At 40.2% G+C, this 72,089-nt stretch overlaps 2 protein-coding genes across 2 annotated transcripts; both read right to left on the reverse strand.

Annotated features, from left to right (window-relative positions):
- Nucleotides 1-18,878: 18,878 nt before the first annotated feature.
- Nucleotides 18,879-21,295, reverse strand: SRXN1 (sulfiredoxin 1). The gene is made up of 2 exons (XM_074292837.1): nucleotides 20,413-21,295; nucleotides 18,879-20,101 (listed from the first exon to the last, which is right to left on the reverse strand). Exons 1-2 carry the CDS (start codon nucleotides 20,689-20,691, stop codon nucleotides 19,898-19,900), a joined length of 483 nt encoding a protein of 160 aa, XP_074148938.1. The 5' UTR covers nucleotides 20,692-21,295; the 3' UTR covers nucleotides 18,879-19,897.
- Nucleotides 21,296-23,257: 1,962 nt separating this feature from the next.
- Nucleotides 23,258-46,283, reverse strand: SCRT2 (scratch family transcriptional repressor 2). Its single transcript, XM_074292836.1, has 2 exons — nucleotides 42,999-46,283; nucleotides 23,258-31,487 (listed from the first exon to the last, which is right to left on the reverse strand). The coding sequence occupies exons 1-2, from the start codon at nucleotides 43,138-43,140 to the stop codon at nucleotides 30,721-30,723; spliced, it is 909 nt and encodes a 302-aa protein (XP_074148937.1). The 5' UTR covers nucleotides 43,141-46,283; the 3' UTR covers nucleotides 23,258-30,720.
- Between the last annotated feature and the right edge of the window lie 25,806 nt (nucleotides 46,284-72,089).

The raw sequence follows: 72,089 nt of genomic DNA on the forward strand, positions 1-72,089 counted from the left end.
GACATGAACCAAATCAGTTCCAATAGAGCAGTAATGAACTGAACCATCTACACCCAGTGAAAGAACTCTGGGAGATGATTATGAACCACTACATAGAATTCCCAATCCCTCTAATCTTGTCTGCCTGTATTTTGGAGTTCCTTCACAGGCTAATTTAATTGTACACTATTTCAAAGTCCGATTCTTTTTGTACAGCAAAACAACTGTTTGGTCATGTATACATAAATTGTATTTAATTTATACTCTAACATATTTAACATGTATTGCTCAACCTGCCATCTGGGGGGGAGAGGAGGGTAAAAATTAGAACAAAAGGTTTGGCAATTGTCAGTGTTGTAAAATTACCCATGCATATATCTGGTAAATAAAAACTATTAAAATAAAATAAAATAAAAATAAATAAACACATATGAATATATTGGATTTAACATATATATTTTACTATGTTTAACATATATTGGATTACTTGTCATCTAGGGGAGGGGGTAGGGGGAAAGGGAAGAAAATTGGAACATAAGCTTTTGCAAGGGTCAATGTTAAAAAATTATCCATGCATATGTTTTGAAAATAAAAAAGCTTTAATTTAAAAAAAAGAAATTGTCAGTAGGCTGATTTCAGAGAGGCCTACATGAACTAATGCTAAGTGAAATGAGCAGAACCAGGAGATCATTTGTACATGGTAACGGAAAGATTATACAATGATCAATTCTATGAATGTGGCTCTTTTCAACAATGAGATGATTCAGGCCAATTCCAATGGTCTTGTGATGAAGAGAGCCATTTGCACTCAGAGAGAAGACTGGGAATTGAGTATGGATCACAACATAGTATTCTCACTCTTTTTTGTTGTTGTTTGCTTGCATTTTGTTTTCTTTCTCATTTTTTTCCTTTTTGATCTATTTTTTATTGTATAATATGATATTTGTGGAAATATGCATAGAAGAATTGCACATGTTTAACATATATTGGATTACTTGCTGTCTAGGAGAGGGGATGGGGCAGGGGGGAAATTTAGAGCACAAGATTTTATAAGGGTGAATGTTGACAATTATCCATGCATATATTTTGAAAATAAAAAGCTTTAATAAAAAAACCCCAAAAAATCTGCTCTCTCTCCTTCAGTGGCCCTTCAGATATTTTATTATATCCCTTTCTGGATATGCTATTATGTATCTTCCCAAGATAGAGTTGACACATGACTGAAGATTGGAATGTACTCAAAGAGAATTCTCTGCCTATTCAAACAAATCCGTTCCCTCTCCCTCATAGTGGTCCTTTGGATATTTTATTATATCCCTTTCTGGATATATGAATCCTAAGATAGGATTCACACATGATTGGAGGATCGAGTGTATTCAAAGAAAATTTTCTGCCTATTCATTTACAGTGGTGAAGAGAGCCCAGAGAAGACTATGGTGGAAAAGACTTTAGCTTGAGAGTCAGAAGACGTGGATTCTATTTCCCACTCTGCCAATAGGCTACATCCTTACAACAAAACTCTAAGGCAAGTGCTATTATTCTTTTTTTTTGGGAGAAAGGGGGCTTAAAAAGATTACCTGATTTGTTGAGGATCACACCAAGCTGTTAAAGTGTCCAAGACAATACTGTCATCTGGACACCGCTCTATTTTATTAAGCCATTCTGTTTCTCATAATAAAAATGGACAATCATGTGGAACTTTAAGTTTATTTTGTGTCCTTACTTTCATTTTTAAAAAATAGTTTTTATTTACCAGATATTTGCATAGGTAATTTTACAACATTGACAGTTGCCAAACCATTTATTCCAATTTTCCCCCTCCCCCCCCATGGCAGGTCGACCTATATATGTTAAATATTTTAGAGTATAAATTAAATGCAATATATGTATATATGACCAAACAGTTGTTTTGCTGAACAAAAAGAATCGGACTTTGAAATAGTGTATAATTAGCCTGTGAAGGAAATCAAAAATGCAGGGGGACAAAATTAGAGGGATTGGGAATTCTATGTAGTGGTTCACAGTCATCTCCCAGAGTTCTTTCACTGGGTGTAGCTGGTTCAGTTCATTACTGCTCTATTGGAACTGATTTGGTTCATCTCATTGTTGAAGAGGGCCACGTCCATCAGAATTGATCATCATATAGTTGAAGTATATAATGATCTCCTGGTCCTGCTCATTTCACTCAGCATCAGTTCAGGTAAGTCTCTCCAGGCCTTTCTGAAATCATCTCCTTACTTTCATTTGATCTATATGGGACTTTGGTCAAGTTATTTCCTAATAAGAAAAAGGACTAGGAAGTTCTTCATCAGACATAATACAACCAAAAATATTTCTCTGTAACTTCTACTCAATGTCTTAGTTTCAGACTTGAGAATCCCTAAGATTCCCAGCTCTAGAAATTCAGTGACACCAAGGCTCATCTATATCCCCAGGATCCTTAGCAACAGATGGTCCTCAGTAGGGGGCTTGGTGTATATAGTGAAAATGTCTATTTGGTTTCCCATGTTTCAGGGATAGAGGGCTTGGGCACAGATGGAGCAAGAGCTAGAGAGAGGTGGCTAAGAGGTACCATTTGCTCCTCTCCATAGATGGAGGGTTAGGGATGCTTGATAAGTGTTCTCTGTGGATCCTCTTTCACTTGCCCTTTCTCTGGCCTTTCCCCTCTTCTTCCCCTTTCTCTCTAGGGGAACATGGGACATTGGAACTTATACAAGGCAGAAATGAAGCAATACAATACCTTGTCTCAGTGTAGAATTTTTAGCTTAGCTGTTAAGAGCAAAGTTAAAATGAGGTCAAGGTCACAGGTTATATCCTATCATTTATAATCCTAGGATCTTGGAAATGGAATATACCTTAATACATTAAATAACTTAGAATGCCAAAGACAGAAGAGACCTCAAAACACAGAACCTAGAATGTTGGAGTTGAGAAAGACTTGAGAAAAACGGTTAGCTTACAGAATGTTAGAGCTAAGAGACTTTACCCATCTTATATCCCATCCCTACTCTGCCTCTTTCAGTCTCTAGTCTACATGCAATTGATTCTCACAAATCCATTCTATGTAGGCACTGGGCTAGATTGAGAAAGAATGGAGTGTCCCTTTCATCTTTAAAGCTTTGGATCTTTCATACCATGGAGGGAAGGTAATTAACTGCTAGTAAGGCCCCAGCTTTGTGATTAGCCCACGAAATTGGAGTTTCCAAGAATCCAAAGAAATTGGAAGGAGGGAGAGGAAGAAAGGCTTCCAAATCTTAATTAGTATATGGAGGGGACCTATCTTTGCCTAAAACTGTGTACACCCAAACCTCTTTCCATCACCAAGAAAAAGCAGGCAGCTTCTTCCCTGCTTCCAGACACACATAGCTTTCAGGCTTCCTGTTGCAGGCACCTCTCTGGATTTCTTTCCTTCTATCCCCTCTCTCTTTACCTGAAGCCTGCACCCTAATTCATTTCAGGGCACTGGCCAGAAATCCACTTCCCCACAGCTCACTTTTATGTGGTCCTTGACAGTTTATAGAACTTTTCCTCATAGTTATTCTGTGAGGGATCAATTACTATTCCAACTTTACAGATGAAGAAATAGTCATGGAGAAGATCCATGATTTGCTCAGCATCAAAGGGCCAGAAATGATCTGAGTTCTAGGATTAGAAATCAGGTCTTTTGTACTCTACTTCAGGATTACTTCCTCTGTAGAATGTGTGATGTCTCTCTATGCTTTCTATCATGAAGCACAGTAATGAAAATGACTTGGTTTTTAAACCTAAGCTTTGATTTCACCTAAACTGCGGAAGGAAACTCTATAGCTTTTGGTCTGAGAGACTTGCCTGGTCACTGGGAAATAAAGACTTACTTAAAAATAATCGGGGAAGAGAGAAACCTGAACCCTGTTCGTCCTGATTCCCAAGCTGCCTCACTAACCACACTCAGTAGTAGAAGTCTTTTAACTCTCTTTTAACCAAAGAGAAAAATAAGACCCAGAGAGGAGAGAGTTGCCTAATTAGGAAGCAAACTCAAACCCGGGTCTCCTGACTTTCAGGACTGAGATATTTCTATTGGACAAGGAGCATAACACTTGCTCCTCTGATCACTTATTAGTTGTGTGACTTGGCCAGGTCATTAAATGCCTTAATTTCCTCATCTGTAAAATAGGGATAATAACTATCTATCTCTTATAGTTATGATAAGGATTAACTGATTTACTATTTATAAAGCACACCGTGAACCTAAAAGCACTGTATAAATGTTAGTTCTTATTGCTATTATTCTCTTTCTCTATGTCACTGTTTTTTTCCTTTCTCAACTTCTTCTCTCTCCACATTGGCAAAAGGATAAAAGTAAGCAAAGGATGTTGAATCGTGTCTAATTGTAGTAATAGGTATTCTCTACAGCATTTAATTGTTTCCCAAATTATTTTCTCAAGGTAGGTAATTAAAAAATTCTTATTTCCATTTTGCAGAGGAATGAAGTGACTTTGCCAAGATTATTCAATCAGAAAAGGGCAGGTCTTGAATCTAGTCACTCTCAGTCCAAGACTGCAATGTTCTGCCTATCTTATGCATTCTCTCCAGGTGGGAAACAGGGAGGGCATATTAAAGGGTTGGGGTTACCCATCTTCCCCCAACCCAAAGGGATCTGGCAGAATGCCCATGCCCCCTGGCCCTTCTCAGCTTCCTTTCAGGGCCTCTCCCCCCACATCCTCCTATTGTAGGTCCCCCCTCTTCCTAAGGGGGCTCTTCCCCCAGATCCCCTGCTGGCACAGGCCTCAGAGCACCATTGATCCTCCTGACAGCAGCAAGACAGATTGGCTGGGAGTGTGTATTCAGGTGCTGCGGCAGAGCACATGGACACCATATGAGGGGCGGGAGGGGAAGCAGGAGAGGCAGGGGGTTGGGAGGTAGGGGTTCCCGAGAGGTTCCAGTCCCACTCCTCTCGATTCTGGGACGACCTCAGACACCTGCCTTCCCTCCCCCAGGTTTCTTACCCTGCTCTGGTCCTCTGCCCTAAAAGTTCCTCTCCCCTCCTCTGTCCCTAGGGCATCAAGCAGGCACTGGGTGGGCCATAAGTTCTTAGGAAAGCTCAGGCTGAGATCCAGAGATATTAGGAAGCTCCATCTCATTCCAAATCTGCTTCTCCTTCTAGCCTGTTTATGTGTCCATCCATATACTTTGTATATCTGTGGGAATAAGGAGCTTCCAAGGCTCCCAAGTCTAGGAATCCCTAAATTCTTGTCTTAGACAAACTGGATCAGAGGAGTTAGAACCTTACAATAAAATATCAGAATCAGAGGGGACTTCAGAACATGAAACAATGTCAGAGCTGGAAACACTCTTAGAAATCATCTCTCCTGTTGAAACTGAAACGTAGAGAAAGGAAGTAATGATCTCCTTGGGTTCCTAGGTTTGCTATCTGGATGGGCATTGTCAGTACAGGTCTCCTGAGTGCAATCCGGAGCTCCTTTCACTATGTCCCAGTGCCCTTCAAGGAAGACTTTATGAGGGAAGTGGGACCTGAGCTTTTCCAACTGTGGTGCAGGTCAGACTCCTAGCCAACTCCCTCAGGAAGTCTTCTCAGAGAGGTTGTGATATAGTGGAAAGTGCTCTGGATTTGGAATCAGGCAAAACTATGTTTGAGATCCAGCTTTTCCATTTAATAGTTGTATGACTTTGGTCAAATAACTTCCTCCTTGTACCTTCTTTCCTAAAGTAGATGTTCTTTTTTTTTAATTATATTTTGTTTTCTCAAATATATGTAAAGTTTTCAACATTAATTTTTGCAAAATTTTGTTTCAAATTTTTTTGTCTCTTGTCTTGCCTCCCTCCTCCCCAAGACAACAAGCAATCTGATAGAGGTTAAATATATTTGTGTAATTCTTTTGAACATATTTCCATATTTATAATGCTGTGAAAAAACAAAAGAAAACAGAAGCAAACAAGAAAAACAACAAAAAACAAGAGTTCTCTCCCTCGATACGGATGGCATTTTCCATCCCAAGTCTATGGAATCATCTTGAATCACCTCATTATTGAAAAAAGCCAAGACCATCACAATTGATCATCACATAATCTTGTTCCTTAGTATAATGTTCTCTTAGTTCTGATCACTTCACTCAGCATCAGTACATGCAAGTCCAGGTTCTTTTGAAATCAGCCTGTTCTTTTCTTATAGAACAATAATATTCCAAGGTAATTTTCGGATACTTTTTGGTCTTTCAGATTATACTCCTTTGAGGCAAACAACTCTTTGGATCACCCCCCCCTCCATTCTGTTGTTTTGGTACTCCTCTACCGATACTACCTTTTCCTCCATCTTCAAGGGAATACATGATAGACCAGAGCCATACTCTGCCAGTGAGACTGCATCAAGTTAAAATGTTCCTAAACTCACATCCCTCTAGGATAAACTGAAATTGCGAGAATTCCTAATTTCTGTCCTTTTGGGGAGGGACAGTATAATAATCCTTACCCTTCCTCCCAACTAGGCCAGCTTTAAGGTAAAAAAATGTTTTGTAAGTGTAAGCACTAGTAAAAAGAGATGTGTGTTATTTCTCCTAACCAAAGAGGGAACCTAAATATAATTGAAGTGGATAAAGCACCAGGCCTGGAGTCAGGAAGACCTGAATTTAAATTTGGCCTCAGACACTTCCTAGTTGGGTGACCCTGGGTAAGTCCCTTAACTGTTTACCTCAGTTTCCTCAGCTGTAAAATGAGCTGGAGAAGTAAATGATGATCTCTCTAGAACCTTTGCCAAGAAAACCTCAAATGGTATCCTAAAGAGTTAAACACAACTAAACTATTGATGGAGCCCTTGCCAAAGTGGGAAAGACAGTGTGGTCTGGGTAAGGAGAGAGTCCCAGCTGTGTGTCAGAGAACCTGAATTGATATTCTCCCTCAGGCACCCATTAAAGTTATTGAAGTGATTTTCTTAAAAGCATCAGTCTGATCAAGTTACTCCCTCCTCAATGAGCTCTAATGGTGCCCTCACACCTTTTATGATGAAATATAAACTGCCCTATTTGACCTTTCACAACCTGATTCAAACCTGCCATTCACTCTTGAAATACATGACTCTCTTTCCAATAGCCTTTAGTCCAGTCATACCTTTGTATTGTTCATCCCATACATATCATTTCCCATCTCCTTCTTTCCACAATTTGCCTTCCCTGCTTGGAATTCATCTCCTCCTTTTTTTCTCTTAGAATTCTTATTTTTCCTCAAAACTCAGCACAAGCACAACTTTTTTTATATTAAATATTAAATCTTTCTTAATGCCTCTCTCTCTCTCTGTCTCTCTCTCTGTCTCTCTCTCTCTCTCTCTCTCTCTCTCTCTCTCTCTCTCTCTCTCTCTCTCTCTCTCTTTCTCTCTCTCTCTCTCTCTCTCTCTCTCTCTCTCTCTCTCTCTCTCTCTCTCTCTCTCTCTCATCTGCTAATACCTCCCTATTCCAAGTCCAATACACTATCTACTGCATCACCTGAAGGGATGTTGCTAATACCTCCTTCCCCAAATTGGTTTTTTTATTTGTTTTATGTATTCTTAGTAAGTAAGTGTTGTCCCCTGTGATAGAAAATAATCTCCTTGAGGACAAAGACCCTTTTCCTTTTGTTTCATTTATTTACATTTTAGCACTCAATAAATACTTGTTGATTGCTTATTTGATTAACCTGTATCTTCGTTACATTGTGATTTGAACCTCTTTGGGCTTCAGTTTCTTCTATAAAATTTGAATTGGATCTTCCAATTCTGATATTTCATGATTCTACTCTTGCTTCTGGACCTTTATCTTTATGGAACATTTTGACTTGATGATGCTGTGTCAAACTAGATTGTCTTGTTGATACGTTAAATTCAACAAATCCAAACCTGAACTTACTATTTTTCTCCTCAACCTTCTCCCCCTCTCTTCCAAACTTCTCTATTGCTGCCAAGGGTACCACCATCTTTCCAGTCCTCCAGTCTCACAACCTCGGAGTCATGTTCAACTCCTCATCTCTTACCTTCCCCTTCCCCCCCCCCCAATTCAATCTGTTGCCTAGGCCTGTTGACTTCACCTTTCAATGTCTTTCAAATGTGTCTTCTCTTTAATACTTCAATAAGCCTGGTACAGAATCTTATCTTCCCACTTTGAACTATTATAATAATTTGCTAGTTAATTTCCTTACCATAAATCTCTCCCAAGTCCATCTTCTATTTAACTTCAGTGACATGAGTTCAAATCACTTTTATTTTTTTAAGCTTTTTATTTCCAAAATATATGCATAGATAGTTTACAACATTCACCCTTGTAAAACCTTGTGTTCCAAATTTTTTCTCCGTCCTTTCCCTCATCTCCTCCCCTATATGGTAATTTAATATATGTTTAAAATGTTCAATAATTCTATACATATTTCCCCAATTATCATGTTGCACAAGAAAAATCAGATCAAAAAGGAAAAAAAGTGAGAGAGAAAACAAAATGCAAGCAAAACAACAACAATAAAAGTGAAAATACTATGCTGCGATTCACATTTAGTCCCCACAATCCTCTTTCTGAGTGAAGATGGCTCTTTCTATCACAAGACCATTGGAACTGGCCTGTTCGCTATTCAAAAAACAATTGGAATTGATCATCGTATAATTTTGTTGTTGCTGTATGCAATGTTCTCTTGGTTCTATTCACTTCACTAAAGTGAAGCCTCTCTAAAATTCTGCTGATCATTTCTTATAGAACAACAATATTCCATAACATTCATATACTATAACTTATTCAGCCATTCTCCAACTAATGAACCACTTTTTCCAGTTCTTTGCCACTTTAAAAAGGGCTGCTACTGGGCACAATGAATAGTGCATCAGTCCTGAAGTCAAGAAGACCCAAGTTCAAATCTGGATCAGACACTTAATACTTCCTAGCTGTGTGACCCTGGGCAAGTCACTTAATTCTGATTGCCTCAGGGAAAAAAAAAGTTTTGTTTTTTTTTTTAAAGGGCTGCTACAAAAAAACTTTAGTGATTTTTCAACAGATAAGTTCAGACCATTTCCCTCAAGAAATTCCAGCGGTTTCCTAGCACCTCCAAAATTAAATACAAACTCCTCTGTCATTCAGAGGCAGCTAGGTGGCGAAGTGGTTAGCGTCAGCTTTGAAATCAAGACTCAGACACTATCTGTGTGATCTAGGCAAATCATTTAACCCCAATTGCCTCCTCCCAAACCAAGTACCTTCATAACCTAATTCCTTTCCCCTTACCTTACCAGTCTTCTCCTATTTTCTACTCCTCTACCACATGAACTGTTTGATCCACTGACTGGCTTTCTTGCTGAAAAAAATAGAGAACAAGATTTGTCTGATTCTGCCCTTTAGCTCAGAGTCTATATTTTCTCCTTGTCTCTTTTCTCCCTCATTCTGTAGAATGGCATAACCCAGAGGCAAATATGCAAGAGCTCCAATTTTAGAAAAAAAATCAGACTTCTTAGCTCCCTTTAAATCATCCTCATAGCTAATTACCATTAAAAAACAGTTTGCATAATTTCCTCCATATTTTCATTTGCCAGAATAACCAGTATTATTAATAATAACTATAAGACATTGTAACAGGAAAGCAACTGATTATCACTTATCTATGAAAGAAAGAGCAAGATGATCTAGTATGGTATAGTTATATAATGACAGAAAATTGTTAGCAAAAAGAACTTTTTGGACTGTGGAACAGGACTAGCACATTGTAGAAGATGCTAACGTTTTTCCTACACAGATATTTTGGGGGAAACCCAGTAGGTGAAGAACTTTACAATCCTGATGTGGGGGATGAGTGGCTGGGGATTTGTCTGGGCTCTTATGGAGAAGCTTTCTATTTCTAGTAGGGCCTGTACTAGATATGTTCTGAAGTTCTTTCCAACTCTTGACTCTGTAATGACAATAATAACAGGATGTATCCTTTAGAACATAAGTACATGATATTTAAAAAAAATTAATCATATTTTATTTTTCCAAATACATGAAAAGATTCTTTTCATCATTCACCTTTGCAAAATCTTATGCTCCAATTTTTTCTCCCTCTCCCCTCCTCTGCCCACTCCCCAAGATAGCAAGCAATCCAATATAGGTTAAGCATGTGCAATTCTTCTAAACATATTTCCATATTCATCATGCGGAGAAAAAAAAAATCAGATCAAGAGGAAAAAAAAAAAAAAAACAAGACAAAGGAAAAAACCCTAATCAAGCAACAACAACCAAAAGTGAAAATACTATGCTTTGATCCATATTCAGTCTCCATAGTTTTTTTCCTCTGGATATGGATGGCACTTTCCATCCCAAATCTATTGGAATTGTTTTGAATCATTTCATTGTTGAAAAGAGCCAAGTCCATCACAATTGATCATCACATAATCTTGTTGTTACTGTAAAACATAAGTTCCGGAAGAGATCCTTAGAGTTTAAAGCCCAGAACATCAGGGCTTTGAGGGAGTCATGGAGCTTGAAGAGACTAGAAAATAGAAAAGAGAATATCAGAATGGGATAGGAAGCCTAGAACATAGGATGTCAGAACTGGAAAGGACTTGAAAAGAGAGAATGAGAACAGAACCTAAAGCAACCTTAGGTGATAGAATATAGAATTTTAGAATTGGGACTTTATAGGCAATCTAGACTAAGGCAGCTAGGCTTCATAGTGACTATAGAACACAGGACCTGGAGTCAGTGATTGAGTTCAGATGTGGCTTCAGATTTATTTGCTGTGTAATTCTGGACAAGTCACTTGACCTGTTTGTTTCTCAGTTTCCTTATCTTTCAAGTGGGAATAATAATAGCATCTACCTCATTGAGTAGGGCAGCTAAGTAGTACAGTGGATATAGTGCTGCCCCTGGAGTCACAAGGATCTGAGTTCAAATATGACTTCAGCTACTAACTAATCCTGGGCAAGACACTTGACCCTGTTTGCCTCAGTTTCCTCATCTATCTAGTGATCTGGAAAAGGAAAAGGCAAGCTACTCTCTTTGCCAAGAAAACCTCAACTAGGATCACAAAAAATTTGACATGATTGAAAAATGACTGAACAAGAATAGCTCACAAGGTTGTTGCGAGGATCAAATCTGTGAAGTTTTTTGGGATATATGTTAAAACAAAAATGAACTCCCTCACTTTACAAAGGAGAAAAATCATACTATCAGTTCAGTACTTTTTCACCAATGGTGAGAGGGTATATTTCAGACAGAGTCAAGGAGGCCCTCAGAAAACTCTAAGGGTAGAGGCAGCTCAGGCTGGGAGAACGGAGGAAAGGAAACAGTAGCAGTTTCTGGTGAGCAAATGCTAACAGTAACCCTGTTTCAGAAGTCCCGCAGGTAAACATGCCAGTTGCTAGTTGTTTGACCTTGGACAAATTACCCTTCTTTGAGTTTCAGTTTACTTATCTGTTATATGGTAATAATAATATGAGGTTGTGGGGAAGACCAAATGGAGGCCAGGTTTGCCAAGCACTTTGAGCTCTATAAAGCTCTTTGTTATTGTATCAGTGATGGACTTCGGACATCAAGTGTCAGAGAAGGGCAAAGAACCAACCAATAGAGGGAGATCTAATTTTGTGTTGAGATACCCGAGATCTTCAGCTAGAAATAGTTGGTGGAGGCTGGCTGCTCTCTAGGACCTCTCCCACCCCTCCCATCTTCTCCTTTCTCAGCTCCTTCCCACTGATTCCCTGCGGGGTGTAGAGATGTTTGGTGCCCCTGGCCAGGCCAGGAGGTGATACTTCAGGATAAATAAATAAACAGGGAGCAGATGGCCAGGGGAGTGGGGTAGGACCCGGGGCCTCATTCTGGCTCTCTGCAGCTCAGTTCTCCGCCCGCTAGGAAAACATTGCTCAGGCCAGAGCAAATGGATTCCAGATCCTGGGATGGGGAAATGGCCACAGCAGGGTTAGCCTCCCCCTCTGTGTGGCCCCTAGAGCTACCCACTGGGCCTCCCTCCTGACCAATGAAAGGTAGCCCAGGGGCTGTTAACCTTGGGCCCGAGAGCTTTTTCTTCTGGCAACCCAGGCTGACTTTTTCAATCAATTGGTGTCTGAGTTCATGGGTGGAGGAAGGGGGATGGGGATGAAGAAGGTTGGGCGCACCATCTATAAAGGGGGGGTCTTTTATGCTGGTGGAAACTTCTGGCTCATCGGGAAAAGAGAGAGACAGTTAAATCTTACTGAGTTAATGAAGGGCATTAGAAAAGAGCCCAGGACTGAAAATCCAGTGTAGGCTCCAGGCAAATAATTTTTTTTCTGTGCCTCAGTTTCTTCCTCTATCATATGTGAAGATGATAAAATAATACATTCTATACATGCTTCCAGACTCATCTCCTTTAAATTCTGCTTCATGCCTGTCATATTCCTGCTTCCAACCTGCTATGGTTTCCTTCTAGGATCAAGACTGAACTCTTTAATTTGACACTGGAAAACCTTTATAATCTGAGCCCAAACTCACTGTACAATCTTATGTTTCATCCATCCCAGGTATACCTCTATATTCAGTTATTCCACCTAGGCTGGACTCCTCATTGACAGACCTCCTTCTCAACCTATTCCCAATACCATGAATATCCCCTCCCATTTATTTAAATATCACCCATCTTTCTGAGCTTCCTCCTCCAGAAAATCTTCTTGACCCTCTTAGCTAAAGAGATAATAAAAAAAAAAAGATTTTATTGATACTCTTAAAAAAAGAAACATCATTATCTCTTCCCAACAACTTCTCTCTCTCGTTCAATGAACCTTCCCTTTTAATAAGTAGTCAAGTAAAGTAATACCTGACCATATCTGAAAAGATATGATTCCACTTGTGGTCCAAGGCTTCACGTAAATTTCTCTACTGTCACAATTAGTCACAGTGCCCATAAAAATTCTGAAGTTTTTCCAATGTTGGTTGTTCTCTTTTACATCATTGTGGTCAATCACATGTGTTGTTCTTTTAGTTCTGTTTACATTTCTGTGCTTTAGTTCATATAACCTATCATAGAATCAGAGGTTTAGATCAGAAAGGAAACTTTGAGACTCAAATCTTTCTCAGATTCTTATCAAGCAATAGTATACCATTGCATTCACATGTCATGATGTATTAACCATTCCCCATTGATTGACCTTTCAGACCTTTGCATCTTCAAAAAGTGTCCATATACATTTTTTATTGTTATGGAAAAGAGCTAGAAGTAAAGGAGATGTCCATAAAAGAAAGAATGGGTAAACAAGTTGTGATACAAAATGGAATGGGATGTTAATATTACTGTGCCCTTAGAAACAGTTAATATAAAAAATGTAGAGAAGCATTGGAAAACCTATGAACTGATATAGAACAAAGCAAGCAGAACCAGGAAAACAATATACACCTTGACTGAAATTATGTAAGTAGAAATTTAAAAAAAAATTAACTCACAAAATTAAATTACAATGACAAAACTTTGTCTGAAAAAAAAAGATGAGAAAAATGCATCTTTTCCACAGGAGGTGGTATTATGTAGTAGAAAGAGTACTGGACTTTGAAGGAAAAAATCTTTGTCCAAATGGAACCTCTGACATTTACCACTTAGGCAAGTCACTTTTCCATTAGCCTCAGGTTCTTCATCTATAGAATAAAGGGCTTAGTTTCAATCACTACTGAAACTCTTTCTAGTTCTGGGTCAGTTCCTTGGAAAAGTTGGGCATCAGTGCAGAATATAGCATGAATTATCTTGACTGATTTTACTCTCTCTCTCTCTCTTTTAAATTCCTTGCTACAGGGAGTGAATCTTTGAGTTGGAGAGGGATATATTTGGAAATAAAATTAATGTTAAAATCAATATAATTTTTTAAAGTAGCAGCTATCAATATTTTTGTATTTATAGACCCTTTCCCCCTTGTCTTTGACCTCTTTGGACTATATGGAGTAGTGCTATAAATGGCTCAAAGGGTCCATAGGGATGTCTCTATTTGAAATTCTCTATCCTTGCTTGTACCTTTCATTACCTGTTTCTTAGAACAGTTGTGTTCAAATCTTTATGACCCTGTTTGGGGCTTTCTTGGCAAAGGTACTGGAATAGTTTGCCATTCCCTGCTCCAGCTTATTTTATAGATGAGGACATTGAGGCAAACAAGTTAAATGACTTTCTCAGGGTCAAACATCTAGTAAGATTCTGAGCCAGATTTGAATTCAGAAAAATAAATCTTAATTCCAGGTTTAGCACTCTATTCACTGCATCACATAACTGCTTTTTAGCACAAACTACTCTATATTGTTTGAGATTTTGTGAATATGTGTATCATCTCATTCTACTGTGAACTCACTGAAATTAGGGGTTAAACTTCTCTATCTCCTTGATAGTGCTAAAGCACAAAACCTTCCTTATACTAGATTTTGGAATGATTATCAAGAGTGCCATTTACTTAGTTAAGACACTGGATAAGCCACATCCCACCTCTGGGCAGCAGCTGTAAAATGAAGAATTGTACCAGAAAGAAAGCATGATGTAATAGTTAAGACAGGATTTGGCATCAGAAAGACCCAGATTTGAATTTCCCTTACATATTTATTAGCTATTTGATCCTAGATAAGTCAATTAATTTCTCTGTGCCTATTTCCCCATATGCTAAAAAAGAAAGCGTTTAGACTACATGGCTTCTAGCTTTCCTTTCCGATCTTGGTCTATGACTCTATGGTCATTTCAGTCCAGTTCTAGCCTGGCTTATTTTTTGGGTCCCTTCTTGGTTTTGGTTTAATGGCTGTAACATCAACAGCTATGATTCTATGGTTCTAAAATTCAGTCTCTATAATAATAGCTGACATCTTATAACTATAGTACTTATAGTCATAAGATACCTAGGTCTTCTGACCCAAAATATTTTCTCTTTCCCTGCCTGAGATTGAGAGTAGTTGGGTGTAAGGAAATAGAGTGGAAAGCAGCTTAGGTACTGTTTTCCCAGGTTAGTGTTTCCTTCAGTCTAAGACCTAGGTTCCATCTCAGCCTAGCTTGTCCCTATATGACCTTGGCCAAGTTCTCTATGATTCAATTTCCTCATCTATAACAATATAGTATTTAGATGCAAAGTTTTCTCTCATTCCTTCTAGCTCAAAATTTATGCTATTCACTCTTTGGTTTCCTGTAAGGACAAGGGTAAATCAATGGAACATCAGATGTCAGAGCTGGAAAGGATGCTAGAATATAATAGATCAAAGCTGGAAGTGACCTTAGAGATGATCAGGTAAAATCTTATTTTACAGATGAGGAAAACTGAGGTGTGATGAGGTGAAAGAATTTCTGCTCAAAATTAGTTACTAGTGAGCAAATAGCAGACTTATGATGAGAGCCCAAGTCTTCTCTTGTCCAGCTTTGTGTTCTTTTGATTACATGTTGATGTCTCTCATGTTGGGGTAAACCTGGAGTTGGGGACTATCCTCAGGAAGGACTTGTAGAAGGTTGGAAGGTGATTATGGGTTTCTAAACATAATGATCTCCTTGCTAGTTAAAAACTTGAGTCATGGGCCTGGAAGACATTACACGCTTGTCCAGTGGGAGAGTCTCTTTGAGTTCCGGAGTTGGGACCCCAGCAGCCAGAGCTAGGTGAAGGGATGGGACCCCACCCTCCACAAAGCTCCCTTTGTTCCTTTCCTCCCCCAGGCACCAGAACGAATGGATTGGTGGCAGTTGAGGTCATCAGTCAGACTATATCAGGAGTCAGGCCTGGGAAAGGGAGACAGGTGGGGAGGGGAAGACAGACTGACAGTAGAGCTAGTTTGGGGAGAATTTAATGATGTAGGGGCCTGAGAATTATAGGAATATAGGATTTAAAGTTGAAAGGTACCTTGGAGGTCACCTAGTTATTCCCCCCATAGAGAAACTTAGTCCCAGAGAGATAGTATGTAGCAAAACCTGGATCTAAAGCTAGACTTTTTTCTCTAAAGTATTCCAATCCCATATTCTAAGGCATTTTATTAAGCATGAATTCTTATTCTAGCTACACTACTAATTTGCTTAATGATTTAAACAAATAATTTCTCTTTGGGCCTCAGTTTCTTTCTCTGTAAAATGAGAAAGAAAGGCATAAAGAGATTAAAAAAATGATGTTTGATGGCAAAGTGGATAGAACACTGGCCCTGGAGTCAAGAGAACCTGAGTTCAAATCCACCCTTAGATAGTTAACACTAGCTGTGTGACACTCTGAAAATCACTTAATCCCAACTGACTTTCCCCCCCAAAAAAGATTTGGTTAAAAGTATTCTTCCTTGTGCTTTTATGCATTTTATGCCCTACTTAGGGGCTTGCTACTTTGCTTACCTTGCTCAGGTTCTGCAATTAAACATTTGGGTGGTACTAGACTTAGGGTTGGAAAGATCTGAGTTCAAATCCTATCTCAGGCATTAGTTGTGTGATCTTGGTCAAGTTACTTCTTTCTCAGTTGTTCTATCCATAAAATAGAGGTAATAATAATATCTACACCACAGTGTGACTGAAAAAATTATATGTGATACCTATATAGTCTTTAAGTGCTACATAAATACTATCTATTTTTATTGTTCCTCACATTACAAATAAGGAAACAGACTAGGTGAGGTTAAATAGATTTAAAAATTTTTATTTAGAAAGGAAAGGGGTTCACTGGGTAATAAATGAGTAAAGGATATGTCTGGAAATGAATAAAATAAAAAAAATAGAAGGCATAAGTAAAAATAAGACAAAAAATGTTTAAGGGACCATTAGTACTCTGATTAATTAAGTGACTAATTCTGATTTTTGAAGATCGATAATAAAGCCTGCTTCAGACTTATTAGAGAAGCAGTGTATTTATATAATGGTGCAGAATGAGGCATACATTTTCAGATAAGGGCACTGCGCTCATTTATTTACCTTAACTATACTTATGTGTTACAGTGTCAGACAGTGGATGGTGAGGGTAAGCTGCCTCTACTTGTGTACTACCTCTTTGGGACTAAGTTTCCCCATAAGGGAAATGGACTAGGTGACTTCCAAGGCATCTTTCAGCTTTAAATCCTATATTCCTATAACTCCCAGGCCCCTATACTATATATATGTGTGTAATAAACACATATTATATATATATATATATATATATATATATATATGTATTACATATACATATATATGTAAAATAACCCACTACTAACACCAACAAAAGAGAAAAGGACATCAGTAAAAATTTGTTTTTAAAGAACACAGAAGGAGCATCTAGGTAGTGAAGTGGATAGAGCACTAGTCCTAAAGTCAGGAGGACCTGAGTTCAAATCTGGTCTCAGACACTTAATACTGCCTAATTGTGTGATCCTGACAAGTCACTTAATCCCAATTGGCTCAGCAAAATAAATTAAAAAATAAAAATAAAGAACACAGAAGCCTTAGAGATAAAATTAGTCCAAATCTCTGGCTTTAGACATGTGTAAACTGATGCTAAGATAGGTGACTTGCCCAAGATCACATAGCTCCCAAGCATCATAGTAAGGATTTAACCCTATGTCATCTGGCTTGAGTTCAGTGACCATTTCAGTGCTTCATCATTCTGTGAGCAGTGAGATTCATTTCTTTAAAAATAGCTTATGATCTCATTTTATTACTTTACTCATTGTCCTATTCATGTTATAAAATGTAAGCTCCTTGAGGGGCTGCTTCACTTTTGTTCCCAGAGGCTAGCAAAGTGAATGGAACACAGTAGGACCATATGCTTGTTATTTGATTATGTATATGGTTCAATTATGCATACAGATATTTTGTGGTGTACCTATGTAAACTGGATGGAGGATGGAGTGGTAAGGTCATTGAACTGGGTTTTGGAAGGTGGGGTTGCTAGACTGAATTCTGCCACTATCAAAGATCTCTCAAAGCTCTAATCTATGATTCACTCTATGACATTAGAAAAAAGTTACTTTTCCTCCCAGTGCCTCATTTTCCTCCTTTTAAATGTCATCTCTAAAATTCCTTTGTCTTGGGGAACGTAGGTGGCGCAGTGGATAGAGCACCAGCCCTGAAGTCAGGATGACCTGAGTTCAAATCTGACCTCAGACACTTAACACTTCCTGGCTGTGACCCTGAGCAAGTCACTTAACCCCAACTGCCTCAGCAAAAAAACAAAAACAAAACATTTCTTTGAGCTCTATCTAACATTCCATATTTTCATCCTCAAAATTGCATTTTTATCACAGTAGATGCTTCACAATTGTTTGCTGAATTGAATTATTGAAGCCGTGTCAGTTATAATATTTCATATTCTAAAATTCCTCCTAGTTCTGGGGTTCTAGGAGTTTGAAATTGACCAGTTCCACAAGAACAGAAAGAAGGAATATTAAAAAGCTGTCCACACTGGGTTATCTTTCCAAATGGTATTAAATTTGGACCAGTTCTTTCAGGCTGATAGGAAAACAGTGCCATCTCCTGGTGGCTCATTGTAAGGTTAACACAAGAAGCCTGGCAGATTGCCAGGGACATCTCCATTCTCCTCTCCCCATCACGTTCTGAGGAAAGAAGGTCAGGGGACTAGACCTCTAATCCAGTTTATTGTGCAGAGACTGGACACTTGAGTAAGGTCTCATAGCTCCCTAGAGGCTGATCTGACTAGGCAAAACCACCCAGAGAGAAGGGGAATGTTTTTCTTCTTTCCACTCTGTTTTTCAGCATCAAACAGTTCTCAGTGATTCTAAAGTATGGAGTTCACAGCAAGTCACCACATCTATTCGAATTACTTTTTTTTTTTTTAACCAAACCACCTTCATCATCTTGATCCCTCAATAACAACAATGACAACTTTAAATGTGTGATTTCATTAGTGTTGGGAAAATCCCAGTAAGGGAATGCAAATCATCGTTGTTCTGAAACTTAACAATAATAACAATGATGATATACATGCCATCTTTGTTGTGTTTCTGCTACAGAAGTTAACCCAAAAATATTTTCAGTGATTCTATAGGAAATTTGCTTATATATGAATACATTTATTACAATATTACAAAGATTAATAATTTTATCCACCTGCAAAATAGTCTGAGGAACAAGAAATACAGGACTAACAGCGGAGAGCAGCTGGTACTCAGACTTTCCATCTTAACCCCATAATTAGATAACAATTCCCAACTCTAGCAAATAATTTTCCTCACAACAATCCTGAGAGGTAGGTAGGTTAGTACAAATATTTTTATCACAATTTTAGACGAGAAAACAGACACAGGATAGAAGTGACTTGTCTATGATCCCATGGTCCCACATTACTCCAAGCCTAAGCCCTTTTCACTAAATCAGAATTTGTTGGGGTTTTTATTTGTTGTGTCTAAATCTTCTTTCTCAAAAAGAAAAGATTGCAAGGATTCCTGCTTCCCATGGGGAGAGAGTTAGACATGGATTCCTTAGCCTGATTTGAACAGAAGGTGCCTCCTCCACCTACGAAATTGGAAAAGGGTTCTCCTTCACTTCTCTTACTCCTCCCTTCCATAAATAGACTCTCATTCTGCTCCCTCCCGACATGATCTCACAGAATGATAAGACTCTGAGATGGATGATTTTAGAAGCTATGTTAGTCCAACATCTTCATGTTACAAAGGGGGAAAGTATAAGTGACAAAACTGGGATCTGAACAAGGGAAATTCTAATCCCAAATTCATTTCTTTTCCCATTATAACCACTTGACACCCCACTGTGGGGTAGGGTAGGATGCTCCTTTCTGTTCTTAAACTCAGGGCCAATAGTCTTCAATCCAAGACATGGGAGTCCAAGATATTAAATCTCAGGGAACGATTCCCTATCCTTCTCTCTAGCCTTAAAGGAATAAATACTAAGTAAGTCGGTCATACGTTGTCAGGGGACCAGTTTGGGGTCACAAGCCCACCGGTTTGTACTCTGCACGGCCCTGGTAAGGACCAGTGTTACTTGGCTGCTTCTGCTGTCTTTAATGGGCACATTTTCAGTGAGTTCCAAGGGCCAAGAGCCAAGGGTGTTGCTACTGCAGGTCTGGGGTGGAGGAACCCAGGTACACACGAAGGTCTGATATCGTGGACCGGACCAGCTTGGCAGGGATTGTTTCCTTGTGCAGTTCCTGGTAAGCTGCATATCTGTGGCATCCCCCGAAGGAGTAGAAGTAGTTTCCTCCTTGGGCTCCTTTGATCCATAGGACATCAATAGGCGGCACCCGGTCTGGGTCCTCCTATAGAGGGGAAAAGTCAGGGAGAAAGAGAAAAAGACAGAAATGGAGAAGATGACCATCACGAGACATTACACCTGGAGGGAACTCTGGGATACAAAACGGGGAAGACAGGACGTCGGAGTTAAGAAAACAGTCGGACACAGTATATTTAGTGCTAAAAAAGACCTCAAAGGTTATCTAGGGCAGTGCTCCCGTTTTATTGAGAGGGTACTGGGACCGGAAGAACAGGACTGACTTGGCCAAGATGACACCGAAAAATGGCAGCGCGGACTCTCTGGCCGCCGGTCTGGGCTCTCTCGGGAAAGCCTTACCTGGATGGTGTCCATGAGGCTCTTCACCTTGTCCGGGTCCAGCACTGCGGGCAGCGGCCGGATGAGGACGCTCAGGGGGACATTGTGCACGGTAGCGATGGCGCCAGAATGTATGCTCCGGCTCCCCGATTCAGAGGCCCGCTCGTGCCCTTCTGCCCCGACCTCGGGACCCGCTCGCCCGTGGCTGCCGCCGGCTCGCAGCCCCATTCTGCCAGCCCCCCTCCGAGATTTGCCCAGCACCCAGACTTTAACTCCGGATCGGAATGTACCATTCAGCATCCAGAGGGAAGTGCAGAAGCCAAGTTCCGGCACCCGAACCCTAGAAGCGCTCGCAGCTCCGGGTTCCTTTGGTGAAAAGCCTTAAAATGTAGTCTTTCTACCGGGCTTGCTCTTGCGACGCCGTTCCTAGGAAAAACTTCCCGAGCTTGCGTTTCTCCACACTTCCCGCTCCTCCCACTTTGATCCACCCTCCCGGTATCGAGAGAAATAGAAGAGGCCGGGCTCAGCCTAACTCGGCATAAGTACGCACGCCACTGGATGGGAGCTCCAGGCAGTGACTCAGTGCCCGGGCCGCACCTCCCCGCCCCCCTGTCAGCAACACCCTAGCTCCTGGGTCGGAAATATCTGCTGAATATTGCAGTCCAAGGATGAATCAGCAAAACAGGCCGTCGCTTCTTTCCACCTCCCCTGGCTTGGTGAATGTCCGGAAAGGTAGTGCGGCTCAGGAAAGAATTTTGGTTTGGAGTTCAAGTACCGACTTTGACATGAGATTGATTGTCCGAGGGACAAGTCACTTTACCTGTCTGGGCTCCGATTCCCTCGTGGGTAGAATGTGAGAGTTGGGCGGGACTGTTTTTAAAGTCGCTTCCAGTTCCACATCTATAATCTCACTGTAACATTCCACACCTTGTGGGTGTGCTGGGGCGGTGGGGAGAGTAATGAGCAGAGGTGGAGCTCTCCTAAAATCTGGTGCTTGCATAAAGGCCTTCTCGGTGACCTCGCTTGTCTCCGTACACACCCTCCCTTTGTTGCTTTTGGTTACATCACCACCGATCTTCTAGTTTTCCTTTCCTCACCTGGAAAAGCCTGTGGTCGGGCCCATTTTTAAAGGCCACATGAGGGGGAAAGAATTGACATTCAAAATGTCAAAGTTGGGAAATAATTTACAGACTACCTAGTTCCTTGTACAGATGAAGGAAATAAGGCCTACAGAGGGGAAAGGGTTTGTCCAGAGAATTAGAGCAGGAACAGGGCCTGAACTAGAACACACATCTACTCCTAGTCCTATGCCCTAGCACTAAAATTTTCTCTCATGTGCACATAATAGCATCAACAAAAATAGGTTAATGTTTATCAAGATTAGAATGTTTATATTTAACCTGTATAAGACTGGCTGCCATCTAGGAGAGGAGGTGGAGGGAGGGAAGGGAAAAGTCGGAACAGAAGTGAGTGCAAAGGATAATGTAAAAAATTACCCAAGCATATGTTCTGTCAATAAAAAGTTATAATAAAAAAAAGAACAAGGGAAAAAACAAAAAACAAACAAAAAAAGATTAGAATGTTTAAAGAACTTTACAGTTATTAATTAGAGTTATTAAATAAACCCCTTATCTGGGGTTATACAGTGTCAGGCCTTATGTATATATGTGTACGTGCATATATGTATGTTTGGGAGTCTGCAGATGGAGATGTAAGAAATGTAGATTTGTCCTTTAATTCCAGAATCCTTGGTCTGGATCATCAGACTGTGCTTGCTGTTATATATCGTACTGAATAGCAGTCAAATTCATAAGAATTGGAGAAATGTATTACTGAAAAAGAAGTTGGGTGGCTTTGTTAGGGAGAACTCATTCACTCCATTGGATGGGACCTCCAGTGGCAGATTATAGGAAGTCACCCACAACAGTAGCACAGGATAAGGAGATATGGTTGAGTTCTGATTTATGCCATTAGAGGAGGTATCCATATAGATGAAATGACAATGAGCTAAAAATGACAAATGATGGTTCTAAAGCCAAAATAGTTTGTAAGAGTTTGAGTGATGTAATCTGACCCACTGGAACAGCTAGGCAGTAATAAATAGAGTGCTCTGGAATTGGGAAGACTTCTCTTCCTGAGTTTAGATTCAGCCTCAGCTATTTGACCCTGAGCAAGGCACTTAACCCTGTTTGCCTGTTTCCTCATCTGTAAAATGAACTGGAGAAGGAGATGATAAACCACTCCAATATTTCATATGAAGTAATGAGTCAGAAATGACTGAAAAAAGGAAAAAAAAATTCTTGCCCAACCATATGGAAAACTGCAAGTAAGCAGTACTATTATTTAGGCATTTCTGTGTATAATTAACTTGTAGAATCTATTCTGGGACTTAAACTCAAGACTGTTTTGTAATCCTGAAACATATTATGACAAGATGCTTTTACTTCTATTTAGGAAGCAGAATGGAAACAAAGTCTATATGAAACTGGACTTACTCAATTATTAATAAGTTTCTCAGGACTGGGCTCTTTCTGTGAAACTTTGGATAATTTCTCTGAAAGGTGGTATAAAAGACAGAATTCATTAGAAAAGACCCTGACACTGAGAAAGACTAAAAGCAAAAGGAGAAAGGGACAACAGAAGATAAGATGAATAGATAGTGTCATGGAAGCGATGAACATGAGCTTGGACAGATTTCAGGAGATGGTGGAGAATAGAAGAGACTGTTGTGCTATAGTGCATAAAGTCACAAAGATTTGGACATGAATGAACAAAAAAACAAATGCAACAAGTACTCTGCTAAGTGCTGGAGTTACAAAGAAAGGCAAAAAAAAAAAAAAGACAATAACAAAAACCAGTTCCTGCTTTCAAGCTGCTCATAATCTAATTGGGGGAAAAATATATAAAGAGAGAGAGAAGACAGAGACAGAGAGAGAGAGGGAGAGACAGAGGGAGAGACAGAGAGAGAGACAGAGAGACAGAGAGTCCTGTCTTTTCATTATATGAGTAAAGTATTTAAACTTCAGCTTTAGTATTTGTCCTTCTAATAAGTTATCTGAATTAATTTCTTTAAATATTAACTTATTTGATTATCTTGTTGTTCAAAGGATTCTCAAAAGTCATCAAAATTTGAAAATTTAGGTTCTGTGATATCCTGCTTTCTTTATGGTAAAATTCTCAGTTTATACAAATAACTAACAAAATCATAGCTTTGACTTTACAGATCTTAGTCAGCAAGGTACCCTCTGTTTTTTAGTATGCTGTCCACATTTCCCATATTTTTCCTTTCAGGGAGCAAGCATCTTTTAATTTCATGGTTGCAATTACCTTCTGAAGTGATCTTTAAGTCCAATAGTATAAAATCTGATGTTTCCATTTCTTTTTCCTCTGTTTTCCAGAAAATAATAAGACCAGTTGCCATGATCTTAATTTTTTTAATGTTAAGCTTTAAGTCAGCTTTTATACTTTCCTCTTTCACCTTCATCAAGAGGTTTAATTCCTCTTCACTTTCTACAACAGAATTGTATTGTTTGCATATCTGAGATTGTTGATATTTTCCCCAGAAGAATTAATTTTAGCCTTTGATTTATCTCACTTAGCATTTCACATAATTTATTCTGCATACAAGTTAAATAAATAAGGTGGCAATTTATGGTTTTGTTCTACTTTTTCACCAATCTTAAACCAATCAATTGTTCCATATTGAGTTGTAATTGTTGCCTCTTTTCCTGAATATAGGTTCCTTAAGAGACAAGCAATATGATCTGGTACTTCCATTTCTTTGGGGATTTGCCACATTTAGTTGTGATCCACACAGTCAAAGGCTTTAGGGCACATAACAAATGTTAATAAATGGTAACTGAATGACTCAGTGAGGGGCTGCATAAATAAATAATAGCTAAACTTTATATAGTATTTTCTGTGTGCCAAGCACTTTATAATTATTATCTCATTTGATCTTCACAACAATCCTGAGAGGTAGGTGCTGTTATTACTCCTATTTTATAGATGAAAAAATGGAGGGACTTCACTTTTGTAAGTGACTTGCTTAGGGTCACATAGCTGAGGCAGGATTTGAACTTAGGTCTTCCTGACTTTAGGCCCACTGCTCTATCTACTGTATCACCTAGCTGAATGGGAAGTTCATGCCTAAGTTTCCTAGATCTCCTGATATCAAGTGTCAGGCTTATTTACTTCAATGTTCAAACTTCTAGCTGTGACCCAGAATCAGGTCTCTAAGGTGTCCTTTCTGTTTCTACAGAAAGAAAATGACCTGGTCCACAATAATCTGATAGCAACCACAGCTATATTTGTTTTCAAGCCCAAGCTGGCCACTGTTGGTTTAACATTTGCATGGAAGAATGATGTCTAAGTGGGCAAGTCCGATGGTGTTGGAGTTCTGTATCATATTTTTAGCCTATGATAAAGATAGAGAATTTTAGAATGTAAGATGCATGTCTACAAGGGCAAGAGTGGGAGAATTGTCAGTGACTGAATCTAGGAGATTTCTAGATTACCCGCTGGTGTTTGGGAAGGTGAAAATATCTGCTCTTTGTCTAGATGGGTCTCTTCATTTAAAGCAGAAGAAATCAGGTTTTTGGACTGGGAATGAGGATTGGGATATCAATGGGATGGGAATAAAGAGAATAAATAGAACTGCCCAGGGTAGACTCTTAAAGCTGTGTGACCCAAGTGAGGGGAGAAGGTTGGGAAATCACCTAAGATTGCAATACTCATTGCTTCTACCCTAGGCAGGCCTGCTGGCATCAATGAGCATCATTAATTTATGCTCTGTTATTGATATGAACCTGAGTTGGGAATGTTTTTAGAATGGTAGAAAAGTGGTTTGGCAGTCCAGGTTTGGGCATAGAAACCCTCTCAGCCTTTCACTCTCCTAGAGATGATAGGATATAGTGTTGGGAGAGATTTTAGAGATTGTCCAATTTAACTTCATTTTATAGAGGAGGAAAATGAGATTTGGGAGAGGGCAGTGATTTAAATCACATAGGTAACAAGTAGCAGAGCTAGGTGTCCATCAGTTTTGCTGCATATTTCCTGAATGCAAAGGACAAATGAGAGACCAGCATGGACGTTAGAGCCCTGGTGTGAGAATCGGGGCACTTGGGTTCCAGTTCCTTCTCTTTAAATGAAACCATTTAATTTTTTTTTTAGGTCTCATCAATTTCTTTATCTGCATAATAAATGTGATGGACTAGACTGAGGAATTTCCTTCCATTTTTAAGTTTGAGAGAATTAAGATAATAGTTGTTCTCTTCCTCCCTCAATATGCCAATCATAACCTCCTCCTTCATATACAAATAGGACAATATCTCAAGGTCTACTGCTCATAATACTTTCTTTCCAAATTCCAATGCCTCCAAATTCTATCCATCTCTCACAGCCCATTTTAGCCCACACTGTCGCCTCTTTTTCCTATTACACTTATATCCTGTATTGTACAAATTAGAGTATCAGCCTGGAAGGAACCTGGAAATCATCTAGTCACAGGATAACAGAATTTTAGACCCATAACTGATGATCCTTTTCTCATCTGAGTTACTATAGAATCAATTCATTCACACATAAAGGCACTGTATCTTATTTTGCATTCAACTAGCCACCAACATTTATTAAGCACCTGGAATTTGTGCTAGGCACCAAGATTATAAAGACAAAAGTGAAGTCCCTACTCTCAAGATCTACTGCATTCTTAATAGCCTCTTTACTTTGACTAGTCTTATCCCTTATTATCACAGTAAATTCTTTTGGTACCAATTAGATGAAAATGAGGATTATTTTTACTTCCCTGTAAAGTCACAATGCTTGGCAAGGTGCTTATACATACTAGATACTCAATAAATAAATGTTGATCCCTTTTTAATCAATTGGCCCCACAATACCCAGAAATTTAAGAGAAATAAATCCAACTGTATTCAGATTTTGCATCTTCAGCATGCAGCAGCTATTCTGAAAAGACCTGAAGATTATTGAACCAAAGCTTCTTGGTCTGACCATGCTACTTTTACTAGACCTTGCATAATTGTAATGAATCAATTGGAAAAATGAATCAATTGGAACACAGAAAAGTGATTAGAAATTTTCCATTCTTAAGCCAACACAAATTTTCAAGAACTTTGTCACCTCTTACCTGGATTTTTGCAATAACCTCATTAATTTTCTTGCTTTTGGTCTCTACCTTGCAAGCCACTTGTCGTATTGTGGCTAAATTAATTATCTTAAAACACCATTTTCCTTAAATCACTTCCTCTGCTAAAAAAAAAAAAAAAAAAAAATGTGGCTTCCAACATCATAAAAACCATTGAATCTTAGAGATAGAAGGGACTTACAAGTCATCTGGATCCAAGCCTTAGGACCCTAGCCCACATTTTCAACCTCATTTTCCACTTCCCTTCTTTCACAAATTCTCCACTTTAACCATATTAGTTTACTCCATCCTTCAGATTAGCTTTGCTCATTCTCACTTCCAAATCTTTGTTTCTCAGGTTTCCTTAGAATATGCTCTCCACATTTACAAACTCCTCATTTTACAGAGAGAGAAGGTAAGCACAGTTGGGGTGTTGTGGAAAGAGTGCTGGATAAGGAGCCCAGGCACCTCAGCTAGAATCATGGCTCTGGTATTTACTTACTATCTGTGTGACCTTGGGTAAGTCATTTTCTTCTCTAGTGCTCTGCTTCCTTGTCTGTAAATTTATGGAATTAGATTAGATGGCATTGAGGTTTCCTTTCAGTTCTAATCTATGATCCTATGTCCAAGATGACATAGGATTAGAAGTAGGACCCAGGTCTCCTGATACTTAATAATAGGGATTGAGAATCAGGAGAGACCTCGGTTGTCATCTCTGTCATCTTTGAAACTTCTTAGCTATATGACTTGTTCTTTTTGAGCTTTCTGAACCTCAGTTTCCTCATCTTTAAAAGGGGGATAATAAGACTCAAAGTATCTATTTAAAACAGGGCTGTTAGAAGAATTAAAATAAGTGTGTATATATCCTTTCTACAACTTTAAAATGCTATATAAGTGACAACTACTGCTATTACAATATATGATATTGGTCTCTAATGATAACCTTTCTTTGAACTGTGGACTTCCTAAGGGCAGAGACAGTGTTTCATATTATTTTCTGTATGTCCTATTAAACAAAGAACAAACTGCAGTCTACTAGAGAAGCTTAGTAAGACTGATTCACTTTCTCTGTTTTAACCTTTTCATTTCTTAGACAGCCAAGCAGATGGAAAGAAAGAATGAAACCATATGTGTCTATCACTCCGAGCTCCTTAGAGAAGGGATGAGGGCAATATGAGGGCAGGGGTTTCCTGCCCTCTTCCTCCCCCCCCCCCCATGAAGAGGTTTCTGCCTCAGGCTCAGGGGATCCCAAAAACAATATCAAACTTTTGAGAACGAGCTTTTATTCCCCCCAAACTTCCTATTAGATGTAATTAAATGCAATTAAATGCAGAGAAGTTAGATCCCCCCCACCTCAATTATTATTTCATTTGCACAGGGAAAAGAAAAAACCCCACATTATTTTATTTTAAAAATTCACATTTTGTTTCCCTTTTTTTGGTGTCCTATTTTCTTTTTCTTTCTTCCTTCCTTCCTTCTTTCCTTCCTTCCTTCTTAGAACTCAGAAAATCCAACAGTGATCCCTCTCTTTACGGATCTTTAAGGGCTCCTAGATGTGGGCTACTCTGGAAGTTGATCCTTCAGAAATACAACCTTTGACTAGTTCATATCGTGGAGATGGGAGAATCTTTTCTTACAACCACAAAATGTCAGAATAGGAAGGATCTTAGAGTTAGGCCTAGGCTAACTCTATTAAATGAAACCGAAGCTCAGAGAAGAGCAATTTGTCTAGTCTGAGGTGAAAGCATGGAGGAGCTGTCCAGCCGTCCCTAAGGATGCCTACCCCCAAGTTGCCAAAGGAAAGATCTAGAATTTTGTGTGTTCACCCGGTAACCTTATTTGACCCCTGAGGAGTAGAAGAGCTAGGAGGGGCGGTGCCCGATGCCCATTCTTTCCGGGTCCACTGAGACAGCCAGCACATTAGGCGCGGACTAAGTGGCTGAAGTTTCTTTATTATCCCTGAATTGCATTACAAGTAATACTGCCGGCGGGGGCGGGGCAAGAGGAGCCTTGAAGTAATGGCCCGCGCAGGAAAGGGTCGGGGGCGGGGAGTGGGGAGCGCTAGGCGCTTGTACAAAATCTGGCCAAAAAGCCGAACATGCATGGAAAATTATTGCTGTTGGAAGTTCCTATTTACAATATAAACACACATTGGGAATCGATTCTACAATACCCACCTCCCCCCCGCCCTGCACCCCAGTCTCTCTTCCCTGGGAAGGGCCTAGAACCATAGAATGTCAGAGCTGGAAGGGATAGTAAAGGCTGTCTAGTCCAACTCCCTCATTTTGCAGATGAGGAAACTGAGGCCTGGAGAGGTTCTGTGACTTGCCTAAAGTCACACAGCAGAGAGCAGTGACTAGAACCCAGGTCTGTTGATTCCCTGTCCGGGGCTCTTTCCAATGCAGTCTGCTTAACTTCGGAGAGAAAAAGATTACAATAACTCTGCTCCCCTTCCCTCCTAGTACTTGAGAGCTGAACCCTTCCATGTGGGGAAGCCCACCCCCTGTCCTGGTGGGGAAGAAATGAATGGGGACCCCTCTTCCTACTATCTGGGTGTGAAGCTATTGCGGGGGAAAATGCGGGACGGAAACGTGTGCTTAAAGCGGGGTTTGGGGCCCATGCGCTAGGGAGGCGTGTGCGGCCCTGCAGGGGAGGGGGAAGAGGGCCCTGGGCGGGGCCGTGTGCTTGTGATACCTCTGCAGGCATGCAAAGGGTGTGGGCACGGTGGCTCTAGGAAGAGGGCACCGGCCGTTTTGCGCCGCCATCAGGGGAGGTAGGAGGCAGGATGTGAGGTCCTGGCTGGGGGCTGGCCCCTGTAGGGGTTTGGGACCCCCTTCTGCTGGGAAAGTTGCATAGACTTGGAAGGCGGCCTCCTGCCTTTCATTTCAAAGGTGTGCGGGCAATAAGTGGGATGGGTGTGGGTTTGGGACAGCCGTGGCCTCTTCCCTTAGCCCCAGGGATTGCCCCATCTCACCCCGGCCCTCTGGAGGCTCTGCTTCCCTCCACAAACAGCATAAAGAACAAATATGAATTAGGACTTTTTCTAGGCAGGGCAATCCTGGTGGGCTTCTTGGAGGAGTTGCAGGGGGACCTGCCCCAGGAACCCCTCAGTCTTTCCCTTTCTCTGCCCGGAGGTTCTCGGGCAAGGCATGAATTGGGAGAATGAGGGGAAAACCTTGCACAGGGGCTGGCTCTGTGTGTGTGTGTGTGTGTGTGTGTGTGTGCCTGCGCCGCGCCCACAGACCGTTTTTAGGGCGGACGCTGAGGTTGTATTGCAGATCATCTTTCTTTAAGTGACCCCTTCCTCACTTCATCCCGTCTCGCCGGGTTAGACGCCCAGAGGAGAGCTTTCACTGCTAGCCAGATGCTCGAGTCCTTTCAGTCAGGGCCTCACCTTCTGAGAAGCCTCGCCAGAATCTCCAGTCCGGCTGGAGAGCCTCACCTTCCCATGGAGGGACACTCCCATTTCGGAGGGAACAATAAATAAATAAATAAATAGATAAATACAAATAAATAAATAACTCTGGTACTGCGCCAGAGAGGCCCAGGCCTCCCCCCTCTCCCCTGTTCTGGGGGTGGTGGGGAAGTGCTCAGAGGAAGGGAACGAAGTGTGGGGAACGCACAACCGGGGAAGGGAACCTGCCCTTTCCCTGAGCTGGTGGCGAGGGGAGCAGGAGGGAGCAGCAGGATCCTGAGCCCCCGGACCCCAGGAGCCCACTCTGCTCTGAGGTTCACCTCCCCAGACCACCTGGAGAAGTTGGGGATGGCAGTAAAAAAGGTGGGACTAACGAAGAAGAAAGGGAGGGGGACGTCAGGGAGGGTGAGGAAGGGCCTGGGAGGGGAAAGTGGGTCCTGGCCAGGGGCTCAGGGGCCTGAGTCAGAGGCTGGGCTTGGGGTCTGAAGGCCTGGGGAGAAGACACGCGGTCCTCAGACGATGCCGTCCGGGTGTTGTGAAGGGAGTAGGGGGGCAGGGAGAGTGGGCCGGGCCTTAGCGGGGGAGAGGATAAATGCTAGCGGGCGGGCTTAGGGAGAGCAGGAGGGCCGGGGAAGGAGACGGGGCCGGGTTAATGAGGGAGCGGGGCTGGAGACCGCGCCGGGTTGGAGCTGAGCGGCGGCGGGCCGGCCGGGCCCGGGCAGAGCCTCGGGAGAGCGGGCGGCCGGCCTGGCCGGGAGGTGGGCCTGGGTTAGTTGTCCAGAGCGGCGCTGGAAGCGGGGCACGCGTGCTCGGCGCCTTTGAAGCAGGCGGCTTCGCAGTGCTTGTTGAGGTAGGACTTCAGCGCGAAGGTCTTCTCGCACTGGCGGCACTTGTAGTGCTTGAAGGCCGAGTGCGTCTGCATGTGCGCCCGCAGGTTGGAGCGGTCGGCGAACGCTTTGCCGCAGTGCGAGCAGCCGAAGGGCTTCTCGCCGGTGTGCGAGCGCATGTGGCCCTGCAGCAGCCACGGGCGCGAGAAGGCCTTGCCGCACACCCCGCACTTGTGGCGCAAGTTGTGTGTGAGCACGTGCATGGCTAGGGCCGGCATGGATACGTAGGCCTTGCCGCACGTCGGACACTTGCGCGCCAGCTTGCTGTCCAGGCTGCGGTGCGTCTGCTTGTGCCGGCTCAGGTTGGACGACGTGGCGTACGTCTTGCCGCACTCGCCGCACGAGTGCCGGTGCCCCCCGCTTCCGCCCCCGGTCCCCCCCGGCCCGGCCCCGCCCCCAGCCCCCCGAGCATCCCCGGCCCCACGCCTCCGGGAGCGCCCATCCGAGATAAAGAAGGCATCCATGGAGTAGCTGTCCGTCACCGCCGCCTCCCCTCGGAAGTAGCGCGCCGACAGGCTCGATTGGGGGCTCTCGGGGTCGCTGTACTCCTCAGCGGCTGGTGGGTACGCGGCTTCCGACGGCGCCAGCTCCAGCCCCGCCTTCTTTTCGCTGTCGTAGCTGGGGGGAGGAAGGCAGTGGGGAGCATAGCCTGGGGGAGCAGGTACACACACGGAACAGTTAGTTACTAGGCTGTCACCTCCGCGGGACGGGGACCCTCACACTACCAGCCCAGAGCCCCCACCGGTCTCTGCCCACTGTGCGGGCTATTGAAGGCCCGGGAATCTTCCTAGAGTGACTCCTCCCGCAGTTTGGGGCCAATCACTTCCTTTTCTGGGTTTGTCCTACTCCTTCCTACGTCGCTCGGGCGCTAGGTTCTGCAATGACAGAGAGTCTGTCCCGAAGCCACACAGACTCATCTTCCTGAGCTCTAATCTGGCTCGGACACTTCCCTGCTGGGTGACCTTCGGGAGTCCCTGACCTCCGGCCGCCTCAGTTTCTTCGTCTGTAAATTCAGTGGGAGAAGAAAAGGCAATACTGCCCGTCTTTCTTTGCAGAAGTGGGGGATTATGTGCACGGACAATGATATGTATTGTTAGAACTAATTAATTCTTTGGTTGATTTACTGAACTCTTGTCCCCTTTTTAATTTTTGCTACAAAGGTATCTCTCTTTGGGTATTGAAGGGAAGTGGGATATAGTTGAAGATGAGTCATAAGTAAGAAACAAAATATGTCAGAATTAAAAAAACATTTAAAGAAGTAGAAAACTCTGTGATCACTCCATAAACTTTCACGTACCTCCATCTCTAACAATCCATGCTCTAAATTCAAAACATTTCAAAGTGGAAAAGACTTTGGAGATTCCAGGTCCCTCTTTTTTATGGATGAGGAAAATGACTAGGAGAAGTTAATAAATTTGTCCAGGTCACATATGGAAGAAAGGACACTAGTGTTCAGATTGCAGTGCCGGTGCGCTTTCTCCTGCACCATGCTGATAGTTCTCATGTGCTATGTTCTATGGCCTCTTCCATTTCTGATATTCTGAATCCTTGTTGGGTGAGTGTGGAGGGTTATAAAGAAGGAAAAGAAATTCATACTCTGCCCTCAGGAGTTTACATTCCAAGATAGGTGGTTAGAAACTAAAGTAGACCTTCCTAGATAATCAGTTACACCTTTTTTCCTGCTCCTGGGACCTGAGTTTTCCACTTAAAACAGCACCATTAGCTCAGAATGAGGTGCTCCTTGCGGAAGCAGTTTCCAAGAGTCCAGAATGTAAGGGCTCAATCCCCTTCTGTTCCCTCCCCCTGCAGAGGCCCCTTGAGCAGGCTCTTCCTCCTCCCTTTCTCTGAAGGAGTGAGGCCAGACCGTTAAGTGAAGGGTAAGGATGAAAAAGGAGGAAATCTATAAGCAAAGGCAGGCAGCTGTTGGCAGCTCAGAACAGAAATGCTGAGGGGATGTGGGAATGAATGGGGTGATTAGCACCAGAATGAATCAGCAGAGGGAGGGGGGCAGCTGGGGACAGAGCATCAGGGCTGGGAGCCAGGACACCTGGATCTTGTGTCTCTATCTACCACCTTGAGTGTAGCCTTACAGACCCCAGAGGACTGGACAATCCTCTCTTAGAGTTCATTTTATTCATCCTGTCTAAGAAGGCCTGAGTTCAAGCCCAAAAGAAAACATCTTTCCAGAGAAGTCTCCAAGATCCTTTTTGAGAGCTCTTTCTGATTAGATTTTGCCGTGTCACCTTGGAAAAGTCACTTACTCTCTTTGTGCCTCAGTTTCTCCTGAAGAAACATAATTTGACCTGGGGCTTTTGGGGGTTTACTATCATCTTGGAAATCCCTTTACTTTCCCCCTAATATCAATCTAATCCAACAAATATTAAGTACTTACTGTGCTAGGCAAACAAATATAAGGAAAAACAGACCTTTCTATTTAACTACTTACATTCTTTTTTAGAGGTGGGAGAATAAAAAATGCACATAATTTGGGGTTCCTTAAGCTCTTATAGACCCCACTGATTAAGAAGTGAAATTTTATTAATAGATAATACTTCTTGGCACTTGTATAACACTTTCTGTGTAAAGCATTTTCACCTTTTAATACCATCTGATTTTCATATCATCCCTTGGAAGGAAGCAGAAATTATTATCCTCATTTTATTGAGTCTTAGAGACACAAAGTTACTAACTTGAGGTCACACAATAGCTTTTAGACATATAGGATGAAACTGATTTTCAGATTTGGCTTAAGTCTTCTTTCCACAGAGGAGGAGTGACTTGTCCAGAGTCATATAGTGAGATAATGGCAATGTTGGGATTAGAATGCTTCTCCTTATGTCAGAGTTTTTGTTTTAGGTGTACTGTGCAGATCTATAAAGGAATCTTCCTAGATATATAGTCTCCCTAGAGTTGGGATGAGAGTAAGTAGAAAGTAGGAATATATCCTAGGAGGTAAACATATCTGACTTCTGATTCCACAGTGCTCAGTAAATGTTTATAAGGTTGTATTATATTGCTTTTGGGTTTGCAAAGTACTTTCTTTGCAGTAGCTCCGTGATGTAAGGAAAACAAGTCTTACTGTTTTTATATAGGAAAAAACTGAGGGGCAGAGAGAGGAAATTAATTGCCATCTCACACAAGAGTATCAGAAATGGATCTGAAAACCAGGCCTTCTCACTCTACATCCAGTGCTCTTAGAATCCATCAATGTCCCTAGGCTGTGGATCTCCAACCAGAGCAAAGAATTGGGAGACTGTTGGTTCCATCTCAATAATGCAATGACAAAATAGTGAATGACTAAATATATTTTCTATAGAATTCTATTTTCAATATATGCGTATTATTACTTTTCAAATGAATATAGATGCATTTGTGATTTCTAAAGTAGAAATTCATTTTTAAAAATTGCTGAATTTAGATTTTCATCATTTTCTTCAATGTCATCATTACAACTACAATTATGAGGTACAATAAATTTTTTTGATGTAAAAAAGCATATAAATACTTGAAAAGATTTGGAACTACTTTATGATACTGTATAACCTCTCAAACTGATTCCTTTAACTTCTCTCCATAAAGTAGCTCTCAAACCTTGCCCCTAAAGCTCTCACCTTCCTCTTATCTCCTCTGGTCCAGCTCTTTCAGATTTAGGGAGCTGTTACTCCATTGCCCTCTTATGGTGGCTTAAGGGTATTGTAGTCTTCTGTGCCTCATACAGAAATAAGGCAGAACAGGACAAACTACCGAGCAAGAGGAAAGATATTGACCAAAACTTGGGGTAGTGGGGAACATGGCCTTGAGGTGAGGGGTGACAGCTTCTGCTTCTGTTGGTTTTCTGTATAATCAGTCTTATTCCTCACCTCCTGGAGATGGCTGCAACTGGTTTGAGAGGTAGTTTTTGACTCTGAGTGGATCTCATAACCTTTCTACATCCTTCTTCCTCACCTCCACTTTATTTGACCTAATATCATAGATGTATGACTGACCCCTTCCATTTTCTTATCTCACATCTTCCTCCTACCCCACAACTCTGCTAGGGTCATAGGCAGGTCTGTCAGATGGAATTAGATCGCTTCCTTCTGCTTCCTTGAGTCTTCCTGAAGATTTCAGTAAACTCAAGCCACGGTATGGTAAGCAGGGCTGAGATTCATTAGACAAAACTTGTTATGTGTGTTGGACCAATAATGTGCTGTGCTCTCGCCCTGGCACCTATATTTACCTGAGGCTTCTATCAGAAGGACCATCCTCATAGTGCTTCATCCTTATCTGTCAGTCAATAGACTTTTATTGAGCCCCGGTGGCATGCCAGGCACTAACAAAATCTCTTGCTAGTGAACTGATAGGCGCTTCAAATGCCATTGCTCCCTGACATTGTAGCCTCTGGAAGACTAAAAGCACACTAATACAAGATCCATTTGAATTATACTTTACAGGTTGCAAAGTAGTTTTCTCAGAGTCTTAGGGAATGCATAAATTATTCTATTTTCCAGAGTTGGAAACAGGCTTAAAAAACAGAAGTGACTTGCTTACAATCACATAGCTTATTATTTGAAGACTAGGGACCCAGGCCATGGTCGTTTCCATTGCACCAAAGGAGTTGGATGGTTTCTGAGAAAGCAACCTTTTCATTTTGCAGAGATAAAAACTGGGTCCTAGAAAAAGGCAGTAACTAGATCAAAGTAATACAATAGACCAATATTTGGGTTGGAATTTGAACTCAAGACTTCTGGCTCACCGTTGTATACTTTCATTGATACCATATGGACTCTCTCTTAGCTTACTCTAAGTTTTGGGGGAATTTGGGGAATTTGGGAAACTCGAGGTTATGTCAAAATCACCATAAGCCTCTGTATTAAGAACCTTGGGAAAGTGCTACGTGGAAGGCTGACCTTTTTTGATGAGCCCCTTAGCCAGTCCAGTGGCAGGCAATGACTGCATGGGTATATTTAGAGCACTTTGGCTGGCTGTGCTGGGGCCTCAAGCCTCAAATTGTCTCTAGCCAACTGAGCAGAAGGCTGGGTCTGTCAGCAGCAACTGGAGATAAAAATAGCCCATTCCGCGCCTGCGTGCCCAGCCCTGGGCACAGGGCTTGGCGTTTTTCCCCTCTTATTATTATTTATTTGAGTAATTCCTAGGCATTTGCCCAAAAATATCACCCACATTTTGGGGCCATATTCTGATAGGGGCTGCCTATTATGACAGGAATAATCATGAGTTTGGACAGGAAATTGGAGACAACCTGGCCTGGATGACATGAGAGTAGAATGAGGAGAATAGTCTCCTAAAATAGTGAGATTTAAGTTAGTAGGGAAATTGCAGGTCAGAAAATTTATAATTTCATTACAAAAATGTAAAAATGTTTAGTGATAGTTAAATTGTTATATTAAATTGTATTTTAATTAGATATTTGTTTTTTACCTCTTCTTTATTTTTTAAGAGATCTCTCCTTGCCTTCCCTACTCATTTAGCCATTTCATAACAAAAAAAAATAATGAAAAGAAAGAAAAGAAAAAAATCACTTCAGCAATATGAACATTTCATCAATTGGATCTAACAGAACATGCAATGTTCCACATCTATCTTTCTTCATGTTCATTTTCTTATCTGCTTTTTCTTTAGGGACAAATGTGATCGTGATAATTATATAATATTCAGTTCGATTTTTTTAGAAGGTTACCTAGTTGAACTGTTTCATTTTATACATGAAAAAACTAAGGCCCAAAAGATATTAAATAGCTTTCTATAGGTGCAAGTGATTGATAGGTGAATTTGAACCCAAGACTTCTGACTCCAAATTCTCTGCTCTCTCTGATACAAAACCATGAAAAGTGCAAATATATCTGTGGTCCTTTCCAGATAGCAAAGTAGTATTGGAAAAGTACTGGATTTGTAATCAGAGGACCTGGCTTTAAAATCTTGACTTGCTGCTTAGTGACTGTAACTGGGCAAATCACTTAACCTCTGAGCCTCAGTTTTCTCTGTGAAAATGAGGAGATTAAACCAGATGATCTCTGAAGTCTCTTCCAACTCTTCATTCAGTGATCCTGGGACTGATTTGATCACATCAAGACCCTGGAGATTGTAATGTGGTGAGAAGGAGAGATGGGAAGAGAGATAAGTGTCTACTGTGGATCTTCAGTTAATTCCCTTTCTCCCTCACTTGCTTTTATCTTTATAATATTAGTAACTCACATTTTAATATCACTGTGGTTTATACAGTACTTTCCTCACAGTAGCCTTGTGAGGTAGGAAATGCAAGTGCTATTAATCTTATCAAGCAGAGAGGAAATAGGATCAGAGGAGAAATGGCACTGTCAGAACCAGGATTTAGTCTCAGGTCTCCTGAATCCAAAGTGTCTCTCTCTCAATCTCTCTCTCTCTCTCTCTCTCTCTCTCTCTCTCTCTCTCTCTCTCTCTCTCTCTCTCTCTCTCTCTCTCTCTCTCTTTCTCTTTGTGTGTGTGTCTCTCTGTTTCTCTCTCTCTCTCTCTGTCTCTCTGTTTCTCTCTCTCTCTCTCTCTGTGTCTCTCTGTTTCTCTCTCTCTCTCTCTCTCTCTCTCTCTCTCTCTCTCTCTCTCTCTCTCTCTCTCTCTCTCTCTCTCTCTCTCTGTCTCTGTCTCTCTCTCTCTCTCTCTCTTTCTTTGTAATTCTCTCCCTCTCCTCTTTCTGTTTCTTTTCCCTCTCCATTTTCTCCTCCCTCTCCCCTCCTCCTTTTTCTCTCTTCCTTCTTCCTTGACTTTACCTTGAGTCTTAGAGGAACTTGAGAGATTCTCAGTTATGCTGAATTAGCACGAAATAGTTGCAATAGTTCAACAATAAGGGCATATAAGAGGATCTTGAGGTTAGAAGGATCTAAGAAATTAGTTTAACTTTCTTATTTGGTAGAGGGCAAATTACAGACCTGGATAGAAGTACCTTGTCCAAGTCATGCATTGAGTTTTTACGTCTGGACTAGATTTAGGTCGCTTGATTTCTGGTTGAATACTAAGAATGACTAGAATGGGAAGTGTGTGTGTGTGTGTGTGTGTGTGTGTGTGTGTGTGTGTGTAGTAGGGAGGAGGAGTGACCAGAAACAGGACTGGAAAACATCAGAGAATCCCTGCAGTGCTCACTGTATAACCCAACCCTCTCTGGATTTCCTTTTTCTTTTCTGATCAAGTGCCTGGGAGGTCTCTGTCCGTAGACTGACTGACTGAGAGTGACTTGTGACTGATGCTTCATCCAGAGACACCTAGAAGCCTCTCAAGCTCTGGACTAAAATAATTTCCTATCAGTATCTGTGGCGCCATCCTGAGCAGGAGGCGAGGAGGGTTCAGCCTGTTGATGTAATGTGGTCAAATAGATAAGAGTATGGGCAAGAGTTGGAGAACTCCCTCCGACACTAGGGGATTGTTAATGTATCCCATAGAGGAGAGAGAAATGCGTTATTGCTTCAGCATTGATCCTTCATTATCCCCATTCAAGCTTAGTTTCTTGAGAAGCTGAGACTTATGAACTACAGTTTCGTTTTTAAAGGGGTAGGGAGCCCCCTCTCTGAGGGCAGGATAAGAATATAGAGTGTTTTGGCCTAGGACTCGCAGTGCTTTGGGGAGGCCTCTTGGGGAAACAAGAAGCAGATTAAACTCTCAGAGGTCTGAATTGCTTGAGGGGCAGATGGTTGTGGAGTGTCTTGGCTAAGCCTTATAGTTAAGCATCAACTTCCCTCTCTCTACACACATACCTCCTGGCACTGGGAGAAGAGATGGAAAGGTTAGTTGTGAGTCTCCAAAAAAGAGTAAACCGATGTCTCAGGGAGATAGAAAGAGAGTACATAAAGTGGCAATGAGAGAAAGAGAGAGAGAGAGAAAGAGAGAGGGCACACTACAGAAAAAGAAGTATTTCTGAATTGGAAAGCACCTCAGCAGGAGGCAACATGACATAGATGTAAAGAGCTTTGTAAACCTTAAGCCTTCATAAGTGCTAGCTATGTTACCGTTATTATTAAAATTAGTGGCAAGAGCACTGGCTCTGGAATCATAGTTCCTGGGTTCGATTGTAACCGTTTCAAATTCACTTTGTGACCTTGGGATTTACTTTACTGCTTTGGGCTCAAGTGTTTTCATCAGTAAAACGAGAAGGAGGTAGAACTCAAATGATCTCTAAAATTTCTTCTAATCCTGACATTCTAGAATTTATGAAAAATCATATATTAAGAAGAACAGATTGAAAAAGAATGAGAAAGATGAACTTGGAAGACAGAAAGAGACAAAGTGAGACAGGGAGAGTGGGACAGAAGAAGAGGCATATATAGTAGGTGAGACAAAGAACAAAAGTGTATGTCTACATGTGTGTGTGCCTCTCTGTCTCTGTCTTTGTGTGTATGAGGGGGGGAATAGGATCTTAAGGAGGAATGTGGTAGTGAAAGAGTGAGAACGAACATTCTGGAAGTGTGAGATAAGAAAGGGAGGAGAAACCCTCAGATGTAATTCTCCCCAAATCATATTGAAAGGGAGCCCCAGAAGTCATTTCCACATGGATCTGGATATTTGCTTCTTAGAGACTGGGGAGCATAAGAGCCTGAAACCTGGATTGCTAAACCTGAGTCTAAATTATTTTTTCCAACTTCAATACTTGCCTCATCTTCTCCAGACCTCCCTGAAAGAAAGTCTTGGGGTAAGTATACTTTATGCATTAGGCTGGAAGAAGTCTCAGAGACCATGGATCCAACTGCCTCACTTTATAGATGAGAGAAATAAAGGTCCAGAGAAGATAAGTATTGTAGGGCTGGTGTGGAGCTCAAATGAGATCATGGATGGTGAAAAGGCTTTGAAAACTAAACAGATGTGAGATTGTTATTATTGTATACAAATTGCTTTTTCACTTATTTTCAAATGCAACTCTAGCTATTATCAGGGGATTGGGATATGGCCCCATTAATGTGGGTAGCCTCTGAGGGTCTCTTATCTTCCTTTCCCTAGGAGGCTTCTAGCCTCCTTTCCTTTCCCTTTGGGGGTGCTTCAATTCAGTCTTTGTTCCTCTGCCCATGCCCCCTCCTCACTGTGGCATGGACTTCTCTCTCTCTCTTGTTCCCCCTCCCTTTCTCCCTTTGACCCTTCCTGCATCTCCCCCCCCCCCCCAGCCTAGCTGAGTAGCTGCAAAATGCAGGCAGTCCTTGTAAGAGGATCTTTCTAATAACTGGAACTGTCTGCAGCCCCAGGGCTCCTCCTCCCCCCCTTCCCTCTCCCATCTTCCCTCCTCCTTTCTTCCCTCCCCTCTCCTCCCCTCTCTTCTCCTCTCTTTCTCCTTGTTTACACAGCACAGTCACACACGCTGGGAGAGAAAGCGCTCAGCTCAGCAATTTTTCACACTTCCCTCAAACGTTCAGCAAGGTTATTTCCGGGAGATTGGAGAAAACAGGCGCCCACCCACCAGCCTTAGTCTTTTTGAATCCCACCTTCCTCCCTGAAGGTCCCAGGAGTAGAATCATTTCCCCTATCAATTACCCCCTCCCCCACAGGTGGCATCCTAAGATTCTTAGGTCTCCAGCTTTATCAGCCCCTTTATGACCAGGTATATCAATGCTTAGGGATGCTGGCCTGTAGGGTCACTGCTTGAAGCCTTTATGATTCTGGCTATACTGGCTATGCACATAGACAAAGTAGAATTGGGTTTTGTCAGCAAGATGGTCATCTTGCAAATGCCAAGTTCTCTTTGGCCTGAGTGAAATGTTCAACCTGAGCACAAGCTCCTGGATGCCAAGGCAGTAATAAATTTTGGTTCTCTGGAAATCCTGACTTGGGTCAAGTACTCTTTTCCTCCTAAGACCCTTCCCTTCCAGTTCTGACCCTAGCCTGCACAATCATAGTGCCCTCTTGTAGTTTCTGGAGGTGAAAGAGTTCATATTCTCTCCAGAGTTTTTTTTTCCTGCTTTGAGAAACAAAGTCAGAAAGGGGAAGGCTTAGGGTGACAGAGGTGGGTGGGGGTCTCCAGTTCCCTCTGATTTCACTTTTCCCTCTAACTCTTCCTTCCTCCCCCTGCCCCATCTCAGACTCCAATTTCCCAGTTGCCTGTGGGATCTTTTTGTGGTACCTTTCTACTATCATTCCAGGCTTAAAATCTCTCCCATTCAATCCCCTTAATTATAAACAAAAGGGAAAGGACACAGTGGTTTATGACCTCAGTTTCCCCCATCCATAAAATGATAGTATTGAATTAGATGTTCTGTAGAGTCCTGTCTAGCTCTAACACTGCTTGTTCTATGTTCTAAAAGCTCTTCCTGGTCTATTATTCTATGATTATGTGATTCTCCACTCTGTTCCCCAGGGGAGAGGAAAATGTAGAGGGAGGGGGAGTTATGGGGGAGGAGATCCAGGCCAAAGGGCTTTGTTCTGCTCTGGTGTTTGGTGAGGGGTAAAAAGGAGGCAATTCAGATATAGAAGATGCTTCAACTACTCCTCTTGGGAATTGGACTGGGGGATGGAAAATAAGATTACTTCAGAGAAAAGATGTTCTCTGGCAAAATCCTGCTTCTCTTCCTCCCCCTTCAATCTTTTCTCTTGGACCATTATAGACAGAAGCTGAAGAGAGCCAGCAAATGAACCTTCCTTGTCCCTTCTTATCAGTTATCTTTAGGTGTTTCTGTTCTTTTCCTGGATCCTCCCAGAAGAATTTGGGCCTTGGGCAGAAGAGAACTGGTCTTAGCAAGGAGAAGTGTGTTGTGGGAGAGTGGAGTTTCAGGTTTAGACAGGAGCCCTCTCTTTGCCACTAACTTCTTTGACCTTGGATAGGTCATAAATGTTCATCTCCTGTTCAATTTTCTGACCCTATCTGGAAGACTGAAGGAATGTAAGTGAGTGGCTTAGGATTCTTGGAGGAACCAGGTCATCCTGACTCAGTTGTGCCATTTTGTTTTCTTTTTCCACTTTCTTGCTTTTTCTCTCTTCATTCTTTCTCCAGTCCCTCAGCTCTTTCTTCTCTTCTTTGCTTTCTCCCTTTCCCCTTCTGTCACACACACACACACACACACACACACACACACACACACACACACAGCCCGGAAGCCGATGTCACCAGCTGATGCCAGACCTTTCCCTGCCAAAGTGATGTCTCCTCCCTGTGCACCTGCCCAGTAGGGGCTCACCAAAGGAAAACCTTTTGTCATTTCTGATTCTTGGAGAGAGCTCTAGGGAGACACTAGCTTTCTTTCACTCCTTCAGAAGTCTCAGTCTCTTAACCCCCTTCAACTGAGTATCTCCACTCACACCCTTTAACAGATCCCATTTCCTTGCACAAACTCACCCTAAGAAGACCCAGATGATGGGTCAGGAGGAGACAACAGCAGGAATAGGAAGGCGAAACAATTTGGGGTGTTATCTTCCTCCCTCCCAACACAAGCTTGCCTATTTCAGAGATCGTAGCTATTTCCTTAAGTAAACCCTTTGATTAAAACCTCTTTCTCTGGCTAAGTCCTGAAAAGATCTTGCCTTCTGGATATATATGGTTGAGGGTAACAAAAGCTCACTGGAGGTGGGGGGGGGAGGGAGTTAGTGTTGCATCTAACCCCATATAGGTTGAAAATTCTTAGAGACAGGAAAGAGAGAGTGGTGGTTTTCCTCCACCCCAGAATTCCCACTTTAAGAAGACCCAAATAGAGGTCAAAATCTTCAGTCAGTTGATCACTGCTGACCAGCAGGCTTTATGTCCACATGAACCGTGTGGGCAGGATCACTAACTACATCCACAGTTGATCCCCAAACCAAGATTTATTCCCTGACTCTGACCTGGGTCACTCCCAAGACCAGCACCCCAATATGTGAAAGGGACTCCATACTTCTCGCTATATCTGTGCCCACTTAGGGGTCCAGGGCTTCTCCCTTCTCTTATTCCTCAGCCCAGCCTAGTCCAGGGCTGCAACTTTCAAAGTCTGAGAGCATGGCCCAGGGCAGACGCCCAAACGACTTTTTCCTTTGTATCGACTCTGTTCTGCTTTACGCTCTTTTTCTCCCACTGTAGCTCTCCTGGGAGTTGGCGGTGGATGTGGGGTATCCTCACTTTGGGAGGTTCCCCAGATTTGGATGAAAAGGAGGACCAGGATCTCCCTTTCTGAATCTCCAGCCCACAGGACTTGCCCCTTTCTCGGAACCTCCCCCCAACCCCCTCCTCCTTTTCCGAGGCTCTACTCACCGCTGTCCCCGGCGGGGCCGGCTGCCCCCCTGGAGCCCGGCAGCACATATGCGGATCCCAGGGGGTGGTAGCTGGGAGCTGGGACGCTGCTACACTGGAAGGCATCTGCTTTGATCTTCTTCACCAAGAAGGAGCGGGGCATGGTGCTATGCTGAGCCGGAGCCGGAGTCGGCCCGGCGGGGAACTTCAGCGGGGCCTTGGAAGGGGAGGGGGAAGGCTTGGGGTTCCAGGGGCTGCAGGCTGGAGGAAAGTGGATGCTGTTGCCTTACAGAGCGGGCTCTTCAGCACTGGACAGCTCCCTGCACTACCCGCATGCGGTCCCCAGGCAGCGAGGCAGGGAGGGCCCGGGCGGAGAGGAGAGGAGGGGAGGGGAGGGGAGGGGAGGCGGCGCTGCCTGGCACACTCGCTGAGCTCAGCAGTCCGGCTGCCGGCTTTATATGGGACGCAGGCTGGAGATCAGGTGGTCCTCTCGCAATGGAACTGTTTAGCTCTCTAATCCATCAAATGTCCCTCAGGACAATCATTCACATTCCCCATGAACCGGCTGCTCCGGCAGGCAGGGAGGAGAGCAGAGCGGAGCAGAGCAGAGAGAGCAGGCGAGCTGGGGAGGGAGGCACAGAGCAAGCAGAGGCAGGCGCAGAGAAAGTGAGGGAGGGAGAGACCGAGAGAGAAAGAGAACGACATCCACACAGAGAGAAATAAAAAGACTAGGAGAGACAGACTGGGAGCTCAAGAACAAGAGTGGGGGGAGTGGGATGGAGGAGACAGAAAGAGATAAGGAGAAGGACTAGGAGAGACAGAGACAGCCAGAGACAAAGAGGAAAGCAAAGAGAGACCGAAATACAGAGCTGAAGAATAAGGAAAGGGGAAGAGATGGAGAGAAAGGCAGAGAGAGACAGAGACACCTAGAGACCAAGAAAAAGAGAGAGAGGAGAGAAAGACAAGGAGACACACATAGATTCAGGGCTGGAGGGGGAATGAAGACAAGGAATCAGGAAGGAAAAAGAAAATAGAGAAAGAGGCAGAAGCATGGGAAAAGAGAAAAACAGGAAACCAGCTGGCTAGAGTAGAGAAAATAGAGAAAGGGAATTGGAGAGAGGAGGAGGGACAAATTCATAGGGGAAGGGGCAGAAAGAAGGATGAGGGATATAAAAGAGAAGGAGGAAGAAGGAGGCCTGAGGAGAAGGGAGGGGGAGGGAAAGGGAGAGGAATGGAAGGAAGAAGCAGTGAGATCACCCACTGCCCATCTGCTTTAAATTGCTTCTTCCTTTCTGGCTTTCTTGTTTCCCAAATCATGGAACAGGCAGGGTAGTGGCCAGGACAGTGCCTTAAAGAAAAAGAAAGCAGTCCCTCCCCCTCTTCTTTAATGGGTTTGTGCTTAACTGCCAAACAGGTCAGGTTTAAGACAGAACTTTCTTTGGCCAGGAATTGGGGGTTGGGAAATGAAGAAGTAAGGGTAAGCGGACTAAAATACACCCTCCCACCTCTGTCCCCTCACCTCCCCCCATCTCCAGCAGCTAGGAAAGTGGTTGATCAGGACAGCTCAGCCATTCATATTCACAAATAATAAAATAATTCATTTTCCTGCAGTGGGGGGCACTGGCTTTGACACTTCCTCAGCTCTGTCTTTCCCTGAAGCAGAGGGTAGACAATAGAGACACGTGCATCAGGGAGAGAGTGGAATCTTAGTAGAAAAAGCTTGATCATGAGTGAATGAGCAAATTCTCCCTGGTCAGGATGGTTTCCTTTGTTTGTTGGTGATTAAGTAGGGGTTAGAAGAATCCATGAATGATTGGGGCAGGGTGAATAAGGGGAATAATTCCTGGATTTTGGCCCAGTGGAATAACTGGACTATATATCAAGGGAGTTATGGGCAGACATTGTTTCTCTGTGGAGAAGCCATCCCTGGAGGCCAGGACCCAAGAGGATTTTAAATCTAGGAAGCTTTGTCCAATATTTGTTCAGTGGGACAGTGCATATGTTATCAGGTTCAGAATTCTTATTGGCTGAGCAGTGTTTTCCCATGCCTGATGGGCTTGAAGTAACCTATCAAAACCTTCATTCCAAATGTGGCTCAGGAGAACTGACTTACCACTACTTTAGTCCCCATGTCAATGCTCTCCACCTTGATTTTGGCCAATTCACCTTTCCATGTAACCTCATATTCTATGTGTAGTGTATACTTCCTAGGTTACCTGCATTCTGCCTCAGAGACATCATCATTTCCTCTAATGGAACTATACAGCATGGGATAGGGTATGGACATACTTACAACTGGGACCAGTTGTCTGATATAATCCTGAGCTTCCACCTAAATCCCCTTAAGCATTATTTACTTCCATTTGTAAAAGGAAGGAAAGGAATTATAACCAACATTTCTGACATTGTGTTTTAAAATTTTCAAAGCCTTTTGTATTCATGATTTCATTTTATCTTTATATCTCTGTGAGGGAAGTGGTGTCAGTTTTATTTATTTCCATTTTCCAGATGAAGAAATTGATGAAGGTTAAATCATCAATAGGTGGCAGAGCTAGGCTCTAAACCAGGTCTTGTGAGTAAGAAACACATTGGTAGACCAGTGGCTGAATCCTTCCTATCATAGAGAAGGTTTGGGTCCAATTTCCAGAAAATAGAATAATGCTTTTAAAGAAGCCAATACAAAGAACTCTGGGCTGGGAGTCAAAAGGACTAGGTTCAAATTCCCATTCTATAGTTACTTTCTAGCTATATTACCTTGGGAAAATTGATTCCTCATTTTGGGCCTCTCATATTAGCTATCTGTAAGCAAAGGGGTCATGCTAGGATCATGTCTCTGAAACTATTCTATTGAGTTCTATTCTGATGGTAACAATGGTTCTTATGGAAATTCAATGTCAATGATTTTTCTCTTCTGAAACATTAGATATGAAACCATAGATGTACCAAAAATGTTTATTACATTAAGTAATCATCCTGTATGAAAATAGATTTTATTTTCTCTATTTTGCAAAAAGAAAAAAAAAATCCTCCAACCCTCCTTTGCATCCATGCCTTTATACCTCCCAACACAGCAATTATGAATGTCAGTATGTATCAAACCTCAATGTATGCAAGAAAATTGAGATACTTCTGGACTAGATTACTTCTAAGATCTTTTCCAGTTTTTAAAATCTATAGAAAGGAACTCTGCAGACTATTCCTTCATATGTACATAGGATCACATGATTTAAAAATAAAAGGTCATTTAAAAATCATATAGTCTATTCCACTTATTAAAAGAAGAAACTGAATTGTAGAGAGAAGTAACTTGAGATAGGTCACACACAACTATTAAGATTTCACCTTCCTCTTCTTCCCTTCCCCCCACTAGAAAATACAAGCCAGAATGATCAAGCCTTGGGAGAGGCAGATGTCCACAGTACTGATTGATATTGGCAGTTAATTTTGACTGTTTCCACACCAGGACTTTGGATGCTGTACAAAGAAAGAATGGTGAACAGAACTGGAGAACTGCAACTTCCCTCCTGCCTTGGGGTTTCAATGAAAGTGAATCCTAGTTCTCCTTTTCTCCCTTTCTAGCTCGGCCCAGGACCAGATGTTGCTGCTGCTTCTACGGCTGCTGAGCTGGCATTCCTGGGGCTCCCAGGGATGTGCTTCAGACTGTGCATGGTAGATAGTCCCTTCCACTTCTTCCCTTACCCCCCAGTCTTCTTTTCTTCATTCTTCCACCAGCCCAGACACAAAAGAAAATAGGTTTGTCTGTCTCCTTCAAATGGTGAGAAGGCAGAACTTAATCTCAGCTCTCTGTATAACCACTATTGAGTGATTCACTAAATCATATGATATCAGAGGTATAACAGAACCTTAAAATGTGGAATAGTAGCTGGAAGGGATCTCGGCAAATAAAATGGAATTTTAGGAAATGGAATGTTACAACAGAGAATGTTAGAGAGGCAGCATGGCATAGTGGATAGAACACCATCTTCAAATCCTGTCTCCAGTACTTCCTAGCTGATAGACTATGGCCATGACATTTAAACTTTTCTTGATTTGAATTTCTTTATCTTTAACACAGGAATGATAATGCCTGTTGTGCTTGCCTCATCTGACAGTATGAAGCTCAAATGAGATACTGTGTGCAAAGCTCCTTGCCAACTTAAAAAAAAAAAAAAAACAAACCACTAAGACTTTTGGGACATCCTAAGCATCTATTTTCGAACATAAAAGAGAAAAGCTGGAAAAGACTTCAGGATTTGGAATATCAGAGCTGGAAGTGCCCTTGGAACATATGTGATAGAATGTCAGAGTTGGAAGAAACTTTAGAACAAAGAATGTTAAAGTTGGAAGAGATTAAAGCCAGGAGGTCCCTTACCAATGATTTAGTCAAATAACTCTTTATAGATAAGGAAACTGAGACCCAGAGAGGGGATATGGTTTATCACATAGAAAGTTAGGTCACATATAACCCTCCTGACTGTCAGTGTAGTGTTCTTTTTTGGCACTGTTACTGAGATTCCAGGTCTTAGAGAAGGGAAGTAGTGGCAATCTTTTGAAAATGGGGAATCTTTAGTGCTATCCGTAATGGTTGATGTTCACATGCTTTTCATCTTTCAAGGCTCAGTTTTAGCTGTAATCCCACTTCTGCCACAAAGCTTTCCCTGACTGTAGCAATTCATCTGTTCCTTCTTTAAAGTCCTGTTATAGTTAAGGTCAGTATACAATTTTGCATTTAGTTATTTTGTTTTTTTCTCTTCTATGTGCTATGTCTATTTAGCTAAACTGTTGGTTTTGCTAGGGCAGGGACTAGGTCTTTGGCTTTCTTCTCTCCTATTACTCTCAGATCTGGAGCTTAGCATATGGGAACCATGATATTTCATTGACGGATATGGAAAATCTTAATTCATTGTGAATTGTATTAAATGTTATTCTGTAGGCATTGGTCTGGATTCTAATAGCTACTACTACAAATACTTATGCCATATGCAATGATATACAATAATGATAATAATAACATCTTTAATTTTCTCACTTGACTCCTCTACTTTAAAACTTCTTCTGACTGATTTCTCTATCATGGCCCAAGCAGCTCATTATTGGGGTAATCTCATGGTTCTGCAAAATCCTTTTCATTTTGGTGCCCTACTTCTTCACTATCCTCTGCCCTTTGGATTAGGAGGTTCGTGAAATAGTCTAAACCTCCATTTAAGGAGAGAGCTCAGCTTAGACATCTTATCTCTCACTGGCTTGTATTGCTCTCTGGGACTCATCTACTTATTTCACCATATCTTTGGGCCTTTCTCTCTTCCCCAACTTTACATATCCCTTTTGTGTACTGTCTTCTCCCATTAAAATACAAGTTCCTTAAGAGAAGGGATTGTCTTTCTTTTTTTCATATTTATATCTCTCAAATTTAATACAATACTTTGCACATAGATAGCAAATGCTTAATAAATGTTTATTGACTTGACTAGAGCACTATAGCATTTACAAAACACTCTCACAACTATGAATGCATTTGATCACTACAACAAGCTTGAGAGATATATGTCATGATAAAAGTATGTTACATTACTTTTATTTTACAGAATGAAGAAATTGAAGCACACACAGGACAGTGATTCTCTTAAGGTCTTAAGGTCCCCACATTGGTTTTAGGCTCTTTGCAATCATGTTGTGTTGGGATTATTTGAAGCCTTACCATAATCAAGATGATTCTTTGACTTGGAATCCGGAGATCTGGATTTACTTCTGGCTTTGTCAATAATAAGGTGCATGGTCATGAGTCAGACACTTCCCTCTTCTTAGAACTCAATTTCTTCCTCTAAAAAATGACTGAGGGTGGGTTAGATGAAATCATCCAAGCTCTCTCCCAGCTGACATTCTGTGTTTTCTATTTTAAAGTCCTCTTTTGATCTGGAGTTCTATAATCTAAGATCCATTTTAGATCTAACTTTCTTTGTTATCCATGCTCGCGTGTAATATTCTAAGGTCCTCCTAAGTTCTAACATTATGTGCCTTATGTTCTAAGGTTCTTTGTAGCCCTGCTGTTCTATGTCTGTGTTCTTGTCCAACCCTGATATTCTCTATTCTGATTTCTAATATTACATATGAGTGTTTTTCCAGCTCTGACATTCTAAGAGTTTATCTCACCCCCCCCCCATACACATATGCACATGCCTGTGTACTCCATCCCAAAGGCCTCCTTTCAGTTCCTGTCTCTCCTTTCAGTTCTAACTCTGAATCCTGCGTCAAGGAGGGGGAGGTGAGGGGAGATCACTCCCTTCTGCTCTCACTCCCACCCCACCCCCTCTGTCCCCAGCAACACCATGGTCCCATCTGTCTCAGTGGCATTGAGCTGTGACATGAGAGGCCTGGGGAAGTCCAAGGTCAGCAGCTCCTAGGACCAACCAGAGCAGGCCTGAGGGATGTCAATGCCACGGGCCAGCTTTGGGCCCCTTTGCTTTGGAAGTTCTCCCACCCAGCCCCCATCCCAACTAGAAAAGTCTTTGCTGCTTTTAAGCTATCCGAGCTCCCTTATTTATTTATACGCCTGCATGTGCAATTTCCTCCCTTGAAGGCCCGTTAGCCGAATAAGGGATTACTTACGCCCCAGTTGTGGCGATCTGCTCTGCCTGCTGACTGTCCCTGCACTTTCTCTCTGCCTCTCCGGGCTGCAGCGTAATAAGTGAGGTAATTAAGTGTAGAAGACAAGTGGAGAGAAGGGAGGGCTGAGAAGAAGGAAGAATAGGAACTGGGTTCTTTTCAGGAGCAGGGGAGTGAGATAATGTATGATAATAACCTGCAATCAGGCCCCGCTGAGCTGGGCGAGTACTCCTGCCTGGAGGAGGCTCCTTTCCCCCTCCCTCCCCCAGCCCCCCAAACATCCCAGACAATCCTGTCTTTTCAAAGAAAATGGGGGGAGATCGGACAGCTCCCTGCTCCCCTCCACCCCTCCCTTCCCTGGGGCAGCTGTATGGAAATAGTGTTCCCCTCTCCCTGGGTTAGGATGTGATTGTGCCTTGGTCTTTGGTTTGGGTTGGTTGGGGGGAGGCTGTGTTGGTGTTGGGGCTTAGTGGGGGAAGGGAGGAGATATGGGCCCAGGGACAGGGCACCAGAGCAGTCTTGGTAAGGGATGGGTTTAAAGGAGACGAGATGACACTCTTACAATCCAGTTTTCTGCTTCTCTCTGAGCACACTGAGGATTTGGGAGATGGGGGTGGTGGGCTGGGAAACAGCCTTAGGTAGCAGAAAGATCACTGGACAGGAGTCAGGACACTTGAATTTAGATCCTGGGTCTGTCATGAATTAACCTTATATTTGGTCTTAAGTAAGCAACTTCTTTTCTTCATAAATGAGAAGGTTGTAAATGAGTGGGCTGGACTGCGTGGTTTTGAAGGCTGTTTCTATTGCTTGGGCATTCTGGTTTTTAAGCTCTTTCGGCTCTAACAGTCTATATAATAACCTACAATCAGGTTGTAGCCAGTCATTTCTATCCAAAGATTCAGCTTTGATCCATGCCCTCTCTGGTCCAACCAAATTGACCTTCTTGCTGTTCCTCATGTACCACATTCCACCTCCACTTTCTGTGACTTTGCACAGGCTTCCTTCTAATGTCTACTAGCATTTATATTATGCTTTAAAGTTTGCAAAATGCTTTGATTATGTCATAAGATCTGATCCTCACAACAGCTCTGGGATAGATGATATTATTAATTTTATTTTGCAATTGAGGAAACTGAGATTGTGAGTGAAGAGGTCAAGTTACTTGCATAATTAATACATTTCTGAGGCAGAACTAGAATTCAGATCTTCATGACTTTGTAGCACCTACTATTGGGTCCCCTAAGTGCCTCTGTACATTGTACATCTACAATAAACAGTCTAAACTAGGTTAAGGGCAACTGACAGGCTCCTGTTGGTGAGTTGTTTATCCCAAACAGATGGAAACTTCCCCTGACAGTATGGGAGCATGAGAACTTGTTCCAATATCAGCCAAAGATCAAAGACACCAAGGTCAGCCATTGCATCCTGGGTCATCACTAGCAGTCAATTTTTGTCTTGTTGATGACTTAGGTGACTCTGGAAGAGAGAATAAGGCTGATGGCTTGTGCAATTCTGCTTCCATTAAAGTTCAGTTAATGCAGAAGTCAAAATATCACCTCATAAAGGATGAACAACAACAGGAGGCTGCCTCTTAGAATCCCTGATTTCTTTCCAAGTTCAGCTCAAGGGCCACCTGTGTCAAGACTTTTCTAATTCCTTCATCAGCTAGAGACTCTCCCACCCTAAATCATCTTGTACTTATTTATTTTTTATGTTTTTTGTAAGTACATTTTTTTCTAAACAAAATGTAAACTCCTTGAGGACAGGAATTATTTCACTTCTGTCTTTGTATCCTTAGGGCCTAGCACAACAGTATTTATTGATTGATTGATAACCTTATATTCCATGTTCTAAATTCTGTATGTGATGTTGTAACGTTTCTTCTGGTTTACTCTAGTTATTTACCTGCCCTTCTCTCTCTTTATCTATCTATCTATCTATCTATCTATCTATCTATCTATCTATCTATCTATCTATCTATCCTGAGGCTGCGGTTAAGTGACTTGCCCAGGGTCACACAGCTAGGAAGTGTTAAGTGTCTGAGACCAGATTTGAACTCGGGTCTCCTGAATTCAAGGCTGGTGCTCTATCCACTGCACCACCTAGCTGCCCCCCCCCTTTTTTTTTAAATCAAAGTTTTACTCTCTCTTTTAGATCCAGCTTAAATCATACCATCTTCAAAAAAGCCATTCTAGCTCACATTGTCCTTTCTTCTCTGAACTCTTGGGGCAGCTATTGTCTCATTTATGCAATATGTTCCTGAAACCATCTTATAAAGAATAGTACTATAAGGTCTTTTTGTGTATGGCTAGTCTTCTGTTTGGATATCTATGGGAAAAACTTTAGGCATTTAGGATTTAGTAAAGAAGTGAAATAAAAATAAAAGTCTTTGTGAGATAAGGTAAATGTTGGAAGCCATAAAAACTGGGATAATCTCTTCTCCTAAGGGGAAGAATATACTACCTGGAAATGTGTAGATGTTGGAGTGTGTGTGTGTGTGTGTGTGTGTGTGTGTGTGTGTGTGTATCTGTGTGTGTGAGACAGAGAGAGAGAGAGAGAGAGAGAGAGAGAGAGAGAGAGAGAGAGAGAGAGAGAGAGAGAGAGAGAAAGAGAGAGAGAGAGAGAAACAGACAGACAGACAGAGGAGGGAGAGAGAGAGAAACAGACAGACAGACAGAGGAGGAAGAGAGAGACAGAGAGAGAGACAGAGAGACAGAGAGAGACAGAGAGAGAGACAGAGAGATAGAGAGAGACAGAGAGAGAGACAGAGAAAGAGAGAGACACACACACAGAGACAGAGAGATAGAGAGAGAGACACACACACACACAGACACAGAGAGAGAGAGAGAGACAGAGAGAGAAAGAAAGAGAGACAGAGATAGAAACAGAGAGACAGAGAGACAGACAGGGGAGGGAAGGAGAGAGAGAGAGAGAGAGAGAGAGAGAGAGAGAGAGAGAGAGAGAGAGAGAGAGAGAGAGAGAGAGGAGAGAGAGAGAATGAGAGAGAGAATATTGTGAGCTTTTCATGGACAAGGGTGTGGTTCTTGCTTTTCATTTCCCAGTTCAAGAGACTTGGAAATCAGTAAATGAAAATTCCTTATTACAAAGAAAATAGAGGTACAGTGGAAAGAGCCCTGGCTTGGTTATATAACCTAGTTTCAGAATCCTCACTCTGTACCTTTCTATTTGTGTGACTTTAGATAGATCACTTCCTCTATGAGGACTTTAGTTTTCTGCTCTTTAAAATGGGGATAATAATCCCTGCCCTACCTCTCTCATAAGGGAGTTGTCTGGATCAAAGAGATAATAGATGTGAAAGTGTAGAAAATTGTCAAGTGTGAGAGAAAGGATATTTATTGTTATCTCTCTGTTAGTGATATTTGTCTTATCTACTCAGCCAGACTGGGAGCTTCTCCAAGGTTCAGACCTTATCTTATAAATCTTAAATTATAGTCATAGAGCTAGAGGGGGCCCTTAGAAAGCGGCTATTCTAACCTTCTCATTTTACTGAGAATGAAACATGCTCAAAAAGGGAAGGAGACCGAGTGAGAGGCAGAGTCAGTACTGAGGTCTAGTGCTCCTGATTCCTGGTCCAAAATTCTTCCCACTGTAGCCTACTGGGTCTTTGAACTGAGAGTGTGATGCCAGGAAACGAATGGCAGGGCTTTGGAATAAGGCCATTCTGAATCCGTCTTGGTGTCTTTGTGTTGTGTTGCTCTCAGACCCAGGAAGCCAGGTTGGGGGTGGGGGCCGGCCCCAGAGCTGCCTTATCTCCTCTGTCTGGTGTCAGCAGCCTCAGTCCCTCCCTGGAAGGCTGGAGCCGAAGGAGGGAGCCTAGGGACTGAGGAATATTTGCATTTATATTAGAGGCTTATGTTTTCCTTGCAAGTGGAGGGGGCTCAAGGCAGGAGGAGAGGCAGCCTGTGGCCTTGGTGGTCTGAGCAGCCGCTAGAAAGAGAAAGGACCTTCCTTGTTGAGTTCAGGCTGGGCATGACCCTACCCTGCTGTGCCTGCAGTTGATAGGACAGTGTCTGTCTAGGAAAGTACTACTCAGAATTCTTTAGTAGCTTCCTATTGCTTCTTGGATAAAATACGAAATCCTCAGCCTGCCAGCTAAAGTCTCCCACACTGTAGTTCTTGCCGACCTTTGCTTTCTTTTATCATATTCCCTATTACATATCTTTTATTCTGGTCAAATTGGCCTCAGTGCTTCTCCCCCATGCATTAACTTCCTTGCCTCACCTGTATATATCTGCCCAGGTGGCCCTAGAAATCTAGAATCCACTCCCTTTCAAACTCCAAACACAATTTAGGGGCCATTATCTACATCAGTCCTTTCCTGCCTTCAGTTGTTTGCATTTTTTAAAAAATTACTTTATATCTTTGCCATATTTTGGGCTCCATCCTTGTTTCCTTGCCTTATTTTTCACTAAGGGGCCTGTCTGACCCAGGTACACAGTACAGATCAGGTTCAATGCTAGATTCCTTTTTCCTCATATTTTTTGGTTCATTGAACCCCCACCTCAGACCTCTACACATTTTTATAGTGTAGGTTGTGGTTTATATTTGGTTGCTGTCCTCTGTGCTTGAAGAGACAAAAATGATATCACTCTGTTGAGGTCAACATATAGTGTGTCTAACTGTGGCTGATCAGACCAATAGGAGCCTGGAAAGCCTTTACCACCTGTCAGGCATAAATAGTCCATACAGACCTTTGGAATGGAGATGTCTCTAAATTTGCACATCACATGCTAGAAGAGCAAGTGCAATTCTGCTTTGCACATAGAGCCTTCTTTGATGTTGGCACATCATGTTGGGTAGTCCTGTGCCCGTGTTTTCCTTGTCTCACAATTGATTCCAAAGTTCTTCAGAGAGACCTTGAAAGTGTTCTTGTATCATTTCCTCTGTCCTCCACAGGAAGGCTTGGCTTGTGTGAACTCTTTGTGAAAATATTTTAGGCAAACCTATGTTTGGCATTCAAACAATGTGGCCAGCCCAAAGGAGCTGTTTCTTCAATAGAGTTTGAATGCTTGGCAGCTCAGGTAGAGAAAGGACCTCAGTGTCTGGTGCTTTATCTTGCTAGATAATCTTCAGAATCTTTCTAAGACAATTCAAATGGAATTGATTCATTTCCTGGCATGATGCTGGTGTTCTGTCAGGTTTCATAGGCATATAACAATGAGGTCAGCACAATGGCTCTATACACCTTTAGTTTGGTAGGCAGCCCAATTTCTTTTCTCTCCCAGTGTTTCCTTCAGAGCCTCCCAAACACTGAGCTAGCTTTGGCAATGCATGTGTCAATCTCATCATTTATGTGTACATTTCTGGAAGATATTCCACAAAGGTAAGTGAATTCTCTCACAGCAGTCAAAATGTCTTCATTTGCTATAACTGACAGCTCCACATATAGGTAGTGTGGTGCTAGCTGGTCTTTCTTGGTGTTAATTATTGAGCCAAAACTAGTACAGATGATAGAGAATCAATTCATACTCTATTGCATTTCAACTTTGCTGTAATTTGAGTTCACAATCATGACAAAAAGTCATGTGGCAACTCTTACTCCATTTTAGTCTTGGCTTGTAACTTTTTCAAATCAAATAATTTACTATCAGTTCACTAGGTGACCTTGATGACATTGAAAATGTCTGACAACATTGCTGAAAATATCACGTTAAGTATGGGAGCAAGCACACAATTCTACTGTATATTATTGGTGATTGGGAAAGTGCAAGAACATTATCCATTATCCAGCATCCATACAAGCAATGTAGAATTGACATATAATACTAATGAACTTGTCCAGCAACCAAATTTTATTATAATTTTCCACAAACCTTCACGACTGACAATAAAAAGTCTTTGTCAGATTGACAAACATTGTGTATAAACTTCTATTCTTCTCTTTGTATTTCTCCTTGAGTTTTTGGGAGCATACTCCATATTGACCATTCTTCAACTCTTTCTGAAGTTACAGTGGCTCTTAGGTGATCATTTTCCAGGTGAAGGATCAGTCTCTTAAGGAAGACTGATAAGAATCTTGCTGGAAATGATAAAGAGAAAGATTCCTTTCCCTGCCATGATTGCCACAGGATAACCTATTTCCTTTTTTTTTTTTTTAAATAGAGATTGATAATGGAGACATCCTTGAACTCCTGGGGGATAACTTCCTCTTGCCTTATAACCTGGAATATTTCAGTTAGCTTTTTGTATGAACTGCCTTGTAAACCTCAACTGGGATGGAATCAGAACCAGTTGCTTTGCCATATGACAGCCTAATGGCATTTAAAACCTCTTCTTGTTGATGGTTCATCTAGAGAGGGATTGATTTCAACCTATGGTCAATGGCTTCAGCATTGGTTGATCGGTCTGTTGGGAATGCTATGGAAACGTACTGCCCATTTTTCCAGGATTATACCCTTATCAATGCAGAGCAACTGAGATGTATCATAAGTCTTTGGCCTGTAAATAGCCTTAGAGACATCATAAAAGTGCGTTGGCTTGCTGTTATCAATGTAAAATGGAATTTCACCTGCCTTATCGCTGAACTAAGAATCCTGAATCTCTCTAAGCTTCACTTGCACTTTACTGTTGATGGAATTAAATGCTGCTTTCTTAGAAATAGATGAACTATCCTACTAGTAAACATTATGGAGTTCTCATTTTTTAAAATTTAGCAGCTTCTTAATTTTCCCATTATTTTCAATACATCACACTTGATGTATGAGAGTGTTCTGGCCCACATGAGTGAATCTGGTGCTGTATGCCAAATTTCTGACAGCTACCTACTCTTTTTCTGCTTCACTGTTATCAACCTTGTGTTGACTCAGTTTCCCCTCCAAGTTCATATCAAACTGTTCACTTTTGAAGAACAGCTCAAATATAAGAACATTAGGTCTGCTTTTGTTGAATATTTAGCTTGGAGAGGATAAGTCTATGATCAGTCCAGCACTCTGTGCCACAAATCACCTTTGTCACTCTCATATCCTGTCTGTCTCTTCTCCTTACACTGACATAATTTTTAAATACCAATATTTGCTGCACATGTGCATCCATGAAGTTTTGTTGTGTTAAGGTAAATGGTATAGGTATTGGTGATGAGAAGATCATGAAATGCACCTGTCATTATTAAGCTATTGTTGATTTCATTCCTTCCAAGGACTCCCTGCCATGTCTGATATTCTGTACTTTGTTGTTCTTCAGTTTTGTGATCCAGTTTGGCATTTTCTTAACAAAGATGCTGGAGTGGTTTGCCTTTTCCTTTTTAGCTCATTTTACAGATGAAGAAACTGAGGCATCCAACTTCTAATTATCTGAGGTCAGATTTGAACCCAGAAAGATGAGTTTTCTTGACTTTAGGTTGGGCACTCTATCCATTGTGTCATTTAGCTACTTTCTGCTCTGGTATTAAGGTCACTCAGAATTATAAGCTTGCCCTCTTTTGGCTCATTGACGATGAAGGTCTCTGGGTCTTCATAAAATTTTTCTTTGACCTCATCAGAGTTTGTCATAGTGGGAGTATATACACTGATGATAGTGGTGTGGCACTTTCTGAAAGTGGCAATCACATCATGAGCCTATCATTTACTCCTTTGGGGAAGCACACAAGCTTGTTGACAAGACCTACACCAAAACCTACGCCAGTTTCATGGCATTCCCCATCATTTTGGCCAATTCAGAAAATGTGTATCCAGATCTGACTTCAATAACATGGCCTTCATTTACCAGCCTTCTTTCACTCAGAGCTGCTATTTGGATGCATTATCTATTGCATTCTTTAGCAAGAGCTGTTTGTCATTCAAGTCTCCTGGATTTTGTGTTGTCTACAAGTGTGTACATATTTCATATACCAATAGTAAGTGGAATCATCTTCACAAGTTTTTGTACATTTTTTTGTGTTTCAACCACAGAGTGGGATTCCTGCTGATTACAGTAAGCAGATCAGGACTGAGTGAAGCAGATAATTTTTAAGGTATCTTTTCTAGCCCTTTCTTCACTCCGGAGATGAGTGGTGTGATCCTTCAAAAAAGCTGCTTAGATACTTAGGGGGCTACCAAATCTCACTGCTGTTTTCAGTGAGAAGACAACTTTATGGCCTATGGCCTGTGTCTGGCCATGCTGCTTTGTCACTTGCCTGTTGCCACAGGACTTTGAGATAAGTAAATATGGTAAAATAATATGGGTGAAGTCCTTTGACTTTTCAATAAATTGGATTTAAGTGAGACAGATGCTCTAAGTTGTTAGCCTCACTCTCTCTTCCAGAGTTATTAAAGTTCAGTAGCAAGACAAAAATCAGGATCACTGGTGATGACTCGAGATGCAGAATACAGGATATAGTGAATGATCTTGACATCTTCTATGTCTAATCAAGCTTTAAGTGCTTCACACTGCCTGCTTCACCTGCCTTCATTATCCGAATGAGTTGTTTTCTTTTACCCATTCTTTGGGGGAATTCTTCATGCATGTGGCATAAACCCTCCCCCCCCCCAAATCACTGATGGATTTGAGATCTCGTGTTTAACTAGAATTTGGTTTAGCCTGTCTCTAGAAATCATATTGATTTGATTGCTGTACATGCTATAGCTTCTTAGAGCCACAGGTGAGAATTGAATGAACTAGGTGGATACCAAAGGTAGAAAGCAGTCCTGAAAAAGACTCAGTAGCCCTTAACCAGAAATACTAGTCTTCCCTGAAAACCCCTACATCCTGACTCATGTTTAGGTCTTTCCAAAGGGCACAGTGAAAAGTATACTCAATGTAAAATGTTTATATCGAGTATGAGACAGTTATTTATTTTCTGCACATAAAAGAAATAAATCCCAAGGAAAAAAAAACAATGCCCAACACACATTGACAAAAATGTTTAAAACAGGATTTAGCGGATTAATTTATAATTACTGATACAATTTGCTGCGAAGCTGATACTTAAACCTCATTTAAACATGAAAGGATTTCCAAAACTGCTGATCAGACATTTACATTTTGGCACAGCTCTGTCCTGTCATCCTCATATTCTGTGTCTTCTGGTAAGTCAGGCCCAAGTCTCCTCATACTGTTGGTGGATGTATTTTCCAAGATTTAAGCTCCGTTTGCTGCCAGGACCTCTTGAGCACATTAGGTTGTCTCTATATCTCATATGCCTCCCCCAGGAATGAGAGTCACTTACCTGCTTAGTAAAGGAAACACAAATCAACTCACATGCACAGTTGAATCCCAGCTCCAAGTGGGAGCTCCAAGGAAAATCAACCAACTGCCCACTCTCTATCTTAGAGATTCTTGACCTTTTTTGTGTGATAAACCCCTTTGTTAGCTGGGTGAAGCCTATGGATTCCTTTTCAAAATAATGCATAAAATAAAATACATAGAATTACAAAGGAAACTAAAGGTTAATGAGAATAAAGATGTAACTTTCCCCCTCCCCATTCACGTTCACAAGCTCCCTAAAATCCATCCCCTTATGTTAAGAATCCCTGTTTTAGTTACTCTAGGGAGTTTAGGGACAATACACTACTTTGCCACATGGGAGAGCTGGAGCAGTAGGATGAGCTAGAAGCTATCTCTTCTTTTTAACTGATGTAGCAATCTTGACCTAAGGGAAGAAGAGAGGGACAAATCTGGATTTGTCATTTCACATCATAATAGATGGAAGAAACTAGGGAGTTCATCATCCCCAACGTGTGCAAATATTGTGTCATACATGTGGTTTGCAGGTGAGGGAAAGGTAACTAACTTTGAGTTCCGTGGGGATACTTTGTTGTGTGTTGAATACTGTCATTGTTAGCTTTGCCTTTTCCCAAAAGAAACTTCTGGAGGGTAGAAACTATTTAATTTTTGCTTTCTTTCCCTGGTATCAATCAATCACATAACATTTATCAAGTACTTATACTACTATTTACCAGGTACTCTGCTAAGTCCTAGAGATACAAAAATAAGGTTCCTTCCCTCAAGGAGCTTACAATCTAATTAGGAAGTCAATATGCAAACAAACATGTATAAAATAAGCTATATGCAACATAAATAGAAAATAATTAATGGAAGGAAGGGACCGGAATTCAAAGGAGTTGGAAATGGCTTCTAGTGAAAGGTAGGATTTTGGTTGGGACTTAAAGGAAGCCAGAGAGATCAGCAAGTGGGGTAGAAGAAGAAGAACATTATAGTGATAGGGGATAGCCAGAGAAAATGCCTGAACTTGAGAGATGGAATGTCTTTTTTATGGAACACCAGAGTTACTAGGTCAAAGAGTACATGTCAGAGAGATGATTAATACATGTTTATTTTATAAGAATACAAGCCATTCTCTGATTGGTAAATGATCAAATGATATGAACAATTTTCCATGAAGAAATTAAAACCATTTCTAGTCATATGAAAAAATGCTCTAAATCATTATTGATCAGAGAAATGCAAATTAAGAAAACTCTGAGGTACCATTCCACCTCTCTGATGATCTAAGATGACAGGAACAAATAATGATAAATGTTGGAGGGGATGTGGGAAAATTGGGACACTAATACATTGTTGATGGAGTTGTGAATGGATCCAGCCATTCTGGAGAGCAATTTGGAACTATGCCCAAAGGGCTATCAAACTGTGTATATATCCTTTGATACAGCAGCGTTTCTACTGGGATTATATCCCAAAGAGATCATAAAGGAGAGAAAGGGACCCACATATGTAAAAATGTTTATGGCAGCCCTTCTTGTAGTGACAAGGAACTGGAAACTGAGTTGATGCCCATCAGTTGGAGAATGGCTAAGTAAGTTATGGTATATGAAGGTTATGGAATATTTTTGCTCTATAAGAAGCGACCAGCAAAAGGATTTCAGAGAGGTTTAGAGAGACTTGCTTGAACTGATGCTAAGTGAAGTAAGTAGAACCAAGAGAACATTGTACACAGCAACAAGAAGATTATGTGATGATCAATTCTGATGGACGTGGCTCTTTTCAACAATAAAGTGATTCAGGCCAGTTCCAATAGACTTAATGATAGAGCCATCTGCATATCCAGAAAGAGGGGACTGAGTGTGGATCACAACATAGTATTTTAACCTTTTTTATCATTGTTATTTGCTTGCATTTTGTTTTCTTTCTCATTTTTTTTCCTTTTTGATCCAATTTTTCTCGTGCAGCATGATAATTATGGAAATATGTATAGAAGAATTGCACATATTTAACCTATATTGGATGACTTGCTGTCTAGGGGAGGGGATGGGGGAAAGGGAGGGAGAAAACATTTGGAATACAATGTTTTGCAAGGGTGAATGTTGAAAACTATCTATGCATTTATTTTGAAAATAAAAAGCTATTATTTTAAAAAGTGTTTATTGACTTGTTTTGAACCCGCTGAAAATGTTATAGTCACAGGAAAGTTCCAAGATATGGATGGGCTCATTTAGATGGTCATGTGGAAGTAGTGGAAATAGCACTAATTTGTAGGTATTATCTCTCTTTGCAGAGGTTAATAGGGGTAGAATAGGGAATCTTTCCAGTGATTCCATTGACTTCCCAAGGGAATGATAGTTTTGAATTTGAATGTCTACAGCACCCTTCTTACAGAGCCTGTGTTAGCAACGACATGAATATCTTCAATTGGACAAAACTGAATGAATTAATGCCATTTTCCAATCACTTCTGAAAAGCAGTCATTGTTTTTATTCCTGAGAAGCCTTCTTCCTCTTACTTCTAGTGAAAAAAAAAAAAAAAAGTAATAGAGTCTTATACAGTAAACATGAGTTTTTATACTACTTGAAATGTAAGGACAGGGTTGTGTAGTAAGTTGAAAGAGCCTCTGACTTGGGGGGAAAAAAAGAGATTAGATTCTTGTCCCACTGACTTGACTGTAACTTTTGGCAAATAATTTGACTAAGAGAGGTAAGGGGTGAGAGGGAAAGGGACTGAGGTTGGATTGGATGACACTTAGCATTTTTTTTACTCCTATAAAACTGTGATGATCAAACTAATGACTTAAAGACAATCAGGGTCAGAGTTGTTAAGATCTGGATAGCCGCAATGAATGGAAGAAGTAGCTTGGTAAGTATTGAGTTTCCTGTTGATAGAGATAGATATTCAAGTTGTTTAGTCATGTTCAATCTACTTGATCCTTTTTGGGGTTTTCTTGACAAAGATACCAAAGTGGTTTGCTATTTCCCTTTTCAGTTCAAGTAGAGGCTAAGAACAATGTAGAAACTTTTGTTCGTAGGATTAGAGTAGCTTAGTCTATGGCATCCATTCTAGTTTTTCATTTTAATAAATAAAGAGCTCTACCATGTAAATCCTAACCTTAAGCTTAGGAATATAGACTGGGAACCAGGTGCTCCATATTTGGTTCTAACAGCTTCCATGCCCTTGCTTCTTTTCTTTTCTCACTCAGATTCCAATCACAGATTCTTATTATTTCTTTTTTTTTTTTTTCTGTTAAAGCTCTTTTATGTTTCCCCCTGAACTTAGATTTTATTTTGCTTATGACTTCCTTTCCTTTCTCCTTGTTTTCTCCTGCTTCCCTATTGAGTTTTGTGTATATCTACATCAAACCTGTATGTATGTTTGTGTTTGTGTGTATGTGTGTATTTTCTATGTTGTATCCTTCTTATCCAGTACAAATGCAAGTGAAGTTTTAAGTGATATTTTCATCTCAGTTATAGTATAATATATATTTAATATATAATATAAATATAGCTATCTTGCGTCCTGACTTTATTTCTATCTTTTTCTTTTCTAGGGTATTCGTTCCTTTATCCCTTTCTTTTCTTTTAAGATAATCAAAACAACAAAAGTCACCTACAGGCCCTTTATCTTATTTGATTCCCTCTATGGTCCCAGATTACATTATGGCTGCTTAGGGATGCTTGTTATCATCCCCACTCTACATGAGAATGGATATATATTTCATTCTTACAAAATCTTTTCCTGTTGCTCATGCTAATATTCAGGTTGTCTATTATTTGGGTAAGGTGATGCCAAGTTGTTAATTCTCTTTCCTAATCTTTCCTCCATTACTCTCATTTCTTGTTCAATTCTTTCCTCTTTTATTTTGTTTCTGATAAAGGCCTTATCTCTAAAATATATAAAGAACTCAATCAAATTTATAAGAATACACGTCATTCCTCAATTGATAAATGGTCAAAGGATACGAACAATTTAGATGTAGAAATTGAAGCCATCTTTAGTCATATGAAAAAATGTTCCAAATCACTATTGATTAGAGAAATGTAAATTAAAACAACTCTGAGGTACCACCTTATACTTACTGTCAGAGGGGTATGGGAAAACTGGAACACTAATGCATTGTTGGTGAAGTTGTGAAATGATGAAGTCATTCTGGAGAGCAATTTGGAACTATGCCCAAAGGGCTATCAAACTGTGCATATCCTTTGATCCAGCAGTGTTTCTACTGGGTCAATATTCCAAAGAGATTATAGCACAGGGGAAAGGACCCACATGTGTAAAAATGTTTGTGGTGGCCTTTTTTATAGTGACAAGGAACTGGAAACTGAGTTGATGCCCATCAGTTGGAGAATGGCTAAATAAGTTATGGTATATGAATGTTATGGAATGTTATTGTTCTATGAGATATGATGAACAGGCTGATTATAGAAAGGCTAATTATATAGAAAGATTTACATGAACTGATGTTGAGTGAAACAAGCAGATCCAGAAAAAACATTGTACATAGCAACAGCAAGATTGTATAATAATCAACTATAACAGACTTGGTTCTTCTCAGCTGTCCAGTGATCCAAAGCAATCCCAATGAACTTTGTATAGAAAATTCCATTCCATCCAATGAACTATGGAGACTGAATGTAAATCGACACATGCTATATTCACTTTTTTCCCCTTCTTCTGTTTTTTTTTTTTTTCCTACTGTGGTTTTCCCTTTTGTTTTAATTTTTCTCTCCCAACATGATTCATAAGAAAATATATTTTAAAAATGAATGTACATGCATAACCAAAAAAAAAGAGATTTTTTTTTACCTTTAACTGGGGAAAATAAAAAATTTTTTAAAAGAGAAACTAAGGTTAAAAAAAATAACTCAACATCATTTCTTTTAGGAATTCTAGTTGATTTGATGGGCATGCTATGGGGTTTTTTTTGAGGCTCTCTTTGAAAATGTGTTGAAGCTATTTTCCTCTTCTGAATTTGTATCTTGGATATTCTTGACATCCTAATAGTAGTTTATCTTTTTTTTTTTTAAACTAATTCTTACCTCAACATTATTAGATTAATTGATAGAGAAATATACATGATAATATCATGTATTTATGGTATATTATGTGTGTATGTATATTTATGTGTATGTGTATATATATATATATATATATATATATATATATATATATATATATATATGTATATATATTTGACAATTGGAACATTTGCCCTCCAATCCTTTTTTTATTCTTCCATATGTTACTAAGACTACTTAAAGTAGTTCAGCAATCCCTTGGACCACTTATTTCATCATTCCAGAATGTGTATCATCTGGATCTGATGATTCAAATTCATCATTCATTTTCTCTTATTATTTCCCCGCTCATCTCAGCCATTTCCTCCCCGTTAACTATTTTTATTTTGTCCTTTGATGAGATAGAGTGAAGGCCAGTTACAAAATGGAGTTGGCTTAGTGTGGCAATCAGGAGAACTAGTCAGCTTCTTATGAACACTGACACCATCATGTGCTGCCATATGTATTTTCCTCCATCTTTTTTTTCTGCAAATCATCCATGAAAAAATAAATGTATCATCTAATGTTTCATAAATTCAGGTGGAGACAATTAGAGTAGTACAGAGATACAGTATGTCTCAATTCTGGGAAAGGAAAGATCTCAAAATCTACTTGCCCCTTCCCAACTTGACTGAAACTAAAACTCACTGTTCCATCCTCCCAACTTAGAAAGGCTCTAATCAAATTACCTAATTTTGTATCCTGTTAATTGTTTTCTTTTAATTAATTGGCCTTACTTTATTAATTGATTTTAATATACTGAAATCTGTTTCACTCTGTATTCAGGATTTTTGAAATGACCAGAGGAGTTGATTTGTTTATTATACCAATTTTGCTAATAAATCATACATTTTGGATTATGTTTCCTAAGTTATTATAAATTATCTACAATACCTTCCCCAAGATTATTATACTTGGCAAGGAAAAAAGAAAACAGAATAAGAGTAGAGTAGCTTAACCTTTCCTTCACCATCTGTTTTCATAATTCCATACATACTGAGCAGTTATTCTACTCTTTCTTTGATCTTCCTTTTTCCTCAAATATAAGCAACAATTTCTTTTTTGATGTCCTTCACTTTACTGGCCAGTTTCCACTTGAGATCATAGATTTACCCCCTAACAGATTGTGTCATGATTTTTTCATTCATCTTTTCTTACCCATTCTTACTTTAATTGTCTGGCATTTACTTTAAAACAAAAACAAAAACAAACAAACAAACAAACTAAACTTTGTTTGTTGTTCCTATGTATCCACCTTCATCTTGTTAAACAATTTCACCCTTCCCACACTCTTAATCAAAATCACCTTTTTTGTTTCATTCTGTGGAGCTTTCCATCATTTCTGGACTGCCACAGAATTTCAGTTCAATGGACCCTACTGATCCTTTCTTTAAACCCTATGAAATTTTTTCTTCCTAAATCTCACATAATGTTAGAGAATGCATAACTTTCCTTTTCTGTCATAAATATTAAGGTAGTGATTAATTTAATTTAATTTAAAATCAATATTAAGGTAAGGGAAGAAAATGAATAGTTACTGTGTTTTTGGGATAAAGACAATTATAAATGATAATCAGATATGAAGTGTTCTCTTATTAGGTGCTACATGTGTTAGTTTTCTTTGAATATCCCATCCACCCCATAAAAGCAAATAGATGAAAAATTCATGAAATAGATAACACGTTTAATGAAAGCATGATATACTTCAAAAACAAGCATAATATGCTTCAAAAACAAAGGACAAAGAATATATCAATGTGATTTGTAGTTGTTGGAAGAATAATTTTAGTCTTCTGTCAAGCAGACCAGGCTAATTCTTTTCTTTAAAAAGTATTGAAATTGTCCTTAAGACTCAACTGAGAACCAAGTTTATGGCTTCCTACTTGCCTTAGTAGAAAAAAGTCCAGGAGGAACTTCAATAGAAGTCTGAGACTAGATCCTAGTGGACCACCATGTTATCCACCATGGATAACAAAGGAGGCAGGGAAATTAAATTTAATTGAATTGATGTTAGATTTTTTTTTTAATCCTTTCCTCATTCTGAGTATCCTTCTTCTGCTATATCTAAGTGAAGCTCTTTAAAACAAAAAAAACAAAAAAACTCTTATGAACTATGGATTGTTTCATTTCATTGTAATCTCTAATTTAAATTAATCTTGCCTATTAGAGTAGTACAGAGATAATATTTATTCCCTTGTTGATTTTTACCCAAATACCTTCTACCATGTTTTTAGTTCAGATCCTTTCTCCTTTCTTCTATTTCTTCTTTTGCTGATTTTTACCCAAATACCTTCTACCATGTTTTTTAGTTCAGATCCTTTCTCCTTTCTTCTATTTCTTCCTTTGTTGATCTTTTCCCAAATACATTCTACCATGTTTTTCTGTTCAGATCCAGTTTCTAAATTTTCTCAAATGCATATATCTTAATATACAATATGATTCTGCATATCTTTACCTATCCTATAGTTTTTTGTTTTAAATAAAGTATGTCCTTCAGGAGCCATATTCTAGTCATAGATCCTATGTCATCTATGTTGTAAAAATTGCCTCCTTGCATTAGGTTTCCAATCCCCTTTTTCTTGCAATTCATATTTTAATGCATTTGTACATAGACTACTAAGGCCATGTGTTTTATTGCTGGATCCTTTCCTGAATTATATTTCTTATGAATTCTGAGTATCTCCACATTTGTAGCTACTCTTTATGAAATGAAGCTTGGTATGAGTAAGAGTGTTCTAATTTTTCCTTCCATGTCAGTTTTAAAATTCTTTTGTTTAGCTTTATAAGACTACAAGCAAATACTTTCCAACCAATCCTTACTTATTCCTACATTTTAAGCCATCTTTTAAGCATTCAAATTCCATTTTCAAGTATTATATTCTTAACCTTTTTGAAAATTATTTTTTCAAATCTATCTTTCTTTTCAGATCACAGTAGTGAAAATATCACTTTTAAATTAATTTTAATGCACAAAGTTTTGTAACAATTTTTCCCCATCAAGATTCCTTGCCCATTTATTCCCATTCATTTGTTTTTCATGTTTATGTGATTATTTGCGTGTACTCCATTCTTCTGGTTATATTTTTCCCTCAATCGTCATAATTTTCTTGCTTAAGATTTCATAATATTTATCAATATTATTTAGATTCCTCTCACAGTCCCATTTATAGCCATATAAATCATCCAAAGTGGGTAACTATTCTCAAATATGATATCTTAGGAGACTTAATGTCTAGAAATGAGAATTATCCATGGCTATTCTGGAAAGAACTGGGACATGTAGATACAGTTGAATTTTCAATTTTAGTTTAATGTTAAAGCTCTCAATATGTGGTTCTTGGACTCCAAGGGTCCTAAAGACCCTTTGCAGGGGCCCATGAGGTCAAATTAATTTTCATATGAAAACCAAAGTTACATTTTCATATTAAGATGCTCTTTGTGAGTATCTGTAGGGGACTGATCTCTTCATAATAGAACAGGCAATGCAGAAGCAGATACAAGAATCCAGGTGTCTTGTATTAAAGCAGATATCAAAAAGATATGCAAAAATATGTAAAAGAATGCTACTCTTTTCACCAAATTGTTATCATAAAGTATTTATAGTTATAGTTATCATAAATTATGTTACTTCTGTTACCATGCAATGCATCTATTGTTATTTTAAATGAATTAATTAACATTTTAAGTTTTATTAGTTTTAATTTCTAATATGGTAAATATTGATGGTTATGGCCCACATAAACAAAAGTTCTTTGGCATCCTTGATAAATTTTAAGAGTCTAAAGGGATATTGCTTATTAAATATATTGTTCCGTATATTAGGCAGATGGGAGGCTTCTAAATGAGGTATAGGTACTTTCAAATGGGGGAAATGCCACTGTCATTCAAATTCTCCAATACGGTTTTGATCATGACCCAGTTGCTGGTTGCTAAACAGTCATTCAGATAGATGTGGAAAAGAGAAGAAGGAAGCAGAACCCTCATTTGTTGCATTGAAAGGTCCTGAAGATCTTGCATATACATATGTTCAGCCAATATACTGTTTTTCTACCTCTCACCATAATAACTGACATGAAAACTGAAGGGTTTGACTGCCCTTCCTATCATTCATTCTTCCCAAAGTGGTGTCGGTGGCAGTAATGATAACCATTATAATATAGTGATTGGAGATAATAATAGTGGATATAGAGATTGTCATGGAGATGATGAAAACAATGTTACATCACATGCCCAGGACTATAGTAAGTGCTTAATAAATGCTTATTGACTGCTTGTCTGATAGTAGTTTTAGTGATGACAACGATGATGATGATGATGATATGGTAGTGGTGGTGGTGAAAATACTGATGCTAATGACGGAAAAATGAGGATGGGGAAGTTATAATGACAGTGATGTTGATTATGGTGATCATAGCAATGATGGTGATGAATGCCATGGTAATGTTATTGATGGTGATGATTTTGACAGTGATCACAATGTTAATGACAGGATGATTGTGTTGGCAGTTATGATAATGATAATGTCAATAGGGACTCTGAAGATGATATTGGTAATATTGGTAGGGGAGTGCATGGTGATAATGATGGTCAATGTTAATGATGGTAGCAACAAGGACAAGGGTACTGATGTCAGTGGTGGTACTGGTACTAATTGGTAATCCTGAACAGTATGTCCATGTAATCTTGGTTACTATATATTCCAAGCACAGAGCCTTATGTACTTAATAGCTAGATGATTGGATTGATGCAACAGGTCCCTATTTTTTCTCTTGTGCCCTGCAACCCAATTGCATTTAAATGCAATTGTTATTTTTTTATTGTTTACTTAGGGAATTATTAAAAAATGAAATTTTCCAAAGATTTATTTTAACTATTAAAACATTCCATTGTGCAATTAAATATTTTCAACAATTCAATTAAACAACTGTCTTTTAAGTACTTGCTGCCTTCAACGCCTTATTCTGGGTGATAGGGACATAAAGATAAAATACAAACAGGCTTTCTTGTCAAAGAGCTTACAATCTAATAATTCCATATCTAATTTATCTAATTTACATAGCACTACTGGGAAATTGTTGCCTGGGATTTCTGGCTTATTTCTGATAAGAATATTTCTAATAAGATCTGAAGACTGATCCTGACATCTCTAGCAGTCAATCCATAAAAAGCATAAAAATTGGCATTATTATCACCAACCTGCATAACTTACATGATTCTACCAGCTCATTCCATATATTCAACCTTTGTAGTTAAAATGTTGACATCAGTAGTTGGGACAACTATGTCCAATGTGAATAATATAAGGTAATTCTGAATACTAATAGGGAAGTATTTTATATTAAGGTATATTTTTCTTAGTATAGAAATGGTGGACTATAGGTGTGGAATGAGACATATATAATTAGACAGATGGGATGGGGGAGGGGAATTGAGAAGTGGTGAATATTAATGAAATATTTCCTGCAAATAAAATAGAATTAGTCAAAAAGATAAGAGAATTTGGGGCAGCTAGATGGTGCAGTGGATAGAACACTACCTCTGAAATCAGGACGAACCTGAGTTCAAATCTGTCCTCAGATTTACACATTCTAGCTGTGTAACCCTGGGCAAGTCACTTGACCCCAATTGTCTCAGGGTGACAAAAAGAAAAATAAATAAATAAGAGAATAAAGCAGCAGTCACCAAAATTATTTGGTATTGGCTAAGAAATAGACTAGTTGATCAGTGGAATAGGTTAGGTTCACAGGTTAAGATAGTGCATAAAAATAGCAGTCTAGTGTTTGACAAACCCAAAGATCCCAACTTTTGGGATAAGAATTCATTATTTAGGGGCAGCTAGGTGGCGCAGTGGATAGAGCACCAGCCTTGAATTCAGGAGGGCCCGAGTTCAAATCTGGTCTCAGACACTTAAGGCGTCCTAGATGTGTGACCCTGGCCAAGTCACTTAACCCCAGCCTGGGGGAGGGGTGGAGACTGATAACTTTATTGTTCTAGGAGCAATGAAGGAAAGCAGCTTGTTTGGAAGTAATCCTAAAGTAAAGAAAGGGTAAAAAAAAAAGTAGATGAACAATTTGTACCTTATAGCCACTTCTTGTTAACCCTTCCTTGATCATGAAACCAGAATTCTATAACTCCTCCAGGCAAAATCCCCCTCCCTGTTAGTCCTTCTCATCCCAGATCAGATTACCAAATACATATATTGAAAGAAATGTTGGGAAAATGTAGAAAAATATGAATTACATTCCAGTTACAGAAATTTATTAGCTGTATTTTTTTTTTTTTTTTTTTTTTTTTTTTTTTTGCTGAGGCAATTGGGGTTAAGGGTTAAGTGACTTGCCCAGGATCACACAATAGAAAGTGTTAAGTGTCTTGAGATCAGATTTGAACTCAAGTCCTCCTGATTTCAGGATGCTCTATCCACTGATCCACCTAGCTGTCCCTAGTTGTATAATCTTAAAGTTTTATTATTTCTGCCCCAATTTCCTGATCTGTAAATTGAAAAATATTAATGGTACTTTGTTGTAACATCATAAAAATATAATTATTATAAATTGCTTAATACAGTGACTGGCTTATGCTAAGCACTATATTATTATATATTATATAATATATATGCATATTTCTTTAATTGAATGCCATTGTTCCATGCCTAATAACAAACATGGGTTAAAATGTCAAAGGTAACAAGACTAATAATTTTTGTATGGGATAATTTGGAAACATAATTAATGTATTCTGAAATTTTGTTTCATGTTTTAAGCACATGATATTATTTATTATTATATTTCTAAATTCTCTTATATTGTGAAATTAAGAAATCATTTTAACAGATATGTTAGACAATGAACCTTTTAAATTTGATATTGTTACACATAAAGTGGGCTTTTAAAATGATGTGATAGAAAATAAATATTTGAAAGCTGTTAGATATTTAATGAGGTATTTTTGGTTATAAAACAAATAATGATAATAACAACAAGTTTAATAGTGAATTTTTGTTTGAAAATTCTTGGCTATTACAGAAGTGTATAGGGTGTTTTAAAGATGTAGCTTCAACTTATTAATGATGAGTCAATGATGAGGCATTTTCTGTCTGTCTTAAGTCTCAGAATATGGGGAGTTTAATTTTTAAGTAAAAGATAAATGAAATGTTAACTGTAAGGGAAACATCAGTAAAGTTATTCAAGCCCCAAGTAGTGATTAGTGAAATTTTCCTATTTAAAGTGAATTTGTGGGATTGTAACTTACTATTGTTTTGAACTTTGATTACAGAGATAGTTGTCTGAATTGTCATGAAGCCAATAGTAGAAAATGACATTGTTGCAGTCTGGGAACTGCTAAAAGGAGATGTCTATGCCTAGAAAATTTTGGGGGATAATTTTGGCGTGATCTAAAGCTATATATTCATGACTTTATTTCTACATTGTGCTATTTTCTTTCTGTTAAGAAATTTCCCCACGTGGTTAATCCTGAGCCTTGTAGTCTGTGATTACATAATTGGTTGTCAGATATGACTCATGCCTGGAATCTTACAGAGCTAAGGGAGTTTCTCCCTGCTCCCCATTAGGATAGATGACATTGTTATAACTATGCCCTTTTTTTTCCTTTCATAGAAAATTTCTAGATTCAAGAAGTATTATAATAAGTACAATACTACATCTTTTAAAAAATAGATTGATACTAGACTACAAGTTTGATATTGAATTTTCATTTGATAATACTTGGCTATTTTGGAACTATATGGAGTGGTTAAAAAAATTAAACGTATTAATGATGAATCAATAAGATAAGGATGATATCCTCCTGGGGGAAATGATTACACAAGAATAAGACAAAGATGTAAACAGTTTTCTAAATAAATGGAATTGTAAATTTTGAGAAAGCAACAGGATTAGATTTTTCTCTAAGAACTATATACATATGCATGCATATGACTGGTTTCCAAATTTATCTGTCATGAAAATTCAGGATTTGAGTATGGTTTAGTAATAAGTTCTCAAAATTAGATTAACAATTTATTAATTAAGGATTAAGTGGATTTAACACATAAATTGTATTGATAATGGTAAAGAAAGTGAAATTATTTTTCCATTTTTAAGGTATCTGTCTGATAATATTAAAGGGCAGAAGAATTCATTTCACAGTTGCACTCTTGTAAATTTTTAAGGATTCTTATATTTTATACCAAGGACAGGATTTAGGTAAGGATAGAAATAGCAATTGGTATAGAAACAGATTAGATTACAAAATTTAGATTAGAAAACAAAATTTATTAAATTGTATTGTC

The sequence above is a fragment of the Sminthopsis crassicaudata genome, chromosome 2, assembly GCF_048593235.1.
Source record: "Sminthopsis crassicaudata isolate SCR6 chromosome 2, ASM4859323v1, whole genome shotgun sequence".
In the NCBI taxonomy this organism is placed as follows: Eukaryota; Metazoa; Chordata; class Mammalia; order Dasyuromorphia; family Dasyuridae; genus Sminthopsis; species Sminthopsis crassicaudata.

Bases quoted from the DNA above. Each gene is read 5' to 3' on its own strand.
- SCRT2 (XM_074292836.1), bottom strand. From the start codon at position 43,140: ATGCCCCGCTCCTTCTTGGTGAAGAAGATCAAAGCAGATGCCTTCCAG. The intron at 31,488-42,998 runs GTGAGTAGAGCC...CTGCTCCCCCAG, and splicing joins CGGCCCCGCCGGGGACAGCG to GCTATGCTCCCCACTGCCTT.
- SRXN1 (XM_074292837.1), bottom strand. From the start codon at position 20,691: ATGCTGAATGGTACATTCCGATCCGGAGTTAAAGTCTGGGTGCTGGGC. The intron at 20,102-20,412 runs GTAAGGCTTTCC...TCCCCTCTATAG, and splicing joins GCCTCATGGACACCATCCAG to GAGGACCCAGACCGGGTGCC.